This window comes from Aegilops tauschii, chromosome 2 (assembly GCF_002575655.3).
Source record: "Aegilops tauschii subsp. strangulata cultivar AL8/78 chromosome 2, Aet v6.0, whole genome shotgun sequence".
Classification (NCBI taxonomy): Eukaryota; Viridiplantae; Streptophyta; class Magnoliopsida; order Poales; family Poaceae; genus Aegilops; species Aegilops tauschii.
Genome location: NC_053036.3, coordinates 406,956,615 through 407,028,430, shown reverse-complemented (window position 1 = coordinate 407,028,430; position 71,816 = coordinate 406,956,615). Strand labels below are relative to the sequence as shown.

At 45.9% G+C, this 71,816-nt stretch overlaps 1 protein-coding gene, 6 non-coding genes and 1 pseudogene across 7 annotated transcripts; all 8 read left to right on the top strand.

Annotated features, from left to right (window-relative positions):
* Positions 1-14,572: 14,572 nt before the first annotated feature.
* Positions 14,573-17,232, top strand: LOC109763691 (glutamate decarboxylase-like). Its single transcript, XM_020322551.3, has 6 exons — positions 14,573-14,956; positions 15,081-15,281; positions 15,402-15,616; positions 15,719-15,972; positions 16,074-16,126; positions 16,494-17,232. Exons 1-6 carry the CDS (start codon positions 14,663-14,665, stop codon positions 16,935-16,937), a joined length of 1,461 nt encoding a protein of 486 aa, XP_020178140.1. The 5' UTR covers positions 14,573-14,662; the 3' UTR covers positions 16,938-17,232.
* Positions 17,233-33,764: 16,532 nt separating this feature from the next.
* LOC120975152 (small nucleolar RNA Z112) lies at positions 33,765-33,874 on the top strand (annotated as a pseudogene).
* Positions 33,875-33,910: 36 nt separating this feature from the next.
* On the top strand, positions 33,911-34,057 carry LOC120975175 (small nucleolar RNA snoR2/U65). Its single transcript, XR_005771002.1, has one exon. It is a non-coding gene; the product is annotated as a small nucleolar RNA snoR2/U65 (small nucleolar RNA).
* Positions 34,058-34,090: 33 nt separating this feature from the next.
* Positions 34,091-34,176, top strand: LOC120975075 (small nucleolar RNA Z196/R39/R59 family). Its single transcript, XR_005770917.1, has one exon. It is a non-coding gene; the product is annotated as a small nucleolar RNA Z196/R39/R59 family (small nucleolar RNA).
* Positions 34,177-34,248: 72 nt separating this feature from the next.
* On the top strand, positions 34,249-34,394 carry LOC120975154 (small nucleolar RNA F1/F2/snoR5a). The gene has a single exon (XR_005770985.1). It is a non-coding gene; the product is annotated as a small nucleolar RNA F1/F2/snoR5a (small nucleolar RNA).
* A 30-nt stretch (positions 34,395-34,424) lies between these two features.
* On the top strand, positions 34,425-34,511 carry LOC120975186 (small nucleolar RNA SNOR75). Its single transcript, XR_005771013.1, has one exon. It is a non-coding gene; the product is annotated as a small nucleolar RNA SNOR75 (small nucleolar RNA).
* A 72-nt stretch (positions 34,512-34,583) lies between these two features.
* On the top strand, positions 34,584-34,670 carry LOC120975185 (small nucleolar RNA SNOR75). The gene has a single exon (XR_005771012.1). It is a non-coding gene; the product is annotated as a small nucleolar RNA SNOR75 (small nucleolar RNA).
* A 62-nt stretch (positions 34,671-34,732) lies between these two features.
* On the top strand, positions 34,733-34,799 carry LOC120975078 (small nucleolar RNA Z105). Its single transcript, XR_005770920.1, has one exon. It is a non-coding gene; the product is annotated as a small nucleolar RNA Z105 (small nucleolar RNA).
* The last annotated feature ends 37,017 nt before the right edge of the window (positions 34,800-71,816 follow it).

Here is a 71,816-nt window from a genome sequence, read left to right as displayed (position 1 = left end):
GTGTTAGTGCATGTCATCGCGAGATGACAGACCAAGTCTAGGCTCGTTTTGTCACGGGATCACCCACCGAAGACTGTCTCGGGGACGAACGCAGCCGGTCCTCGACGTTCCCGCCCGTGTGTGTGGTTTGTGAGGCACGTGCCATGTCAAGGAGGTGTGTTGCTTATTCAAATAGCACACCACCCCTGCATGCATATGCATGGGCCACACGCATGTAGGGTTGCCCCCCCTCGGGCGGTCTCTAGATCGAGCACACATCCGGTGGCCCCGACGGTCTAGGGCGTTGATCGGCACCGGGAGGGTGTAGTCCACGGTGAATAACTGCTTCTTCGTGTTAGTGCATGTCATCGCGAGATGACAGACCAAGTCTAGGCCCGTTCTGTCACGGGATCACCCACCGAAGACTTTGTCTCGCGGACGAACGCAGCCGGTCCTCGATGTTCCCGCCCCGTGTGTGTGGTTTGTGAGGAACTTGCCACGTCAAGGACGTGCGTTGCTTATTCAAATAGCACACCACCCCTGCATGCATATGCATGGGCCACACGCATGTAGGGGTGCCCTCCCCCCTCGGGCGGTCTCTATATCGAGCACCCATCCGGTGCCCCGGCGGTCTAGGGCGTTGATCGGCACCGAGAGGGTGTAGTCCACGGTGAATAACTGCTTCTCCGTGTTAGTGCATGTCATCGCGAGATGACAGACCTAGTCTAGGCCCGTTCTTCGAGATAGTATATGGGTATCGAGAGGGAATGTGTCCGGTTTGTGCAGGAAGTGCGGGTTCTGTTGCTCCGTTGGCCTCGAAACTTCTTGTGCTAAAAAAGTAGACCATCGCATGTATATGCATGGGCTATCCGGTGGCCCCTGCGGTCTAGGAAGGTTATCGGCACCGAGAGAGGGGGTAGGCCACGGTCAACAACTGCTTCTTCTCATGTTTATTACTTTACACTCTTTAAAGTTCTCTCTCGATGCCGGTCGAGGGGGTAGGCCACGGTCAACAACTGCTTCTTCTCATGTTTTTCACTTTACACTCTTTATAGTTTTCTCTCGGTGCCGTTCTAGAAAGTTGACCGGCATTAAGAGAGGGGGTAGGCCATGGTCAAAAGGTGCCTCTTCTCATGTTTTTTACTTTACACTCTTTAAAGTTCTCTCTCGGTGCCGGTCTAGGACGTTGACCGGCACCGAGAGAGAAGGTAGGACACGGTCAACAACTCCTTCTCATGAACATGAAGATGTTCCTGAACTCCCGAACGAAGCAATAAGAAAAACCCGGGCAATCCCCCACGTCCCGCACCTCTCTCTAACCTCCCGACACCCCTGCAGCCGCGCGCCTCCAGTAACCTTCGCCGGGATCCCCACGCGCCGCCGGACCCCTGCACCCTCGCGCGCCGCCGGACCCCTCCACCCCCGCGCGCCGTCGGGACCCCGCACCCTCGGTCACCTCCCCTCCTCCCCAACGGCCGGCGCACGACCTCTCCTCCGCCACGGCCGACGAGCCACCTCCCGGCACCACCCTCGGATCCAACCGCCGCAGGGCACCGGTACCCCCGCATGCTGTCGCCGGGCCATGGATCCCCGTGCGCTGCCGCAGGGTCCTGGATCCCGAGCGCCATCGCTGGTCCCTGGATCCCACGCTACGCCGCCGCCTGCCCAAGCGCGCTGCCGACCCGCCTTGACCAGCCCGCTTCGTCCCGGATTTACCCGGCTCCGGGCGACGCGCCCAGTGCTTGCTCCCAGCCCCGCCATCCACCGGCGACGCGCACCGCCGTGGACGAATCCTCCAGCTCCACCCTGCCATTGCAGTCCAACGTCTCCAACTGCATCCGTTCGGTAGTGAAGCCTGAGGTTAGCGGGATCCCAACCTTTCGCTCAACCTGTCGCAACCATAACTCCCCTGCCCTGTGACGCCGCCGACGGCCTCGTCCGGCGACGCCACCGCCGACCCTCACATCTGCATGGTACAGTCTGAAGCGTGTGTTCCCAAGGTTCAAACGGCAGCACACTTAAAAATGCTGGTGAAAAATCTCTGAACATGTACAGTGCAATCATGGAAAAAGCTTGAAACTTTATCGCTTAACCACTGCGGATATCTCTTATAGCTTTTGTTATGCATTCTTCGCTAAGTGCTACCACTGAACATATGTACGTGAGATCCATGCTACAGATTTGTGAAATTACTTTGTACTCATTAGTACTACTTCAAGAAAAAGTACTACTTCATTGTGGGTAATAGACGCATGACTTCATGTATCCTCAATTTATTTTTTCGGTTGATTTGCATCCATTTTTTATTATTATTCTGATTCGAGGGCCTTGTGCATGGATGTACTTCGTAGCACATAGTACCTGTGTGAAAATAGCATCTACAGGAACACTGTGCTAGTGATGAAAAAAGGGGGATAGAGTGCTCACTGCCACCATGAACATAGCCGCGTCGCCGCCATTGCTCCCGGTGGTCGTTCATCCTCCCGTGTGGCCTTCTTCCTCTGGCCTCCGTTGGCTCGTCGGCCGTTCTTCTTCTCCACCTATTGAAGTTTAGTGTTTGTAATAGGCGTTAGTACAACATCAACGGCAGATGATCTATCTCCCATGCCTCTGTCATCAACATCAACTGGGCGTTCTTCTCTCGAATTTTTCCCGTTACTAACGAAGAAACCATGAAGTTCCGTTTGAAATAACCAAGAAGTTGTACGATGATTATGACGAAACTAAGATGTTTTCCGATACAAATGAATAACACCAAGAAGTCAAATTGAAAAAACCAAGAAGTTCAATTTAAAAAAATAGAATAGTTCAATGTATATAAAGATTTCCTCTCGACACTAAAGATTAAAACCAAGAAGTTTAATTTTAAAAAATGGAGCAGTTCAATGTATATAAAAAAGCTCAGGTTTTCTCATTACTAATGAATAAAACCAAGAAGTTCAACTTAATGTTCATTGTTTTCGCCACGGTCCGCCAGCCTCCTTCCCCAGCGCGAGCCAACTTAAAATAGAGCAGTTCAAAATTCATAAAAAATGATTTTCTTTTTAAGAATATGAAGTTTAATTTACAAAAAAAAAATGTTTCAAATGTCAGAAGTTCGCTTGTGAAAAAAGGTTCCTTAACCTCATTTACAGGAGAAGGTACACATAAAACATGAGATTCAAATTTTTAACTACAATTGTTTGTGTCTGAAAGAACAAGTGCACGCAAGTTCAAATAGTGGCCTTATCTTGAATATTTTGCTTGTGAATCACCATGCGTAGTGTGTCTGTATGTGCTTGTACTACTTGGTTTTTTCCGTTTCTATAAATAAAACCAAGAAGTCCAAATTCAAATACAGAGTAGTTCAATTTTAATAAAAATAACAGATTTTCCTGTTTCTAATAATAAAGCCAAGAAAATTGCATTAAAGTAACATTTTTTTGTATAACTAGGACTTTTCCCGTTACTAATGAATAACACCAAGAATTAATAATTCAAAAATGAAGTTGATGTTTATAAAATCTCATATTTTCCCCGATACTAAAGATTAAAATCAAGAAGTTCAATTATAAAAAACGGAGTGGTTCAATGCATATAAAAAACTCAGTTTTTTCTTGTTACTTAAGAATAAAACCAAGAAGTTCAATTTTAAAAAAGTGGAGCAGTTTGATATTTATTTGAAAACTCGATTTTTTGGTTGCTAAAGAATAAAACTAATAAGTTCTATTCAAAATAATGAAGAAGTTTGATGTTTCTAAAAAAACTTCAATTTTCACATTTCTAAAAAAACACAAAGAAGTTCAAATAAAAAAGTTAGAGCGGTTCGATATCTATAAAAAAACTCAGATTTTTTTCGTTACTAAAAGCGAAACAGAGAGAAGTTCAAATTAATAACTGCCAGAAGTTCACGTACTGCATGGTGTGTGTTTTCAAATGAGAAATAGAATAAAAAATTAAAGTATAAAAATTTAGTTGCAAGAAGTTTAGGTGCTCGGCACAGGAAAGTTCAAAACTTCTTGTGAGAGACGTAATCGGCACGGTATATCATTTGTGCAACTCCGATGAACGGGTGAGAAATTATGAACAAAAATACGTGGTAGAAGTTCAAACTGAAAACAGTGGTAAGTTCGATGATTATAGAAAACTCAGATTTTTCCTGGTTATTAAAGAATGGAAACAAGAAGTTTAAAAATAAAAAACAAGAAGTTCAACTTTAAAAAATGGAGCGCTTTAAAATTTCATAAAAAGATTAAGAAATAAAACCAGGAAGTCCATATTAAAAAGATGGAGAAGTTCGATAATTATAGAAAACTCAGATTTTACTCGTTATTAAAGAATGGAAACAAGAAGTTCAAAAATAAAATAACAAGAAGTTGAACTTTTAAAAACAGAGCGTTTCAAAATTCATAAAAAAGGATTAAGAAAATCAGATTAAAAATTCATAAAAAACTCACATATATTCACGTAACCGAGAGAAGTTCAGATTGATAACTGCCAGAAGTTCACGTACTACACGGTGTGCATTTTGTATTAAAAAAGAATAAAAAAGCAAAGGCTAAAAGTTTTGTTGTTATAAGTTCAAGTCCTCCGTCGGAGAAAGTTAAAAAAAATTGTGAGAGAAGTTTGTACAAAAGGAATATCATTTGTGTAACACTGACGAATGAATGAGAAAATTAAATATGTCACATAAGTTCAACGTGAAAACAGCAGGAAGTTCAACTACCACAGTGAATGAATTTCAGATGAAAAACTTTTAAAACCATCGCGAGTATGAAAAACCGACCAACACGGAAAAGTTGCGTGTTTACAGGAGCTTTCCACTGGTATATCACTTGCTCAATTCCGGTGAGTGTTCTGGTCAGTGGATGGAGAGCTACGGGCAAAAAAAGCGTGTGAAAAACAGAGTGAAGTTCAAGTAGACATGCCGAGAAGTTCAGGTTCTTCACGCGGTGCATTTTCGAAGAACCTGTTTCGCGATAAAGGCAGACCGAATCATCTCGCCGTTTTCGAAATTACTTGAAAACGGTTAGGAATCAGAGAAAACCATCAACATGAAAAAGATTTGCATTTTCCGTAGCTTTTCAACAGTATATTATTTGCCCCATTCCGAAAACGTTTCTAGAAATTACGGCAAAAATACGTTTTTAGCCATCTCCAAAATTGACTTAAAATAGTAAGGAATTGGGAGAAACAATATATACCAAAATTTTCATAAGCTTTCCAACGCCATATCATTTGCTACATTCGGATGTACGGTTAAAAAATTAGCTTGAAAATACGAACTCGGTGCAACTTGGAACATTTTCTAAATTACTTTTAAATAGTTCAAAATTAGAGAAAACTTTAAACATCGAAAAGTAACGCATTTTCATAAGCTTTCCAACGCCATATCATTTGCGTCAATTGCATTAGCCGTTTAGAAATGACATCAAAAATACGAACTTGGTTGTTCGGTTTGCGAAATTTTATGATTTTCCAAATTACTCTTTAACCGTAGGGAATTAGAGAAAAAACTTTCAACATGTGGAAGGAGCGGTTTTGCAGCAGCTTTCCAACGCCATATTATTTGCCTCATTCCGATAAACGGTTTTGAAATGCGATCGAAAATACGATTCACGTTTTTTGTATGAACAAAAAACGGTTTTCAAAACTGCTCTTAAACCGCTCACATTTTGCCAAAAATTTGATTTGGGTGATGATACTCGTGTCCATAGCTTTCCAACGGTATATCACAAGCCCCATTTGGGCAATGTTTGTGGAAGTTCAACCTAGCACTAGGGGAAGTTCAGGTCGAACAACTCAGGCAGTAAAATTGCAACAGAGACATGTTTCATCACGACCCGAGAGCAAATCCGCCAATGAGCGAGATTCCTATTTAAAACGGGCATTTAGTTGCTAAAAACCGTTTGTAGATTACACTTCCATCACATAGAACATGACTGACCCAAAAAATTCGCGCGGGGAGACAGGGTTGAGAAGATAGCGTGAAGGTCGGGTTCCTACAGAGGGAAGTTCAGGCGTGTAACTCAGGTAGTTCATGTTGTGATGAGAATACTATTCTGATCCCGTGATCAGAATAGTGTTTATGTGTGTGTGTGTGTGTGTGTGTGTGTGTATATATATGAGTTGCATCAAAAGTCTTTTATCGAAAAAATTCATCAAAAGTCATGGAATTTTAAAACTTTGGTCATAAAAACATATGAAATATGAGATAAAAAAAAGATAGTGCCAAACAAAAACACAAAGAGAAGGGAAAAAAATTAGAGCAGTGGTTACCGAGGGTCGACTATCGGCTCTCGGTAATGGCCACTTTTTCCGAGAGACACACTCTCGGTAAAGCATCTAACCTATATCTCTTCCCTTCTTGTGCATTCTCGATAATATGTATTATACTTTTTTGTTGTTTTCTTCCATGCTTGGCAAACAACCTTAGCACATCATAATTACCGTCTTGTGTTTTCTTTTTTAGATGGGCCTCGCCCAGTTCTAGAGACCGGCACCCGTCCGATGGCCCCGACGGTCTAGGGCGTTGTTCGGCACCTAGAGGGGGTAGGCCACGGGGAATAACTGCTTCTTCGTGTTAGTGCATGTCATCGCGAGATGACAGACCAAGTCTAGGCTCGTTCTGTCACGGGATCACCCACCGAAGACTTTGTCTCGAGGACGAACGCAGCCGGTCCTCGACGTTCTCGGACGTGTGTGTGGTTTGTGAGGCACATGCCACGTTAAGCAGGTGTGTTGCTTATTCAAATAGCACACCACCCCTGCATGCATATGGATGGGCCACACGCATGTAGGGGTGCCCTCCCCCTCCCTCGGGCGGTCTCTAGATCGAGCACCCATCCGGTAGCCCCGGCGGTCTAGGGCGTTGATCGGCACCGAGAGGCTGTAGTCCACGGTGAATAACTGCTTCTCTGTGTTAGTGCATGTCATCGCGAGATGACAGACCAAGTCTAGGCCCGTTCTTCGAGATAGTCTATGGGTATCGAGAGGGAATGTGTCCGGTTTGTGTAGGAAGTGCGGGTCCTGTTGCTCCGTTGGCCTCGAAACTTCTTGTGCTCTCAAAGGAGGCCATCACATGTATATGCATGGGCTATCCGGTGGCCCCTGCGGTCTAGGAAGTTGATCGGCACCGAGAGAGGGGGTAGGCCGTGGTCAACAACTGCTTCTTCTCATGTTTATTACTTTATCCTTTTTAAAGTTCTCTCTCGGTGCCGGTCTAGAAAGTTGACCGGCACCAAGAGAGGGGGTAGGCCATGGTCAACAACTGCTTCTTCTCATGTTTTTTCCTTTACACTCTTTAAATTTCTCTCTCGGTGTCGTTCTAGGAAGTTGACCGGCACCGAGAGAGGGGGTAGGCCACGGTCAACAACTGCCTCTTCTCATGTTTTTTTTACTTTACACTCTTTAAAGTTCTCTCTCGGTGCCGGTCTAGGAAATTGACCGGCAATGAGAGAGGGGGTAGGCCACGGTCAACAACTGCTTCTTCTTATGTTTTTTACTTTACACTCTTTAAAGTTGAGTTTTGAACAAATCTAACCCAAAAAGCATATATATATATCTATGAGTGCATCAAAAGTCTTTTATCGAAAAAATTCATCAAAAGTCATGGAATTTTCAAACTTTGGTCGTAAAACATATGAAATATGAGATACAAAAAAGATAGTGCCAAACAAAAACACAAAGAGAAGCAAAAATAAAGCAGTGGTTACCGAGGGTCGATTATCGGCTCTCGGTAATGTCCACTTTTTCCGAGAGACCCTCTCGGTAAAGCATCTAACCTAGATCTTAACAGTTCCCCTTTCTTTCTATCTTCATTCCTCTCCTTCTCTGTTCCCTGCGCCGACGCCACCGCCGACGCCGAAATCGCCACCGCCACCAACTGCCGCCCTCAACCGCCACCAACTGCCGCCGCCACCCCTCCTCCACCGCTCCCAACTGCGGCCACCGCTACCCCCTCCTCCACCGCCCCAAGCTTCATGGCCGGCGCGGCGGTTCTTCGATGCGGCCCAAGGACGACCGCCGTAGTGTGATACGTCTCCAACGTATCTATAATTTTTTATTGTTCCATGCTATATAATATTCTGTTTTGGATGTTTAATGGGCTTTATTATACACTTTTATATTATTTTTGGGACTAACCTATTAACCGGAGGCCCAGCCCAAATTGCTGTTTTTTTGCCTATTTCAGTGTTTCGAAGGAAAAGGATACCAAACGGAGTCCAAACAGAATGAAACCTTCGGGAACGTGATTTTCGGAACAAAGGTGATCCAGAGGACTTGGAGTCTACGTAAAGCAATCAACGAGGAAGGCACGAGGTAGGGGGGCGTGCCCACCTCCCCCAGGCGCGCCCTCCACCCTCGTGGGCCCCTCATTGCTCCACCGACGTACTTCTTCCTCCTATATATACCCATGTACCCTGGAAACATCAGATACGGAGGAAAAACCCAATTTCCACCGCCACAACCTTCTGTACCCGTGAGATCCCATCTTGGGGCCTTTTCCGGCGCTCCGCCGGAGGGGGCATTGATCACGGAGGGCTTCTACATCAACACCATAGCCTCTCCGATGATGTGTGAGTAGTTTACCTCAGACCTTCGGGTACATAGTTATTAGCTAGATGGCTTCTTCTCTCTCTTGGGATCTCAATACAAAGTTCTCCTCGATTCTCTTGGAGATCTATTCGATGTAATCTTCTTTTGCGGTGTGTTTGTCGAGATCCGATGAATTGTGGTTTATGATCAAGTTTATCTATGAACAATATTTGAATCTCCTTTGAATTCTTTTATGTATGATTGGTTATCTTTGCAAGTCTCTTCGAATTATCAGTTTGGTTTGGCCTACTAGATTGATCTTTCTTGCAATGGGAGAAGTGCTTAGCTTTGGGTTCAATCTTGCGGTGTCCTTTCCCAGTGACAGCAGGGGCAGCAAGGCACGTATTGTATTGTTGCCATCGAGGATAAAAAGATGGGGTTTATATCATATTGAATGAGTTTATCCCCTCTACATCATGTCATCTTGCTTAAAGCGTTACTCTGTTCTTATGAACTTAATACTCTAGATGCATGCTGGATAGCGGTCGATGTGTGGAGTAATAGTAGTAGATGCAGAATCATTTCGGTCTACTTGTCACGGACGTGATGCCTATATACATGATCATACCTAGATATTCTCATAACTATGCTCAGTTCTATCAATTGCTCGACAGTAATTCGTTTACCCACCGTAATACTTATGCTCTTGAGAGAAGCCATTAGTGAAACCTATGGCCCCCGGGTCTATTCTCGATCACATTAATCTTCCAACACTTAGCTATTTTTATTGCCGTTTATTTTACTTTGCATCTTTATTTTTCTTTATCATAAAATACCAAAAATATTATCTTATCATATCTATCAGATCTCACTCTCGTAAGTGACCGTGAAGGGATTGACAACCCCTTTATCGCGTTGGTTGCGAGGTTCTTATTTGTTTGTGTAGGTGCGTGGGACTCGAGCGTGATCTCCTACTGGATTGATACCTTGGTTCTCAAAAACCGAGGGAAATATTTACGCTACTTTACTGCATCACCCTTTCCTCTTCAAGGGAAAACCAACGCAGTGCTCAAGAGGTAGCACAGCGGAGCTCCTCCGGTAGCGCGGCAGCTGGAGATGCCCTCAGGTTAATTCAAAACCTTAGTTTGTCAAGGTGTGGCCAATCAATACTTTGGTTTCTCAAAACTGCAGTTTTTCTCTGTTTTGCCAAAACTAGCGGTTCGTTTGGTAATTGTAGTTTTACTGTAGTTTTGACCTGACTGCACCTAACTGAGCTAACCTCAAGGAACTGATCTGCCTGCCAAAATTGCCGCTCAATGCATGCAGCCATGCCTTGCACACATGTCCTCTCGGCCTCTCCAGGATGCTAGGTGCTGTAGCAGTCTACAGAGTATAACTACCTCCTGTATTGACAAGCAACCATGCCATACCATACGATCATGTAACCTAAATGCCTAGTCATCAGTTAGACTACTACGACGACGGCTGGAAGAACATACTCACAAACCAGCGAAATGCAAGCTAATCACCTATCCTTAAATGCCTAGTAATCAGATTAATGATCAGGAGAGAGTTTGCACCTCGTTTAATAGATAATAAACAGAGGAGGAGTGGGAGGCCTTCGATTTCTCTCGGCTCAGTTTAGAAAAAAAAAAGTGGTCGGGACCTCTTTTTTAGATACTACAAAAATACCATAGTATAAGAGATACCATGGTATCTTAAAGTGCAGTATTTATTTCATCCAAACACCCCAAAGTATTTGATACCAAGGTTATTTCGGAAACCACAGTATTTTGTAAAAACTGCAAAAATACTTTGCATCCAAACGCACCCTCAAATTCTCAAAACCAATATCTTAGATCGCTGTGGGGCAGAGCCTTGTCTCTGTTCTTGAAGACCTGGGATCTCCTAGAGCTCTCCTAGCGTGATTAAAAGTAGTAGAGGAAGATGGTCCTGTTTAGTTGCCATTCATCTCGGTGTACTGCGCTTGTCTTGTGGTGGTCAGCCTGAGTGTGCTTTTGCTGCCATTCTGTGGTTTTAGTTGTTTTTAGCTTTAACTGTTAGCTGCTAGTCTCCTTTCTTCGACCATCCTTGTACTATGCACAAATGTATCTGACCTGATTGCGGGCTTCTTTCTAAGTAATGGAGCCGGGGAGCTCCTCCCTGTTGATCTAAAAAAACAATATCTTATAGGATATTTTGCTTTGGAAGTTTGGAGTAATATACATGTAAATATATGCCAATCTTGTAACCAATGCCTAGAGTAGTATGGTTCAAAATTTGAAGAACAAACATTGTCTGATGCCTATTGAAGTGGTATGGTCAATATTCACCATATATATTTTGTTTTTCAGATTCTGATGGGAGCACTAGTAAGTACCGGAGAGTCCCGAGTGGTAGGACCGAGTCGTCCGCCTCCCGTCAGGCCACTCCCGAGGACGAGTCATCATCGGATGGCGATGTTGGAGTGGACTTAGATGAACCAGATCTGCTCGCTACCGAGTCGGGCGACATGGAGACCTCGGACGGCTCGGGGTCTACCTCGAGCAATAGTTCCAAGAGGAAGAAATCCGGGCGTGGTCCGGGGAAGGTCCCGGAACCAACTGCTGCCAGCAACCGTCCTGTCATTTGCCCGACAGGAGAGGGGTAAGCAAGCATTTCATTTGCATCATCTTTTGGATGCCACAACTTTGACACTGACATATGCTTGTCTTTTATATCATGCAGCCAGTGGACATTTATCCCGACACAACCTAAGGGGCCACGCTCGCCGAACCACGTCATCGGCTCCCTCTTGAGGAAGCACTTCCTTGGATTGTCCAAGCCGGGTGATGACGATCCGCCGTCGCCAAGTTTAACCTGGGAGCATTACCTACACAACAAGGACGAGCACAATGTCACCATGGCCACCCAGGTCATCAATGCTTTTTTTGCAAGTATCTTCGCTCCGACCACTGCATTTTTCCATATCCAAATCCTTGCTTGCGTGGATGGTGAGAAGATGCCATATGCTTTCTTGTAGGAAACATTTGCTTGCGTGGATGGTGAGCAGCAGAAGGTGATACGTCTCCAACGTATCTATAATTTTTGATTGTTTCATGCTATTATATTATCTGTTTTGGATGTTTAATGGGCTTTATTATACACTTTTATATTATTTTTGGGATTAACCTACTAACCAAAGGCCCAGTGCAAATTGCTGTTTTTTTTTGCCTATTTCAGTGTTTCGCAGAAAAGGAATATCAAACGGAATCCAAACGGAAGGAAACCTTCGGGAGAGTTATTTTTGGAACAAACGTGATCCAGGAGACATGGAGTGGACGTCAAGGAAGCAACGAGGCGGCCACGAAGATTACTCGTGGCCGCCTCGTTGCTTCCTTGACGTCCACTCCAACTCTCCTGGATTGCGTTTGTTCCAAAAACGATCCTCACGAAGGTTTCATTCCATTTGGATTCCGTTTGATATTCCTTTTCTGCGAAACATTGAAATAGGCAAAAAAACAGCAATTTGTACTGGGCCTTTGGTTAGTAGGTTAGTCCCAAAAATAATATAAAAGTGCATAATAAAGCCCATTAAACATCCAAAACAGATAATATAATAGCATGGAACAATAAAAAATTATAGATACGTTGGAGACGTATCAGTGGGGGACCTTCAAAGAGGTCTTCCAGGAGGTGCACGGGCAGGAAGCCGAACCTACGTCCAAGCCCCTTGATCCTGAGCTTCTCATCATTGCTGGCCAGGGGAAGGGCCATGGCCGGCACCTCCTTTGCAACGGGGCGATCGCCACCTCCTCGCATCGCAAGCTGCACGAGATACGCGCGTCGAGCACCAGCTCAACTCCGTCCATACGGAGTCGCCCAACCGCCGCATCATGTGAGATAGCGTGTCTCAAGGTTAGCATCCTAACCTTTCATTTATGTCCATGCCTCGAAATGGCACCGTTCCAACCTATATGAGCCTAATGCCATGTTACAGGATTTAATGGCGCAGCGGGCTGTTGAAGAGGAGCAAAGGCGGAAGGCTGAGCAGGAGTCCAGAGAAAAGGAACGGGCAGACACTAACAATAGGTTGAGCTGCTTGAGGATCAACTACAGGTAGAACATTATCTAAACTAGAGTAGAAGATTCATTACATAGGAACGAACCACCCTGACATGACTCTACTCTTATAGGTTCTTATGCAATCTCGAAGCAGTGCAAGTGATGCCCCTCCTCCTCCTCCGGAATGTTAACCCGATGGCCTCTCCTCCTCAAGATGGTCTATATATGAACAAGTGTACTTCTATTGTGACGTGCACGTGTTTTGCAAGTAGTGACAATATGTATGAATTTGCGACTTGTGTGTGACGTCTACTAGGACAATACATTCGACTTGTGTGTGACAATACGTGGACTATCCCTAATTATGCATATATATATGTGGACTAGATCAAATTATGCCTATATATGTGTGGACTACTCCAAATTGCACTGTAGTTGTTTTTATCTGCAGAGATCAGAAAAGAAATAGCTTAACAGCAGAATGGATGGGAAAGATTTCCGAGAGCAACACTCAGAAAACGATATACTACCGAGAGCACCTCTCGGAAACCTGGTCGTCTGGAAGACACTACTGTTGTGCCACACCTTTTCCGAGAGCAGCTCTCGGAAAAGAAGGCGAGCACTGCCGAGACAAGCTCTCGGCAAAGATATGTAAACTGTCAGCTGCCATGTGGGCCACGCTGTCCTACTGGTCAGGAGGATGCCGAGAGCTGCTCTCGGCAAAGATATCGTCTTTTTTTCAAAAATATTTAGCAAGTTATTTGAAACTTTTACTGATAAATGTGATCAGTGGGACCACATGTCAGTTAGAAAGAACACACACAAAAAAAAGAAAATAGGATGTGGCATATACTTTGCCGAGTGTCGTATGGCGGCTCTCTGTAATGTACGCAGTAACTGACGGAGCCGTCTGTTGCGGACGGGCATGCCACGTGGCTCCTTTGTGCCGTGAGCGACTCTCGGCGTCTGCAGGGTTTGCCGTGCGGTGCCTCTTTGCCGTGAGGCAGTGACGGCAAAGAAGACAGTTTGCCGTGAAGCTGGGTTTGCCGAGAGTGACACTCGGCAAATTTTTCTTTGCCGAGTGTCCGTGTTTTGGCACTTGATGAAGAGCATGACACCCGGTGTACGTGAAAATTTCAGTAGTGCCTGGATTCGAGGCCTCACAATTGTTCTTCAGTCTAGATGAAAATGTCACAGTTACTAGTGCATGTTTGTCGAGTTGTGTATTGGATATTAAGTGTAAAAACCTGGCCAAATTTTAGCATTCCAACTTTGATCAGCAGGTAGCAAGAAAATCAGGATGTGTGTATGTTTCTCTTGAAATTCCAGCGCATACATTTCCTTGTAAGATTCATAATAGCAGACATGATGATATACAAGGTTGGAAAAAGGGATGGGCGAAAACGAGGCGGTTGACCTTCGCCTAGCGCTTAGGTGGTGCATCAGCGCCCTAGCTGGATGTACAATTTTGACTATCAGTTTGTATTTGGAATTTTATATGTGTATCGGTATCGATTTAAAGAATATACATGAGTAAGCTACTAGTTATTGCAACTGGAAGGTGGCCAGTTTGGTCTGTTGGTGCAACATGACATGATTTCACGTTTGGAGTGGGCAATTTTTTGCTTGCATGCCTAGAGTTTCGCTCATGTCTTACACGAGGCCGTTTGGTCATTGCCTAGTGCCTAAGCATGACTAAGCGCCTCCGGCATTGCATTTTCCATCAGAGATGATATATAGCCGTAATTCAGAACGCAAAAGACAAAACAAAAACAGTATTCGAAACACAGAAGCAACAGGGACACAGCTACGAGCACAGCAGATCGGGCGAGAGAAGCTAGAAAAGGAATGCACCCGAGTCCAGCGGCGGAAGCCGTGCAGGAGGCTGGACGTGCGAGCGGATGGCGTGGAAGCCCCATCCCCCAAGAACCGTGCCGCCTCCACCACGTCGCGCCCATGCGCACCCTCCTCTCTTATAGAGCAAGAGCCACCATTAATTAGTCGCAACTCGATCTGCTGCGTCGACCTGCCTGTGCTGTGACACCCACTGCTCACCCTCTCTTCTCGTAGCACGACACAACAACGGCGAGCTGATCCAGCCAGCCACCGGCCGCCGTGGCAAATGGCGTTGTCCAGGGCGCAGACGAACTCCGGCGAGTCGCTCATCTCCTCCACCTTCGCGTCGCGCTACGTGCGCACCGCGCTCCCGAGGTTCAGGATACCGGAGCAGTCCATCCCCAAGGACGCGGCGTACCAGATCATCAACGACGAGCTGATGCTGGACGGGAACCCGCGTCTGAACCTCGCCTCCTTCGTCACCACCTGGATGGAGCCCGAGTGCGACAAGCTCATCCAGAATTCCGTCAACAAGAACTACGTCGACATGGACGAGTACCCCGTCACCACCGAGTTCCAGGTATCTTTCTATCATTTCTTTTTTGAGGGAAAGGTATCTATCATTTCGTTCGTCGATCCATTTGATGCAGTTTTTACGCGACTACGGCCGGCGACGTATGTTATTGTTTGTGGATTTGAAACAGAACCGGTGCGTCAACATGATCGCGCATCTCTTCAACGCGCCCATCGGGGAGGACGAGACGGCCGTCGGGGTGGGCACCGTCGGCTCCTCGGAGGCCATCATGCTGGCCGGGCTGGCCTTCAAGAGGAAGTGGCAGAACAAGATGAAGGCCGAGGGCAAGCCCCACGACAAGCCCAACATCGTCACCGGCGCAAATGTCCAGGTAAATTACTAGTAATCGAGTACACGCGTTACTGAGACAGTGCATGCCGGCTGGATCACCGGCAGGATTCAAAGTCAATCAACGGATCCATTCCAATCACTGGATGTCTTGGTTTTGTAGGTGTGTTGGGAGAAATTCGCGCGCTACTTCGAGGTTGAGCTCAAGGAGGTGAAGCTCAGGGAAGGGTACTACGTCATGGACCCCGCGAAGGCCGTAGAGTTGGTCGACGAGAACACCATCTGCGTCGCCGCCATCCTCGGCTCCACACTCAACGGCGAGTTCGAGGACGTCAAGATGCTCAACGACCTCCTCGTCGCCAAGAATGCAGAGACAGGGTACGCGTTAATCTTATGCCAAAAACTGGAACCGGCCGGGATGCATGTGAATGATAGAGATTTCATTGATCGATCGGTTGGTTTGGTTGATCGGTTGATCAGGTGGGACACGCCGATTCACGTGGACGCGGCCAGCGGCGGGTTCATCGCGCCCTTCATCTACCCGGAGCTGGAGTGGGACTTCCGGCTGCCGCTGGTGAAGAGCATCAACGTCAGCGGCCACAAGTACGGCCTCGTCTATGCCGGCGTCGGGTGGATCATTTGGAGGAACAAGGAGGACCTGCCCGACGAGCTCATCTTCCACATCAACTACCTCGGCGCCGACCAACCAACCTTCACGCTCAACTTCTCCAAAGGTACAACACCGTACGCGCCGATCAATCGGTTGGCTAGTTCTTCCACTAAGTTTTGAAGTAAGTTGATGTGTTCTTCATGTGCTGCTCCCTCTGTTGGATAGGTTCGAGCCAGATCATTGCACAGTATTATCAACTCATCCGTCTCGGATTCGAGGTAATTAACCACAATTTTTCTACATTAGTAGTAGTACGTTTTTGTTGGGGTTTTATTATGTCCAAGTGTTGCAGCATCCTTTGCCTTGTGCTTTATGCTTGTTGTTTTGTTTCTGCAAGCAACACAACAAACATGTGTTAACTCTGTGTCTGCAAGCAAAGAAACACGAGTGGCCCATGCACTTCATGCATTTCAGGTGGACGTCTAGTTTGTTAGGATCCTGCTTGTACTTTGCCATGCCATCGGCATGTTCTTTGACATTGCTAACACACCATCTCTATTTTTTCTATAAAAAAACTTTAGGTAGCAGTCGATGAACCAATTTATGTTTGAAAAACTATTTATGTGATGCAAAAACGCAATGCAGGGCTACAAGGACATCATGCAAAATTGCCGGGACAACGCAGCGGTGCTCCGGGAGGGAGTCGAGAAGATGGGCTACTTTCACCTGGTGTCCAAGGACTCGGGCGTGCCGCTCGTGGCTTTCTCCCTCAAGGACTCGTCCAAGTACACGGTGTTCGAGGTGGTCGAGAGCCTGCGCCGTTTCGGCTGGATTGTTCCGGCATACACCATGCCCGCCGATGCCGAGCACATCGCCGTCATGCGTGTGGTCATCCGCGAGGACTTCAGCCGCGGTCTCGCCGAGCGCCTCATCACCGACCTCCACAAGGTCATGGTGGAGATGGACGCGCACGCCAAGAAGCATGGGCATCACGAGCATGTGAAGAAGACAGCACACCAAATCGAGAAGGAGGTGACCACCTACTGGCGGACCTTCGTTGCGAGGAAGAAGCACAGCCTGGTTTGCTGATTGCAGTTTTCGGGCTTAACGTGGAGGAATAATTCTTGGCCATACCGAGTTCTTCTTCGGCATGTGTTGGCTCATTTCTTGTTCTTTTTTAGTAGTTTCTTCGAGTAAGTGTTCGTTTTAAGTTTAGCACTCGTTTTGTGTGCTTAGTTATGTATGTTCCCACTGAGCTGGCCTGGGCTGACCTCATATGGTGCATTCTGCCTTGGTTTGCTTGGCTACACTCTCGTTCTTTATGTTTTATGGGTTATAAACAACGCTTCTAAGTGCTCTGCGATCCGGAGTTAGGGTTTGAGGGCAAAGAACAACACCGCCGCTGAAGATTCTTCTGCCACCTCGCCTCATGTTGTTATCTTGACGCTGAGAGGTTCAGCACGGCACCGATGCAACCAATTAAAAAATAACACACCAATAAATCTATCAAGAAGAGAGCATTTGCTGTACTTCCCTGACTTGTGGTGCACCCAACTTTCCTACTCCCTTCGTCCCATAATATAAGAGCGTTTTTGACACTGGTGTAGTGTAAAAACGCTCTTATATTACGAGGGGGGAGTAAAATATAAGCACAAGAAATAAAGAGAAAGACAAATCTAGTATCCATAGTGATAATACTAGAAGAGTTTGGCACGCTTTGTTGCATCGTTTTCTTCCTAGAGCTATGCATGAAGAAATAGTTGCTTATGAAGTTGTTTGGTTATCACTTAGTGGGTTGAATTTTATTATTCTAGGTGCACCCCGTAATTCATAATTTAAATAGTCAAAATACTAAATAGTTGACCCAATAGTGAAACGTTGAAGCATCGGCAACACACATGCCCGGAGTAATAGTACATAAAGCAAAAAATCCGTTTCATTCACTCACTTTCTCTCATCTTGTGTCTCTTATCCTCTTCTCACCACACAAAGTAGTAGCAATCATAACTTACGCTCGACGTATGCACAATCGTAGCCATGGAAGCACCCCACAATTTTTTTTTAAATCCGACGTCAGTTTTTTTAGCATGACAAATCAAACGTTTTAATGGCAACTTTAATTGGCCTGGGGATGTTAAATTTAGCTTACGAGCATGACAATTTTCGGACAAAAAATAAATAAACTGAGATGGATTTGACATGCTTGCCAACTAAATTTGTCATCCTCGGTAAACCCAAATTGCCATAAAAAATAGTTCAATTTGCCACGGTAAAAATCCGACACCAGATTTGTAACGAAGTGAAAGAACGGTAACTATGGGAGCCCTCTGTACAAAAGCAGTAGCAATCATGAAAATCCTATCTCTTTTTTCTCTCTCAAGCATGTAGTCCAACGTGGTTTTATTTTGACCGTTTATCTGACGACGTTCGCTGGGGAGAAATTGCCATCAAAGCCCCTAACGCCGCCTTGGCTGCCAGGCTAGCAACCAGCCATCACCACCACATCAATGCGATGGCGTGACGCCCTCGCACGGACATGTTGGCGTCGTTGCCCCGCCAAACAATGGCATGTACGACGCATCTATCTGCCACTTGTCGCGGCGGTTTGTACGATGCCACGTGGTATAGTATTTTATTTCTGATGGATAATCTGGTTTGGACCATGTAGTAGCCTGATATTGTTACCATCCCCCTTTTCTGCGAATCAACATTAGTTTTAGTGTACGATGCTTGTGCTTTCTGTTGATGTTTTTTAAGGGTGTGTTTGCTTTCTGTAATGGCATGGAACGTGATGGGTCCATCCCGAGAGGCCATTCTCGCGTTTGGCTTGCCGTAGGAACCGGAACCCACCAGTTCCCAAGAACGGCATATTCGCTCATTATGCCAAACCGGGCAGTTCCTCGAAAACGAGCGGACCACGCGGAACGCCTCAACCCCGACTGTCATCCTCTTCCTCGTCTCTCTACGGCTCGGTGCGCCGCCAGCCGCCACACCCAAGTCTCTTTCCCCATATGATCTGCGCCGCCGCCAGCCACTCCCGCGTCTCCCCCTCTCCGGCGCCGCCACCCCCTCCGCAATCTTGCGCGCCGCCACCAGCAGCCCCACCGCGCGCGTCATGACTCGCCACCGCCGCATCCTCGTGCTGGCGCTTCTCGCCGTCGCGCTTGCGGCCCTCTCGCTTGTTTTCTTCAGCCGAGCAGGGAGGCCGGGCAGCCCTCTCAGTCGTCTTCTTCAGCCGGGCATGGAGGCCGGGCGCACCTGAGGTGCCCATCTTTGGTGGTCGCGAGTTCGCGCACGTCGTTCTTCTGGTTTCCCTCATCTCTCTTGGTGCAGTGCCGGCGTGCGGGCTGGTGGCCGGCAGGGCAGCGACAGGCAGTGTGCAGGTACGATGCAACCTCAGCGGCGCAGCAAACAACAACATTCAGGCAGTGTGCAGCGACAGGCAGTGTATAGGCACTAGGCAGCAACTCAGCGGCGCAGCAAACAACAACTATAAGCGGCAGCGAGCAACAACAATCTCCAGTGTTATTACGATGCAACCTCTGATGATCACTCGTCACATTCGTCATCCATTGATTTTTCCAATCCTTTGACGTTGGCAGAACGATGAGTTATGGCTACCTGAACTTTTGATTTGGTCTGTACTGCAGTGTCTAATGCACCGTTCAGCTTAATCAAGTGTTTAGTATACGCTCAGTTTAGTTTTCTATCAAAATCTAATTCAGTGTGAATCGGTGTAATCAAATGAGATGAATAATTTTATTCCATTCCATTCCATCACTCAAACCAAACACCGAAATGTAATCATTCCATTCCTTTGCTATTGCTCCTACCAAACATAAAGACGGAACCGACCCGTTCCGGTGGAATGGAACCATGCCATTCCGTTCCACATCGTTCCGGAACCAAACACACCCTAAACTACTCCCTCCGTCTCGTAATGTAAGTGTCAAAAACGTCTTACACGGAGGGAGTAGATCAATGGTGGAGTGACGCTTTTGCTGTATGTGGCACTCAAGTTGGTTTAAAGAGGGTTAAGGCCAGACACATAGGTCTGTTTGAAACATATGACCAACTAGATATATTTTTATTCTTGCTTATGCATTTGTTCATCTACAAACAGTTTTTGATACTAGGCCGAGCTCTCGGCCCGTTAAGGAAGCATATCGTACATAAGCACGCTCAAGTTGCAGTGAGTTGACGCGGGCAAGAAGTTTTCTTACACATTCTCTCTTCCATCCAAATTGATTTTAGTGTAATTTCAAGCCTGGTATGTGCTGGTGTTTGCAGGTGTCCCGTTCATTTACAGTTGGTTCAGTGCAATTTATACAATCTCTAACGAGCGGCGTATAATTGGAGGAAGAAAAAGACTAGTATGTTTTATAATATAATAATTAATTTTTATTGGTTTTCGTCCACGTGTCTTTTCATTGTACTCGCTATTCTTTTCTTGCATAAGTATCAGATATAAGCCCTAGGCGTCTCTTTAAAACAAAGTTACCCCCACACCCAACCAAAAAAGGTTACAATATATTTTCAACCTTTGAATAATCATAGTGAATTATTAACATTTTTTTTGCAGGAACCTGAATTATTAACATTGTTAACACTTTTTTTTATAATGCTGAGATAGACTAGTTAGCGGATACCCCCTGCGAGGGGAACCCAGCGGACGCTCACATGGCATGCGGAGGCGCGCCACATGGTGCATCTAGCGGGCGTCACATATCGCCCGTTGGGCGCACCACAGAAGCGTGTTTTTCTATTTCCGCATGTCTTTGTTTGCATTTCACTTGGTTTTTCTTAGGTTTTCGTAAAAATATATTTTTATAGTCTTTTTGTTTTCCTTGTGTGAAGCATCCCATGTGAAAAAAGCATATTTGTGCTCCCTGAAGGAAATATGCCCTAGAGGCAATAATAAAGTTATTATTTTATTTTCTTATATCATGATAATGTTTATTATTCATGCTAGAATTGTATTAACCGGAAACTTGATACAAGTGTGAATACATAGACAAAACAAAGTGTCCCTAGTATGCCTCTACTAGACTAACTCGTTAATCAAAGATGGTTAAGTTTCCTGACCATAGACATGTGTTATTATTTAATGAACGGGATCACATCATTAGATAATGATGTGATGGACAAGACCCATCCGTTAGCTTAGCATTATGATTGTTAAGTTTTATTGCTATTGCTTTCTTCATGACTTATACATGTTTCTGACTATGAGATTATGCAACTCCCGAATACCGGAGGAACACCTTGTGTGCTATCAAACGTCACAACGTAACTGGGTGATTATAAAGATGTTCTACAGGTGTCTCCGAAGGTGTTTGTTGGGTTGACATAGATCGAGATTAGGATTTGTCACTCCGTGTATCGGAGAGGTATCTCTAGGCCCTCTCGGTAATACACATCACTATAAGCCTTGCAAGCAATGTGACTAATGAGTTAGTTGCGGGATGATGCATTACGGAACGAGTAAAGAGACTTGCTGCTACCTCTTAAGCACTGTGTTGGTTTTCCCTTGAAGAGAAAAGGGTGATGCAGTAAAGTAGCGTAAGTATTTCCCTCAGTTTTTGAGAACCAAGGTATCAATCCAGTATGAGGCCACGCACGAGTCCCTCGCACCTATACAAACAAATAAATCCTCGCAACCAACGCAATAAAGGGGTTGTCAATCCCTTCACGGTCACTTCCGAGAGTGAGATCTGATAGATTTGATAGGATAATATTTTTGGTATTTTTATAATAAAGATGCAAAGTAAAATAAAAGGCAATAAAAATAGCTAAGTGTTGGAAGATTAATATGATAGAAAATAGACCCAGGGGCCATAGGTTTCACTAGAGGCTTCTCTCGAGAGCATAAGTATTACGGTGGGTGAACAAATTACTGTTGAGCAATTGACAGAATTAAGTATAGTTATGAGAATATCTAGGTATGATCATGTATATAGGCATCATGTCCGAGACAAGTAGACCGACTCCTGCCTGCATCTACTACTATTACTCCACACATCGACCGCTATCCAGCATGCATCTAGAGTATTAAGTTCATAAGAACAGAGTAACGCTTTAAGCAAGATGACATGATGTAGAGGGATAAACTCATGCAATATGATATAAACCCCATCTTGTTATCCTTGATGGCAACAATACAATACGTCCCTTGCTGCCCCTACTGTCACTGGGAAAGGACACCGCAAGATTGAACCCAAAGCTAAGCACTTCTCCCATTGCAAGAAAGATCAATCTAGTAGGCCAAACCAAACTGATAATTCGAAGAGACTTGCAAAGATAACCAATCATACATAAAAGAATTCAGAGAAGATTCAAATATTGTTCATAGATAAACTTGATCATAAACCCACAATTCATCGGTCTCAACAAACACACCGCAAAAGAAGATTACATCGAATAGATCTCCACAAGAGAGGGGGAGAACATTGTATTGAGATCCAAAAAGAGAGAAGAAGCCATCTAGCTAATAACTATGGACCCGAAGGTCTGAGGTAAACTACTCACACGTCATCGGAGAGGCTACGGTGTTGATGTAGAAGCCCTCCGTGATCGATGCCTCCTCTGGCGGAGCTCCAGAAAAGGCCCCAAGATGGGATCTCACGGGTACAGAAGGTTGCGGTGGTGGAATTAGGTTTTTGGCTCCGTCTCTGGTAGTTTGGGGGTACGTAGGTATATATAGGAGGAAGAAGTACGTCGGTGGAGCAACGTGGGGCCCACGAGGGTGGAGGGCGCGCCCCCTACCTCGTGCCCTCCTGGTTGATGTCTTGACGTAGGGTCCAAGTCCTCTGGATCACGTTCGTTCCGAAAATCACGTTCCCGAAGGTTTCATTCCGTTTGGACTCTGTTTGATATTCTTTTTCTGCGAAACTCTGAAATAGCAAAAAACAACAATTCTAGGCTGGGCCTCCGGTTATTAGGTTAGTCCCAAAAATAATATAAAAGTATATAATAAAGCCCAATAATGTCCAAAACAGAATATAATATAGCATGGAATAATAAAAATTTATAGATACGTTGGAGACGTATCAAGCATCCCCAAGCTTAATTCCTGCTCGTCCTCGAGTAGGTAAATGATAAAAACAGAATTTTTGATGTGGAATGCTACTTGGCATAATTTCAATGTAATTCTCTTAATTGTGGTATGAATATTCAGATCCGAAAGATTCAAGATAAAGGTTTAATATTGACATAAAAGTAATAATACTTCAAGCATACTAACTAAGCAATTATGTCCTCTCAAAATAACATGGCCAAAGAAAGTTCATCCCTACAAAATCATATAGTTTAGTCATGCTCCATTTCCGTCACACAAGAATGCTCTCATCATGCACAACCCCGATGACAAGCCAAGCAATTGTTTCATACTTTAGTAATCTCAAACTTTTTTCAACCTTCACGCAATACATGAGCGTGAGCCATGGATATAGCACTATGGGTGGAATAGAATATAATGATGGGGGTTATGTGAAGAAGACAAAAAAGGAGAAAGTCTCACATCAACGAGGCTAATCAATGAGCTATGGAGATGCCCATCGATTTATGTTAATGCAAGGAGTGGGGATTGCCATGCAACGGATGCACTAGAGCTATAAATGCATGAAAGCTCAACAAAAGAAACTAAGTGGGTGTGCATCGAACATGCTTGCTCACGAAGACCTAGGGCATTTGAGGAAGCCCATTGTTGGAATATACAATCCAAGTTCTATAATGAAAAATTCCCACTAGTATATGAAAGTGACAAAACAAGAGACTTTCTATCATGAAGATCATGGTGCTACTTTGAAGCACAAGTGTGAAAAAAAAGCATAGTAGCATTGTCCCTTTTTTTGGGCCTTCCCTTTTTTTATTTGGCCTTTCTTTTTTTGGGACAATGCTCTATGAATGATGATCATCACACTTCTACTTATTTACAACTCAATGATTACAACTCGATACTAGAACAAAGTATGACTCTATATGAATGCCCCCGGCGGTATACTGGGATAACAATGAATCAAGAGTGACATGTATGAAAAATTATGAACGGTGGCTTTGCCACAAATACGATGTCAACTACATGATCATGCAAAGCAATATGACAATGATGAGCGTGTCATAATAAACGGAACGGTGGAAAGTTGCATGGCAATATATCTCGGAATGGCTATGGAAATGCCATAATAGGTAGGTATGGTGGCTGTTTTGAGGAAGATATAAGGAGGTTTATGTGTGAAAGAGCGTATCATATCACGGGGTTTGGATGCACCGGCGAAGTTTGCACCAACTCTCAGTGTGAGAAAGGGCAATGCACGGTACCGAAGATGCTAGCAATGATGGAAGGGTAAGAGTGCGTATAATCCATGGACTCAACATTAGTCATAAAGAACTCACATACTTATTGCAAAAATCTACAGGTCATCAAAAACCAAGCACTACGCGCATGCTCCTAGGGGATAGATTGGTAGGAAAAGACCATCGCTCGTCCCCGACCGCCACTCATAAGGAGGACAATCAAAGAACACCTCATGTTTCAAATTTGTTACATAACGTTTACCATACGTGCATGCTACGGGACTTGCAAACTTCAAGACAAGTATTTCTCAAATTCACAACTACTCAACTAGCACAACTTTAATATCACTATCTCCATATCTCAAAACAATCATCGAGCATCAAACTTCTCTTAGTATTCAGCACACTCATAAGAAAGTTTTTTTACTAGTCTTGAATACCTAGCATATTAGGATTATTTTAGCAAATTACCATGCTGTTTAAGACTCTCAAAATAATATAAGTGAAGTATGAGAGAATAATAGTTTATATAAAACAAAACCACCGCCGTGCTCTAAAAGATATAAGTGGAGCACTAGAGCAAAAACTATATAGCTCAAAAGATATAAGTGAAGCACATAGAGTATTCTAATAATTTCCGAATCATGTGTGTCTCTCTCAAAAGGTGTGTCCAGCAAAGATGATTGTGGTAAATTAAAAAGCAAAGAATCAAATAATACAAGACGCTCCAAGCAAAACACATATCATGTGGTGAATAAAAATATAGCTCCAAGTAAAGTTACCGATGGAAGTAGACGAAAGAGGGGATGCCTTCCGGGGCATCCCCAAGCTTTGGCTTTTTGGTGTCCTTAGATTATCTTGGGGTGCCTTGGGCATCCCCAATCTCAGGCTCTTGCCACTCCTTGTTCCATAATCCATCAAATCTTCTACCCAAAACTTGAAAACTTCACAACACAAAACTTAACAGAAAATCTCGTGAGCTCCGTTAGCGAAAGAAAACAAAACACCACTTCAAGGTACTGTAATGAACTCATTCTTTATTTATATTAGTGTTAAACCTACTGTATTCCAACTTCTGTATGGTTTATAAACTATTTTATTAGCCATAGATTCATCAAAATAAGCAAACAACACACGAAAAACAGAATCTGTCAAAAACAGAACAGTCTGTAGTAATCTGTAACTAACGCAAACTTCTGGAACTCCAAAAATTCAGCCAAAATAGGATGACATATACAATTTGTTTATTGATCAGCAGCAATTGGAATCAATATTTTATCACGTTCTGGTGATTTTTAACAATTATTTCCGTGAATAGAAAGTTTCTACAATTTTCAGCAAGATCAAATAACTGTCATCCAAGAAGATCCTATAGGTTAAACTTGGCACAAACACTAACTAAAGCATATAAAAAATCTAAACAGAGGCTAGATCAAATATTTATTCCTAAACAGAAGAAAAAAGCAAAAAAAATCTAAAAATAAAACTGGGTTGCCTCCCAACAAGCGCTATCGTTTAACGCCCCTAGCTAGGCATAGATAATTTTAATGATGCTCACATGAAAGATAAGAATTGAAGCGCAAAGAGAGCATCATAAAACACGTGACAAACACATCTAAGTCTAACATACTTCCTATGCATAGGCATCTTATAGGCAAACAAATTATCATAGCAAGCAAAAACTAACATATGCAGGGAAGCGGAAAGAAACAATAGCAATCTCAACATAACGAGAGGTAATTTAGTAACATGAAGATCTCTACAATCATATTTTCCTCTCTCATAATAATTACATGTGGGATCATAAGAAAATTCAACAAAATAGCTATCACATAACATATTCTCAACATGATCCTCATGCATGCGAAGTTGACACTCTTCCAAAATAGTGGGATTAACATTAACTAAAGTCATGACCTCTCCAAACCCACTTTTATCAAAAATTTCATAAGATTGAATATTCTCCAAATATGTGGGATCTAAAGTTGACACTCTTCCAAACCCACTTTCAATATTATTGCAAACAATATTATCAATCTCATATTCATCATGGGGATTAAATAAATTTTCAAGATCAAAAGAAGAATCACCCCAATCATGATCATTGCAACAAGTAGTAGACATAGCAAAACTAGCATCCCCAAGCTTAGGGTTTTGCATATTATTAGCACAATTGACATCAAGAGAATTTATAGTAACATCATTTCAATCATGATTTTCATCGAAGGAACTAACAAGTATGGGTGCAATAGCAACGATCTCATGTTTAACATAAGGGACTATAGCAAATTCATCTTCATAAATATTGGCATCATGGCCACAAGAATAGCAATCATCATGTTCATCAAGGGATATTTCAATCAAATCATCGGAATCATCATTATCTATAGATTCATGCGTATCATTATTTTCTTCCAAAGCAACGGTCATTCTCTCAATAAATTCTTTGACATAGACATTATGAGCATAGTTTTCATAGCAATATTTAAGTATGTCAAAATTTTCAGATTTATAGAGAGTAATATCATACTTTTCAATCAAAGAAGCAACTTCATAAGCACCCTTAAAAGCAACAAATTCTTCAATTTGTTCTATATCATAGTAACTATAAACACCCTTTGCATAAGAAGATAAGATTTCATTTTCATTAAACTCACAAAGGTAGGGAAGGTGTTTTTTAGTGTTCTTAGAGCAACAAGTAAAATCACAAATTTCACAAAGATTCCAAGCATAACACAACAATCTGTTTATTTGATTCCATAAGAGTCTCCCTTTTTCAGACAAACGGTGACGCACAAAATGAGCATGCTCATCTAAAGATTTCCCATCAACTAGGCTAGTTGGGGTTTCAGCACGAGCGCATAAGGATCGAAGATGATCTAAGTAGAACACTTTAAGTGGATCCATATCAATAGATTTTTAGCAAGCAAAGATGCAAGAAAATCGAAGGCACATGGAAACACAAACAAAAAGACATACGGGAAGAAGGGGAAGAAAAGGCGAATAAAACGGCAAGGGTGAAGTGGGGGAGAGGAAAACGAGAGGCAAATGGCAAATAATGTAATGCGGGAGATAAGGGTTTGTGATGGGTACTTGGTATGTTGACTTTTGCTTAGACTCCCCGGCAACGGCGCCAGAAATCCTTCTTGCTACCTCTTAAGCACTGCGTTGGTTTTCCCTTAAAGAGGAAAGGGTGATGCAGTAAAGTAGCATAAGTATTTCCCTCAGTTTTTGAGAACCAAGGTATCAATCCAGTAGGAGGCCATGCACGAGTCCCTCGCACCTACACAAACAAATAAATCCTCGCAACCAACGCAATAAAGGGGTTGTCAATCCCTTCACGGTCACTTACGAGAGTGAGATCTGATAGATTTGATAGGATAATATTTTTGGTATTTTTATAATAAAGATGCAAAGTAAAATAAAAGGCAATAAAATAGCTAAGTGTTGGAAGATTAATATGATAGACCCGGGGGCCATAGGTTTCACTAGAGGCTTCTCTCGAGAGCGTAAGTATTACGGTGGGTGAACAAATTACTGTTGAGCAATTGACAGAATTGAGCATAGTTATGAGAATATGCAGGTATGATCATGTATATAGGCATCACGTCCGAGACAAGTAGACCGACTCCTGCCTGCATCTACTACTATTACTCCACACATCGACCGCTATCCAGCATGCATCTAGAGTATTAAGTTCATAAGAACAGAGTAACGCTTTAAGCAAGATGACATGATGTAGAGGGATAAACTCATGCAATATGATATAAACCCCATCTTGTTATCCTCGATGGCAACAATACAATACGTCCCTTGCTGCCCCTACTGTCACTGGGAAAGGACACCGCAAGATTGAACCCAAAGCTAAGCACTTCTCCCATTGCAAGAAAGATCAATCTAGTAGGCCAAACCAAACTGATAATTCGAAGAGACTTGCAAAGATAACCAATCATACATAAAAGAATTCAGAGAAGATTCAAATATTGTTCATAGATAAACTTGATCATAAACCCACAATTCATCGGTCTCAACAAACACACCGCAAAAGAAGATTACATCGAATAGATCTCCACAAGAGAGGGGGAGAACATTGTATTGAGATCCAAAAAGAGAGAAGAAGCCATCTAGATAATAACTATGGACCCGAAGGTCTGAGGTAAACTACTCACACATCATCGGAGAGGCTACGGTGTTGATGTAGAAGCCCTCCGTGATCGATGCCCCCTCCGGCGGAGCTCCGAAAAAGGCCCCAAGATGGGATCTCACGGGTACAGAAGGTTGCGGCGGTGGAATTAGGTTTTTGGCTCCGTCTCTGGTAGTTTGGGGGTACGTAGGTATATATAGGAGGAAGAAGTACGTCGGTGGAGCAATGTGGGGCCCACGAGGGTGGAAGGCGCGCCCAGGGGGTAGGCGCGCCCCCTACCTCGTGCCCTCCTGGTTGATGTCTTGACGCAGGGTCCAAGTCCTCTGGATCACATTCGTTCCGAAAATCACGTTCCCGAAGGTTTCATTCCGTTTGGACTCTGTTTGATATTCTTTTTCTGCGAAACTCTGAAATAGGCAAAAAACAGCAATTCTGGGCTGGGCCTCCGGTTAATAGGTTAGTCCCAAAAATAATATAAAAGTGTATAATAAAGCCCAATAATGTCCAAAACAGAATATAATATAGCATGGAACAATAAAAAAATTATAGATACGTTGGAGACGTATCACTTGCCAGTAACGAGACTGAACTAGGTATGAGGATACCGACGATCGAATCTCGGGCAAGTAACATACCGATGACAAAGGGAACAATGTATGTTGTTATGCGGTTTGACCGATAAAGATCTTCATATAATATGTAGGAGTTAATATGAGCATCCAGGTTCCGCTATTGGTTATTGACTGGAGATGTGTCTCGGTCATGTCTACATAGTTCTCGAACCCGTAGGGTTCGCACGCTTAACATTCGATGACGATTTATATTATGAGTTATGTGATTTGATGACCGAAGTTTGTTCGGAGTCCCGGATGAGATCACGGACATGGCGAGGAGTCTCGAAATGGTCGAGAGGTAAAGATTCATACATTGGAATGTTACATTCAGACACCGGAATGGTTTTGGGTTGTTTCGGATAAGTTCCGAAGTACCGGGGGTTACCGGAACCCTCCCGGGAGGTTAATGGGCCACCGTGGGCCTTAGTGGAGAAGAGAGAGGGCCCGCCAGGAGGTGGCGCCCCCCCTTGCCAATCCGAATTGGACAAGGGGTAGGGGCAGTGCCCCCCTTTCCTTCTCCTACTCCTCCTCTCTTTCCCCCTTTGCTACTCCGGAAAAGGAAAAAGGAGAGGGGAATCCTACTAGGACTAGGGAGTCCTAGTACGACTCCCCACACTTGGCGCGCCCCTAGGGGGCCGGCCTCTGATGACCCACAAATATAGGGGATCAATTGTAGCTCTTTTCGATAAATAAGAGTGTCGAACCCAACGAGGAGCAGAAGGAAATGACAAGTAGTTTTCAGTAAGGTAATGTCTGCAAGTGCTGAAATTGTAAGTAGCGAGTAGTTTGATAGTAAGGTAATTTGTAACGAGCAAGTAACAATAATTGTAACAAGTATGTAGCAAGGTAGCCCAAACCTTTTGAGGCAAAGGGCAAGCCAAAACGGTCTCTTATAATAATCAAAGTGTTCTTGAGGGTACACGGGAATTTCATCTAGTCACTTTCATCATGTTGGTTTAATTCGTGTTCGCTACTTTGATATTTTGATATGTGGGTGGACCGGTGCTTAGGTGTTGTTCTTACTTGAACAAACCTCCTACTTATGATTAACCCTTCCGCAAGCATCCGCAACTACGAGAAAAGTATTAAGAATAAATTCCAATCATAGCATTAAACTCTAGGATCCAATCGGTCCCTTACGAAATAGTGCATAAACTGGGTTTAAGTTTCTGTCACTCTCGCAACCCACCATCTATTTACAACTCCACAATGCATTCCCTTAGGCCCAAATATGGTGAAGTGTCATGTAGTCGACGTTCACATGACACCACTAAGGGAATCACAACATACATACTATCAAAATATCGAACACATATCAAGTTCGCACGATTACTTGCAACATGATTTCTCCCGTGACCTCAAGAACAAAAGTAACTACTCACAAATAATAAGCATGCTCATGATCAGAGGGGTAATAATATGCATAATGGATCTGGACATATAATCTTCCACCAAATAAACCATATAGTATTCAACTACAAGGTGTAATCAACACTACTAGTCACCCCTTAGCACCAATCTATAGTTCCGGTAACAAGATTGAATACAAGAGATGAACTAGGGTTTGAGATGAGATGGTGCTGGTGAAGATGTTGATGGATATTGCCCTCCCCAAGATGGGAGAGTTGTTGGTGATGATGATGACGATGATTTCCCCCTCCGGGAGGGAAGTTCCCCCCGCAGAATCGCTCCGCCGGAGGGCAAAAGTACTCCTGCCCAAGTTCCGCCTCGAGACGGCGGCGCTTCGTCCCGAAAGCCTTCTCCTTATTTTTTCTAGGTCAAAATGACTTATATACCAGAAGATGGGCAACGGAGGTGGCCGAGGAGGCCACAACCCACCAGGGCGCGCCAGGGGGCCTGGCGCACCCAAGTGGGTTGTGCCCACCTAGTGCCCCCCTCTGGCGTTTATTGGCTTCAATATTTCTTAAATATTTCATAAAAAATCCTCGAGGAGTTTCAACTCATTTGGAGTTGTGTAGAATAGGTAGCTTGACGTAGCTTTTTCAGGTCCAGATTTCCAGCTGCCAAAATTCTCACTCTTTGGTGTGTACCTTGCTATGAGAGAAAAGGTATTAGAATTATTCCAAAAAGCATTATTATGGATGAAAACATTGTAAATAACAGTAAGAAAACATGATGCAAAATGGACGTATCAGCCTCCTCTCCTCCACCTTTATATACGGAGGCGGGGAGCACCCCAAAGAGAGACCAAGTCTTCTCTTAGCCGTGTGCGGTGCCCCCCTCCACAGTTACACACCTCGGTTATATCGTCGTAGTGCTTAGGCGAAGGCCTGCGCCGGTAACTTCATCATCACCATCGCCACGCCGTTGTGCTGACGGAACTCTCCCTCGTTCTCAACTGGATCAATAGCTCGAGGGACGTCATCGTGCTGAACGTGTGCTGAACACGGAGGTGCCGTACGTTCGGTGCTTGGATCGGTTGGATCACGAAGACGTTCGACTACATCAACCGCGTTACTAAACGCTTCCGCTTTCGGTCTACGAGGGTACGTGGACACACTCTCCCTGCTCGTTGCTATGCATCTTCTAGATAGATATTGCGTGATCGTAGGTAAATATTTTGAAATACTGCGTTCCCCAACACTCCCCGGTGAAGCACAACTGTGTTTTTTTCGTGAAGTATGTTTTTCCATGAAGCACATTTATGCTTCCCACAAATGTGTTTTTTGAAAAGTGAAGAACACATTTGTGCTTCCTAAAAAGTGAAAAGCACAAATGTTGGTTCGAACAAAAAATGAGAAGCATAGCCGTTCTTCCGTTTTTTTAATTTTGTTTGTTTTTTCTTCTGTTTTTTTGGAAAAAACCGTCCAAACCTATTGATATGGGATTTTATTTTTGAAGACCTCAATGCAAGAAACGGAATGGTGGAAACAGTTTGTGATTTGAACGGAACATTCAAGAAATAAAACATTTAGAAAAACAAAAAAAACATGAAACTCGCAAATTACGACACGTGTTGTACAACCAATGCACCACTTTAACAAGGGAAGAACGAGAGTCGGAAATCCATTTTGGCTCTAGGGAGCACATGCTCCTGCGTGCAAAAAAATGGATTAGAAAAAATAGATGTGTTCATTGCCACACTTAAATGGTACATGCAAAGCTTTTTAGGGAAAAAACTTAAGCATTTTGACCTGTGCACCAAAAAAAAAACAGGTCAAACGCCAAATTTACTCCCAGATGTTACACTTATTTTCTTTCACCAACGAAGCACTGCTATCCCATATGGCATGACAATTGTCAAGCACACTTATCAGTGATCTCGCAAGCATTCTTTTTCTTTTTTAGGGATAATATCTCGCAAGCATTCTGAATGCTTCACAGACACGCAGGCTTGTGTGGGCCTGATCACGTAGTGTGGTTTTAGGCCCTTGTGCGAGGGCGTAAATTGCAGTGATCCAAGCCCGCAGCCCGCAGGGCAGCGTATCGTTTTCTGCAACAAGCGAAGCACAGGGGCAATTATGCCAATTCACGATGGCTAGGGCAGCCCTCCCTCGTCGCCACCCCTATATATAACAGCACCTGGATCTTCGAAACCCTCATTCTATCCTCCGCCGCCAGTTGAGTTCTCATTCTTTTGCGTTCCGTTTCCTCTCTTTGCTGATTAGTTGATTGCTTATTTCTTCGCGATTTCTCTTCTCCACGGAGCATCTAGATCGTGGCATTAGACGATGATGATTTTTTCAACTTACCATCAAACTCTGAATCGATACTGTGTCGATTACACCAAGTTTTCCTGAGTCTAATGCGATCTCCTCTGTTCGTTCTGTTGTCTTTGTTTTGATTTGTTTTTAGATAGATTCGATTTACACCCTTTGAAGGCAATAAATTAGAGTCTCTGGTGCGCTTCTTAATAGCGTAATTCAGCGCTGTACGTTGCCGAGATGAATCTTTGGGCTAAGATTCTGGCACAGACCATTATTCGAGATGGTTTGTGCATTCAACTTGTCCGTACATAACTTCGATGTTGTCGATAAATGTTTCCGTCTATATTTTGGTGATTTGGTCGCTCATATGTCTTCCTGTTCTAACTTTGAGGCAACTTGTTCATTGGCTATGGATGTGTTTCTGGTATCTTTAGCTCTCATCACATAAATCAAAAAACATTAACAGGATAAATTACTTGCATAAGATGTTTACAGATGCCAATTAAAATTCCATGTTAGTCAACAATTCCAGCGCAGTGACTTCAGATTAATTACAAGGAGCGATAGCGCAAAATTCCCTTCGGTACCAGTGTTTTCACCGTTCGACCCCATCCCTGTAGCTTATTAATGACTTCCACTTACATATGGTGGATCCATCGCACAAAACAGGGCGGTGTGCTAGATTTCTGTTGGGCAAGGCTATCCCTATTGCAGAAAAAAATCTGTTGGAGCGATCTATTTGAATGTTTGTGCGATGTTTTTTTGCAAGATCAGCTTCTTGTTTGGATGTCGTAACTCACCATTCCAGCCAATCGGCAAATCATCCTGCCATCTTGCTAGATTGAAAACCCAGTCGGCTTTCAACTCACCTGGATCTGACTATGATTTTCCGGGCCCTTTCCGTCGGCATATGAAGAGATTTTTTATTCTTGTTGTGGAAGAAGCAAGTCACGCTGTCTCAAAGTTTTTTTAATGTTTTGAGGTATGTGATCTCGTGGAGTTGACTACACCCCTGGGACGATTTCAAGACGACACTGCATATCCCACTGTCAATTGGAAAGGCAAAACTGCACAACACTGTTGGATTAGCATCGTCCTAGAATTGTAAGGGCAATTCTCGTTTGAAGTAATTTCGTTTCTCGGTCTGATTTCCTCCTCTGTACATCTTGTCTCGGTGAAGAGCTCAGCCAGGATGCTGCTGTAAGTGTCTGTCCCTGTATCATAACCTATGTGGTTTGCTCTGGGATGGAAATGCCCATTTGCACCTGCTTGATTCAGCTGTGCGTGATTTAAACGGGTCTCCGACGTACTTTTTGTAATGTTTTCGAATTTATTTTCTTGGGCCCGATGCCACGTCTCCTGTAGCCACAAGCCTTGACCGGAGATGCTACATTGTGCCAACAGTGAGTTTTTGGACATCTCACATTTGATAGGAACCTGTGGCTGTGATTCAGTCGGTACACAGAGCCGTTTTTTGCGATTACACTTCTTGGTTGGCATACTTAATCTTGTTCGATTGGTTGCAATTGGTGACGTAATCGTTTAATTATGCTGGGTTCCTCTGTGATTATCTCAACCACAATCACCATCTTTCGACTGAGATTGCACTTTCTTCTCTGATGTAGTTTTGGAAAATCCCCATTTTTCTTTGATCTGTGTTTTGATTTGTACGGTAGGACGGATGCCATGAGGTATCTGATGCTTGGTCTCATTCAATGGCCTTGTTTCTCGTTAGATTGGCAGAGAGTGAGAAGGAAACGGGTTTTTGCGACACTGGCTGCTCCCATACCAGGAGCTTCCTGTTACTATACCCCCGTTTACATTCACTTAGTTTTTAAAATTGCTTGTTGTTTGTTCTCGGTGATGATCAACACTGATTAGATGTCCGATACAATCCATTCCTTAAACCATGGGGACAATACGAGGCATTTGTCTGAGAGAACACCCTTCTTTATCCCCTTTTCTGTCATCAAGCTGCTTTTTTTATTCCCCTGTATGTCTCTGTGGAGCGTACTCTCTGTGATGATGAAAACAGATGAGGAGTCTGATGTAATCCATTCTATTAAACCGTGTGGACAATTGAGGCATTTGTCTGAGGGAACACTAGCTTAGTCAAATCCTTTGCTTGGGTTTCTCTTCAGTTATTTTGTTGAGATTGTGTTGCTAGCATCATGAGGAATACAATTGTTGTCCTATCTATTTGATGATAAAATCCTCCTACTCATTCTGAATGTCGAGTTGAAGCAAATTTTGTTTTCTGAAGAAACTCATCTTACAATGGTTCTCTCTTTGTTTCACCTTGTGCCGGAGATTTCCTGCAGACAATGTTTGATGTGAGATAATTTTTGACTAATGAACTAAAATGTGAAGTAAAATTTGCAGCTACTGAATCCACCAGAACGTTCGGCTATTATGTAACGGAAATAAACAAGGAAAATGAAACCAAAACGCAGTTCTGTCTACCTTTGCGCATTGAATGCAACGGAATAAAAGAAAAACTCCACAGATCAAGTTTCTCCGCTGGGCATCTGCGTCACTTATAGCCGGAGAAGGCCCAATGGACGCGTCAGTTAGGGGCTTAGCCCAACTGATTTTATTTTTATTAGCAGCATGGATTATATAAACAGATCTAAGGCTACCTTTTGGAGTTGGAACCCTAAACCCTAGCTGCTTCTTACTGCCGCCGCCGCCTCCTCCACGCGATCATGGCGCCACTGTGCGCCAAACCTCTCATCACTACAACCTATGGCCTCGGCCGAGGCCTGATAGGACCCTAGCTCCTATCAATCCGCCAAACCTCCCGCCATCATATCTCTTATCCCTACAACCAACGGTCGAGGCCTGGTAGGACCCTAGCTCCTATCAATTTGCTAAACCTCTCGCCATCATACCTCTCATCCCTATATAACTTACGGTCGAGGCCTGGTAGGATCATAGCTCCTATCAATTTGGTATTAGGTAGCTTTGGTTCAATCATGTCTATGTCGCAACCCACCTAGTCCCTCCCGTTGCCGACCACCTCGTCGCCCTTGGCGACCACCACGGCCATCGCCCCGCTCCTGCTCGCACCGGGCTCCTTCGTTGCGCCCACCCCCGCAGTCCTCACATCGGAGGAGGTGTCCGGGGCGCTGCGGGATCTCACCCAGGCGGTTTAGGGGATCTGGCTGTTCCTGGCCGGGTTCTACGGGCTGCACCCGGCTGTGCCGCCGTGGCAGCCGCAGGACTCGGCCCGCACCCGGCTGTGCCGCCGTGGCAGCCGCCGCCCCTGGCGGCCTCTGCCGCATCCGTCGGGCCACTGCAGCTTCCACTGCCACCACTCGCCAGCTCCGGGCCGGCCCTTACCGCGCCGGCGGGAGTCTCGATCCACCAAGTCTGGTTGGCCGGGTCGTCGTAGCCGGTCTACCCGATGGCTTCGAGGCCGCCGCATGTCCAGTTGCCGCCAGCGCCACCCCTGTAGTACGGCGGGCCCTCCAGCCCCACGTCGTCTGCATCGAGCTCGCCTCCCCGTCGGGCGTCGTCGTCCGCCGCGGTTTATCCGACCACCAGCTGCTACTAAGCTGCCACCGGGCCACCGTGTGCCCTCCCTGTGAGCTCTTCTCCCATCCCCCTATTTTCGTCCTCGATCCATCGCCGTAGTGTTGTTGTTGCTCACGAACCCCTGTAGCCGTGCCCGGACTACCGCTCCCCGCGCCCTGCTACTCCTGGTCGAGCCCCGTGCTCGCCCCACCACGGCCCCGCGCGTGCCCAGCCGTGCGTCGCCGTGGCCCCGCCGTCCCATGCCGCGCGAGCTCCGACCGAGCTTGCGGTCGGCCCGACCGCCCGCGTGCGCGTAGCTCATCCCGATGTTGTCGGCTTGGTGCTGCTTCTCGCACCGCTGCACGCCGCCGCCGCCCCCTCCTGCCGCCGCCGCCTGCTCTCCTTGCCGTGGCTGCCCGCGCATGCCCCGCGCTGCTCTGCTTGTGGATGCTGCTGCACCTCGCACGCCTGCAGCGCCTGAGACACGCCACTGCCCAACGCTGCTCTGTTGAACCTACTATTATTACTAGCTACTGTAGCTGCTACTAGTTAGCTTTTCAATTTCTACATTGGCTAACCCCCTAGGCAGCCCCAAATCAGTGGTTAGACAACTACTAACAGAAGTAAAAATAATATGAGTAGGTAGTACACGTGACAAGGCTCAAATGTTTCCATTGGACCAAATCCGTTAGATTCATGGATTAAATCCTATGAAAATCACAAATTGCTACGTTCTGTTAACAGAAAAACAGAAAATGGAAAGGCTGCAGTAGCACTTTTCAAACAAAGATGTGAACAAGCAAATGGATGCTAACATAGCTGCACTTGATACTGTCATGTAGATCACAGAAAATTGATCAAGATTGATATAAGACACCACTCCATAGGATGTAGCCTTTGGAAAACAGCTAAATGATGTTCAAAACCGAGGGATTCTCGGACTTAGCTAAATTTCAGTAAATTCAGAAAATGTTTAAATCTTTGAAAATTAATAGAAAATGAACCGTAACTCACATGAAAATGTTTTATACATGAAAGTTGCTCAGAACGGCGAGACGAATCCGAATACGCGGTCCATTCATCCGTCACACGTCCCTAGCATAGCGAACATGCAACCTCCCCCCTCCGGTTCGTTTGTCCGAAAATGCCTAACTCCGGGAAAACTTTCCCGGATGTTTCCCCCTTAGCCGGTAGCGTGTAGTGCCGCGTTAGAACACCCCTAGCACCGTTTCTTGTCATGTCATGCATCTGTGTGCTTTGTATTTACTGTTTCTCCCCCCTCTTCTCTCCGGTAGACCCCGAGACCGTTGCTGATGCCACTGTGATCGACTACGTCACCGACGACCCTTCTTCCCTTTCAGCGGAGCTTCCAGGCAAGCCCCCCCTTTGATCATCCCGATACCGCTGATTCCATTCTCTGATGCTTGCATTAGATTTTGCTACTGTTATTGATTGCTCTTATTCTGATGCATAGCTTGCTTTTGTAACCTGCTTATTGTTACCTACCTGCTTATCCTAAACTGCTTAGTATAGGTTGGTTAGTGATCCATCAGTGACCCCCACCTTGTCCTTGTTACCCCCGCTTCATCATCGATGACTCGATCAACGTGATTGACGACCAGAGCCCGACACCTCACATCACATCACGCCCCTTTTGTTGCTCGACTCTGCAGAGCTACTATTGAGTGCCGAGGGTGATACCTCATAACGCACCCCTGATGATAATTCTGTAGTGTAGCTATTCGGTCGTGGTCATCAAGGGTGATTCCTCCTTGACCACTCTCGATATGGTTTTGTCGTGCAACCCCTCAAGTGTGAACCTCGAGGGTGGTTCCTCTTACGTTCACCTTGATGATTACATTGAGTGGAATTCACCAAGAGTGATTCCTGGGGTTTTCCCCTTGATGTTTGGATACATGGTTACCTTGACTTTACTTGAGACCATTGTTGAAGTTGGGTCGGCCCTGAGGGGTACCCGCGAGTTGATGTGAAAGTCGGGCGGGCCCGTAGAGCACCCGCGAGTTTTCTACGTGGCATGGCCGGGCATTCTGGGCCCTTGCCGTAAGTCCATGAGACGGGGCGACGGGGTCACATTATCGTGTGTCTTTGCTCGTCTCCGCGAGCCCCCAATGCACTAACAGGTTTGGGTATTTGTTCTGAGTTGGCCTTTGGCCTTTACGCACTAACCACCACGCGGGACTAGTTATGGGCCTCGGTGTCATGGTATCAGCCGAAGCTTTGTCGGGCGTCCAGTTCAGCATTGCGGCACGACACCATCCTGTAGTGGTGGAGCCTGGTCCGCCCTGCTCGCAACGACCCGGAGTGCAACGGGCGATGGGCCCAAGACCCCGGAGTGCTTAGGATGTAGACCTGCGAGGACCTCTCTGCTGAGCCTAGTTAGGGCCGCGACATGTTGATCTTCCGAGGCCGGGCATGACCCAGGAAAGTGTGTCCGGCCAGAGTGATCGAGCGTGTTGGGTAACGTGGTGCACCCCTGCAGGGAAGTTATCTATTCGAATACCGTGTCCACGGTAATGGATGTTCAGACTTGTATCCTAATTTATTACAACTAGAACTGGTTACTTGAGACATGTGATGGATATGTTGGCTCCGGGATTGCTTTCTTGCAGGGAGTCGAGGGAGGATCTCTGGGCGTTAATGCTACAACATGCTTGTTAATTAAACTGCTATTCTTTACTCTTCTACATGCTGCAAGATGCTTGGAGCTGCTAGCCTTCGATAGGCTAGGCCTTCCCCTCTATTCTGGCATTCTGCAATTCAGTCCACAGATACAACCTTTCCATTTGATACCAATGCATACTTGGTATAGATCTGATACTTGCGAGTACTTTGGATGAGTACTCACGGTTGCTTTGCTACCCCTTTCCCCCCTTCTTCCTTCTTTCCGGTTATTGCAACCAGTTGGTGGATCCCTGGAGCCATATGCCACCGCCGATGTCTACTACTACCCGATGGTGCCTGCTACTACTTGGAGACCGCAGACGACCAGGAGTATTTAGGAGGTCCCAGGCAGGAGGCCTTGCCTCTTCGATCGTTGTTGCTTTTGTGTTTGCCTTCTTAAGGCAATCTTGTTTAACTTATGTCTGTACTCAGATATTGCTGCTTCCGTTGACGCTTGTGTCTCGAGCTTTTATATTCAAGCTCTCAAGGCCCCTGGCTTGTAATATAAAGCTTGTATTATTTTAATTGTGTCTAGAGTTGTATTGTGATATCTTCCTGTGAGTCCCTGATCTTGATCGTACACGTTTGCGTGTATGATTAGTGTACGATTGAATTGGGGGCGTCACGGAAACGAAGTAATGCAATAAGAACGATGACATGACGTAGACAAGATCTATCTATGTAGAGATAGACCCCATCGTTTTATCCTTAGTAGCAACGATACGTACGTGTTGGTTCCCCTTCTGTCACTGGGATCAAGCACCGTAAGATCGAACCCACTATAAAGCACCTCTTCCCATTGCAAGATAAATAGATCAAGTCAAAACCCAAATATCGGAGAAGAAATACGAGGCTATAAGAAATCATGTATATAAGTGATCAAAGAAACTCAAATAACTTTCATGGATATAAAAAGATAGATCTGATCATAAACTCAAAGTTCATCCGATCCCAACAAACACACCGCAAGAAGAGTTACATTATATGGATCTCCAAGAGACCATTGTATTGAGAATCAAACGAGAGAGAGGAAGCCATCTAGCTACTAACTACGGACCTGAAGGTCTACAAAGAACTACTCACACATCATCGGAGAGGCACCAATAGAAGTGGTGAACCCCTCCATGATGGTGTCTAGATTGGATCTGGTGGTTCTGGACTCTGCGGCGGCTAGAATTGATTTTCGTCGACTCCCCTAGGGTTTCTGGAATATTGGGGTACTTATAGAGCAAAGAGGCGGTCCTGGGGGCACCAGAGGTGGGCACAACCCACCAGGGCGCGCCTGGGCCTCCTGGCGCGCCCTGGTGGGTTGTGCTCCCCTCGAAGCACCCCCTAGGCGCTTCCTTGGCCCATTGGGTGTCTTCTGGTCCATAAAAAATCTCTGTAAAGTTTCGTTGCATTTGGACTCCGTTTGGTATTGATTTCCTGCGATGTAAAAACATGCAGAAAACAGCAACTGGCACTTGGCACTATGTCAATAGGTTAGTACCAAAAAATGATATAAAATGACTATAAAATGATTATAAAACATCCAAGCTTGATAATATAACAACATGGAACAAACAAAAATTATAGATACGTTGGAGACGTATCAATCATCTCCGTGAAGTTTCATGTCATTCCGAGAACTTTTATTTCTACACAAAAATAACACCATGGCAATTCTGCTGAAAATAGTGTTAGTCCAGGTTAGTTCCATTCAAATCATGCAAGTTAGAGTCCAAAACAAGGGCAAAAGAGTTTGGAAAAGTAGATACGATGGAGACGTATCAACTCCCCCAAGCTTAACCCATTTCTTGTCCTCAAGCAATTCAGTTGACAAACTGAAAGTGATAAAGAAAAACATTTACAAACTCTGTTTGATCTTGTTGTTGCAAATATGTAAAGCCAACATTCAAGTTTTCAGCAAAGACTATGAACTAACGATATTCACAATAACATTTAGGTCACACATTTACTCACATCAATGGCATAATCAACTAGCAAGCAATAATAATAAATCTCGAATGACAACACTTTTTCAAAACAATCATGATATGATATAACAAGATGGTATCTCGCTAGCCCTTTCTGAGACCGCAAAACATAAATGAAGAGCACCCCTGAAGATCAAGGACTGACTAGACATTGTAATTCATGGTAAAAGAGATCCAGTCATACTCAATATAAATTAATAACAATGCATACAAATGACAGCGATGCTCTCTAACTGGTGCTTTTTTTATAAGAGGATGATGACTCAGCAATAAAAGTAAATAGATAAGCCCTTCGCAGAGGGAAGTAGGGATTTGCAGAGGTGCCAGAGCTCGAGTTATGAAATAGAGGTAAATAATATTTTGAGCGGCATGCTTTCATTGTCAACACAACAACCAAGAGATCTCGGTATCTTCCATGCTACATACATTATAGGCGGTTCCCAAACAGAATGGTAAAGTTTATACTCCCCCACCACCAACAAGCACACTCCACGGCTGGTCCGAAACAACGGGTACCGTCCAACTAACAACAGTCCCGGGGGAGTTTTGTTTGCAATTATTTTGATTGATTTGAGCATGGGACTGGGCATCCCAGTTACCGGCCATTTTCTCGTGAATGACGAGTGGAGTCCACTCATCGTGAGAATAACCCACCTAGCATGGAAGATATTGACAACCCTAGTTGGTACATGAGCGATTCGAGCATACAAAATAGATTATCATTTGAAGGTTTAGAGTTTGGCACTTGCAAATGTACTTGGAACGGCAGGTAAATACCGCATATAGGAAGGTATGATGGAGTCATATGGAACAAATTTGAGGTTTATGGAAGTGGATGCACAAGCAGTATTCCTGCTTAGTACAAGTGAAGGCTAGAAAGAGACTGGGAAGCGACCAACTAGAGAGCGACAACAGTCATAAACATGCACTGAGATTAACCAACATTGAATGCAAGCATGAGTAGGATATAAATCACCATGAACATAAATATCGTGGAGGCTATGTTGATTTTGTTTCAACTACATACGTGAACATATGCCAAGTCAAGCCACTCGAATCATTCAAAGGAGGATACCATCCTATCATACTACATCACAACCATTTTAATTTCCATGTTGGCACGCAAGGTAAACCATTATAAACTCCTAGCTAATTAAGCATGACATGAGTAACTATAATCTCTAATTGTCACTGCAAACATGTTTCATTCATAATAGGCTGAATCAGGAACAATGAACTAATCATATTTACAAAAACAAGATAGGCCGAGTTCGTACCAGCTTTTCCTCATCTCAATCATTTCATATATATCGTCATTATAGCCTTTCACTTGCACAACCGAACGGTGTGGATAATAATAATAGCGCATGTGCATTGGACTAAGATGGAATCTCCAAACATTTATTCGAAGGAGAAGACAAGGTAATATGGGCTCTTTGTTAGATCAACAATAATGCATATGAGAGCCACTCAACATTTTCATCGCGGTCTTCTCCCGACCCCCAAAGAAAAGAAAAGAATTTCAAACAAACACACTGAAATATTTTTGGAGTTTTTGTTTTTCTGAAGAAGGTAAAACAAGAACGAGAAAAACTATTTACATGGGAAAGCTCCCAACAAGCAAGAGAAGAACGAGATATCTTTTTGGGTTTTCTATTAATATTACAACTAAGCATGCAAAGAAAGTAAACTAACTACAACTAATTTTTTTGGTTTTTTCTTAAGGTTTTTCAAGCACACAAAAAGAAAGCGGGGAAAAGAAATAAACTAACATGGATAATATAATGAAAAAGTATGAACACCGACAAGTGAAGTGAATGTGTGAACATGAATGTAATGTCGGTGAGAAATACTGATACGTCCATTTTGCATCATGTTTTCTTACTGTCGGGGATATACCCCGTGGTATGACCCGGCCGGAGATATGACCCGACTAGGACTCGGTGTTTGATTGGTGACCCGACAGATTGTAAGCCGACAGTTACAAGCCAGAATGTAAGCCGGCAGATTATAAGCCAGATTGTAAGCCAGATTGTAAGCCGGCAGACAATTATGACCCAGTAAGTACTTAGCCATGAAAATGAGTCGCCTGGAGTTAAGAAGCCCATGGTGAGAAGCCCGTAATGAGAAGCCCATGGTGAGACGTCAGAATAGGTTAAGTCCTGATCCGAGTTGGACTCTACATGTAACCCGTCCCTTCAACTTATATAAGGAGGGGCAGGGCACCCCAAGAGGGGGAAGAAATAATCTCTAAGGATAGACACAACTAGGAGAGCCGGTGCATCGGCGACTCCCTCGTGATGATAATGAGACCTAGCCAGAAACAACATGTAGGGTTGTTACCGGATGATGTTTCCCGAGGCCCGAAGCTGTCTAAACCCTTGTCTTGTGTTGCGTCTCTTGATTCCGATCAATCCCTCTCAAGCTATCACATAGATGCGTTGGCCTCACGACTAAGTCCTCACACTAGGACATCTGCCGTGACCATTCCACGACAGTTGGCGCCCACCGTGGGGCCTGCGCACGGTGGTGTTGAGTTCTTGGAGGGATCTCTCCCAGGGATCGAGAAGTATGCAATTTTACACATGAGCTGGTTTGGAAGGGTGTGCATCAACTTCAAGTCCATCAGTCCAGATTTAAGATCTGTGAAGTTTGAGGTTCAAGAAAAATTGGAGTTGCGTCTTTGCGCCACTGACATTTTGCGGTGTTTCGCCGGCGGGTCAAATCTTGGTCTGTAACTTGCCTGAAGCCCGTGTGGTTAGAGTCGTCGTCTCGTTCAAACATTGGTTCGCCGAGTCTGATGGGGGCGGGTCATCAACACACGCAAGGTCAAGTCCCGATCAAGACAAGAGCATTGGTTCATTGCATCCAAAGATCTCCAGAGGATATTTCGGGAGTGATGGAAGGAAAAGGACGAGGGGGAAAAGTCAAACCAACGATGACTCCGAAGAGGATTTGGTCATGAGTGCACGACGTCTCTGAGCCGTTTTTAACTTCGCGCTGGCCGAACCTGTTCCGCTCCGCCTCCGCTTCGTTGCGCTGAGCTGCCGCCGTCCGAAGGCCCTTGCTGGCTTACCGCGTTGTCTGGCCACTACTGCTTGTTCACGGCCTCGAGCCGGTTTGTTCCATTGCCGAGCCGCCGCCGGGTTGATCTCCTGCCTTAGAGCCTCTTCGGGTTAAATCGGTGAACCGCCGACGACAGGCTGCTGGCTGTTCCTTCCACTGCGCTGTAGCTCCTGCTGTTCCAGCGCTTCGCGACAGGCCGCCCTCGCCTGAGTCACCGGCTTTGAGCCACCGTCCGCCTCCTGAGCCGCCCCGCTGGGTTGTGCCTCAAGTAGTTCCGGCAGCTTGTTGCTGCCACGAGCCGCCCCGATTTCCGCCTCGCGCCATTGTTGAACCGCTGGAGCACCCTCGCGCCTGCTCGAGTCGCCATTGCACGGATCCACCTCGCGCCGCCTCTGTCTTGAGCAGCCGCCGAGAAACGCTGTGCCCTTGCCTTAAGCCGCCGCCGCAGCCTTGATGCCTCTGTTGTTGTGGTCAATAGTCACACTGGTTCGCCGCGCCGCCCCCTGCTGGAATTGCTGCTGCCCTGAGTCGCGTCAAGCCGGTCACGCCGCGAGCTGCCCTCACCACCGCTGAGACGCCGTGGCCTTAAGCCGCCTGGCCATCTGAGTTGTTCGAGCCGCTGAATCGCCGGAGTCTTACCTGCAATTCATCTTTAGCCATCTTTGCCTCTTTCCACAAAGGAGCTGCCTAGGGTACTGTTGAGTTGCCGCTGCTGGACTCCGCTTCAAGCCGCCATCTACTGCGGTCTACCTCGAGCTACCGGCCAGCAGCCGCCGCCATCGACGCCGCGGCCCTCCAGCTCCGCACTGGCCTCTGCTCTGAGCCGTATCCGCACCCCCGTCGCCTCACCTTAATCTGCCATGGCAGAGTGAGCCGCCGTCCGCCTCGCCGCTGACACGCGCTGAGCCGCCGCTGCTATGACCCGCCGGACTCCACCTCTGTGAGGCCCTGCTTCGTCAACCAGTGTAACGGGCTCTGTTTTGCCAGTGCCATTTCCTTGAAGACCGCCGAGGGCGTGACCCGACCGGCACCCCCGTTGAGACGCTGCTGCTCTCCGCTTTTGCCGCGGCCCTGCATCGCTGAGCCGCCCCCGCACAACCTCTGCTGGCGAGTCGCCCTTGCCCATTCTTTGGTCCGGGCTGGTCGTTGCTACTGTGAGCCGCCGCCCGCTGGAGTCTCTGCCGCAAGCCGACACTGCTTCACATCGCTAACAGCCGCCGGTCTGCCTCTTAAGCTGCAGACGTGGGTTAAAATTAAAAAAAGAGGGTCAACGACCCGGAGGAGGATTCAGTTTTTGCCTTGCCGACCCTCTGTTCCGCCTCTGCTTCTTCGGGTCTCCGCCATTGAGCTGCCATGAGCCTTCACCTCGGCCTGTGTCCACCGCGCGCGACCCGGCCTGCCTTGCCTCTGCCGGTTGCCGCCGCCGGTCTCTGCGCCTGCGCGCCTAAGCCGCCCGTCAACTGACTCCGAGCCCCCGCCGGGTCGCTTCCAGTCGCGGCCAGCCACGAGCCGCCCCGCTTCTTTGCCTGAGTATCAAGGCTGCTGCGGCCGTGACCCGCCCCGCCCCGCACATTGCCGGCTCACTGCTGTCTCCACCACCGGCCTCCCGCTAGCTCCACCGCACTGTGGCGCAATCGCCCGCTCCGGCGCATCCGTGCCTCCTACTACCGTACGCACACGCTGGGTCGATCGCCTCCCGCGCCGCCGCGTCGGTCGCTGTCTCTGCAACTCGCTTCGCTCCGCTGAGTCGCCGGCCGCCTCCAAAGGGCACTACCGCAGCTGCGGCCCAGAGCCTTTCCGCCGTCCCGACCTGTGAGCGCCGCCCGCTTAAGCCGCGACTGCGGCCTCTCTTCACCTCGCCGCACTCAGCCGCGGTGCTCCTTTGAGCCGCCCTGTCGTTGGTTGGCTTCGTCTCTGTTCCTGTTGGCCTCATCTCTGCTCCTACATGATCCCCTGCCGACTGAAGGAAAGGATAAGAGGGGCTGGTTGGAAGAGAGTCACGGGCCGCTTAAAAAAAAAGACCCGTGACCCGGTCGGCCTTATTCTGAGCTACCGCGCATCCAGTGCGAGCCGCCCAGAGCGGTCACCGCCGATGCCATGGTCCCTCATCAAGTCGGCTGCGCAGTAACCACGTCGCTGGCGCCGCCTGGGTCGTGCTGGCGTTGGACATGCGACGGGCTGCAGCGATAGCCATGATGGGCTCCCATAGTCTCAAGACTGCTGTTGGAAATGAACAAAGGATCAAAGAAAAATACTATGCTACTGTGGTGGTCAAATCAGCCTGAAGATCAAAGAAAAAATACTATGCACTGCCATCTCCACTTTCTCACAAGAAAACAGAGGCAAAATCAACTAGTACTCAGTACAGCCCACGATCATACGATCATCTATCGTCCGAATAAATCAGGTGATATCCATCTAAAGTCTATTTTATTAGCGCATATTGTTTTTGTCAAAGAACAATTACTTTGGTCTATATATTTTCATGTGCAGGACAAAATTGTCACTGTGAAGGTGACCGTCATGTCACGGAGTTTGTTGAATAACTCATGCTGGGATATACAATGAGTGTTGCGAAGATCATCAACTCGCCACCTTACCTCCAGCTTCAACATATTACAGCGTTCCGCTGTTCAACTATATGCCGGTTCATATCACGGTCAAGTATGGAGAGTCTCAAGCCAGCTCCTCGAGTTATCTTAAGACTCGGGGGTTATAATGACATGACTCGGCAAAATTGGCCAGTATCAGTGAATCAAGAACTCTGGGTCATTGGAGGAAAAATAACCCGGCCCCAGAGACTATTGCTATATTGATGAAATTTAGAGGCCAGAAAATTTCCGGCTCAAAATGAAGAATTCCGGTTTAAAATCCGGTTCAAGGGAAATCTGTTTTCTCGCAAAGCTTTGAAGCTCTCAATATCCGAATTAAAACCCCGGTTCAAAAAGAATCCATCTCTCACAGGTTCGAGTTCTCAGAAAAAATTAAAGGTTGCCAAAGAGAACTTGTGAAAGTGCAACAATCCCTAGGTGGTTTTGGTAATTCCTAACAACATATAGCTCATTGAGCTAATCCTATTTCAAGATAAATATTTCAGGAAAGCTCAATGATTGGCATGGCATGGACTAGGAATGTGGACCCCTCAAAATGCTAAGGACAAAAGATTGGCTCAAGCTCTAAAGCTCAAGACTTGTTAGGAGGCTTAACGTTTTCCCGAGCCTTGGTCGCAGGCGCCGCTGGCCTTGACCCTGCGCTTTGTATCGCGGTACCCGTGGGGCACGGATTAGAAGAAGTGCGCCGGCTTGTGGGCTCGAACAAGGGCGCCTCGCGAAAAGCAGACGAAAGGCAGAACGAGAGAAAACGCTCATGAGGGAAGGAAAAATGTTCACGAGGGCACCTGTCCAGCCCCCTCGCGAGGAATGCGAGAGAGAGTATAGGCCAAGCCGAAAACGAAAACAGAGTCAGAAGGCAACGGAACCAAATCAGCCGAGAACACCAGAAGGAAACTTCAATTAAAGAGGGGCGAGCCAACTACGGAAAGCAAATGAAAAGCCGCATCCGGCACCTAGTCTAGTCTTCAAGTCTTCTCACAAGCGCGGAGCTGAGTGCTGCCACTAAGACGTGGGAGGGAGCCCTCAAGGCCCGAGGGCGGCACTTCTTAGACTCCGGGGCGTGTACAGCCCCACTCATTATTACGTGAGAGTGTCACGAGCGGAGACCTTCACAGGCACTGGGCCTTCTTCATAGGCGTTGGGCCTTTCTTCATGGGTAGAACTTCCGGAGGTGTTGGATGTTCCAGGCGTTCTGGATGGGTACCCCGTCCTATGCCTCCAGGTGCGCGACGCCAGGCCTGGAGACATGGACGACCTTGAACGGGCCCTCCCACATGGGTGAGAGCTTATGCAGCCCTTCCTTGGAGAGGACCCGCCTCAGGACGAGGTCACCCACATCGAGCGTCCTTGGGCGGATGTTGCGGCAGTGGTACCGCAGAAGCGCGTGCTGATACCTTGCCGCCCGTAGTGCAGCTTCGCGGCGGCGTTCCTCCCCCAGCACGAGGTCCATCCCCCGCATGGCGTCCTGCTGTGTTTCATCAAACGCCAGGACCCGTGCGGAGCGATGCTTGACCTCGTGAGGGAGGACCGCTTCTGCTCCGTAGACGAGGAAGAACGGGGTCTCGCCCATTGGCTTGGTGGCGGTGGTGCGGATGGACCACAGCACGGACTGGAGCTCGTCATACCAGCCCCTGCCGCAGGCCTCGAGCTTCTTCTTGAAGGTCCTGGTCTTGAGGCCCCTCAGGACCTCTGCGTTGGCGCGTTCGGCCTGTCCATTGCTCCGGGGGTGTGCCACCGAAGCGCAGCAGATCTGCGTTCCAAGGTTAGCACAATATGTCCTGAAGAGATTACTAGTGAATTGCGAGCAGTTATCAGTGATGATGCGGTTGGGGACCCCGAAACGGCTCACGAGACCCTTGATGAACTTGACCGCGGAGCCAGCTGGGATGGTGCAGACAGCTTCTACCTCCGCCCACTTGGTGAACTTGTCGATGGCGACGTAGAGGTAGCGGTAGCCCCCGGGCGCTCGAGGGAACGGGCCCAAGATATCCAGTCCCCAGACCGCGAACGGCCATGTGAGTGGGATGGTTTGGAGGCCCTGAGCCGGCTGATGAATCTGCTTGGCGTGGAACTGGCAGGCCTCGCAGGACTTCACCAGTTCAGTCGCGTCGTTGAGTGCCGTGGGCCAGTAGAATCCACTGCGAAACGCCTTGCCGACGAGGGTTCGTGACGATGAGTGGTGCCCGCAGTCCCCGCCGTGTATGTCGGCCAGCAGCTCTCTTCCTTGCTCCTTGGAGATGCAATGTAGGGAAACGTCATTTGGCCGCTTCTTGTATGACTCACCGTCCTGGATGCAATATGCCATGGCTTGTCGGGCCACACGCTCCATGTCTTCCTCCTCTTCCGGCAGCATCCCTTGCGTCAGGTATTCCTTGAATTCCTTGATCCAGCATCCCTCCTGAGGCTCGAGCGCCAAAAGCAAGCGTGCTCCCGAGGTCGGGCCGCAGGCCGGGGCTCCTGAGGCAAGCGGTTGAGGGAGCTCCACGCGAGGCAACGCTGTTCTTGAGAGCGGTGGAGTTGCTGATGGCTTGAAGAGCCGCTCCTCAAAGACGCCAGGCTCTTGGGGTAGTCGCTTGGATGCTCTTCTGGCGATGTCGTCAGCTTCCTTGTTGGTGCCACGGGGCACATGCTGTAACTCCAGACCCGAGAACTGCTTCTCCATCTTGCGCACCTCCGCGAGGTATGCCTCCATGTGCTCGTCCTTTGGTTCATAAACCTTGTTGGACAAGTTGACGAGGAGCTGCGAGTCACCCTTGATGGTGAGACGCCTCACCCCCAGGGCCACCGCAGCCCTGAGGCCAGCTATGAGGCCTTCGTACTCTGCTATGTTGTTGGAGACCTTCTCGCCCTGCTGGAAGCAGAGTTGCACGGCGTAGCACAGCTTGTCCTGGGTGGGCGAGATGAGCACCGCTCCAGGCCCCCACGCCTTGGCGTGAGAATGCGCCGTCGAAGTACATGACCCAGCCGTCCGGCGCTTCGCTTCCTGGAGATAGGGATTGGTCCTCACCTGCTTCGAGTTCTGGGGCGTCGGTCCATTCAGCCACAAAGTCTGCGAGCGCGGCCCCCTTGATGACCCTGGTTGTGCTGAACTCCAAGTCGAATGCTTACAGCTCGATGTTCCATTCAGCGACTCGCCCAGCAGCATTGGGGCTCCTGAGCACTCTTTCCAGTGGGTAAGCCGAGACGACCTTGATGGGGTGACCCTGGAAGTAGTGGCGCAGCTTGCGCGAGGCAACCGGGAGCGCGAGCAGGATCTTCTGAGGCATGGGGTACCGTGCCCTCGCATCCCGCAGCACTATGCTGACGAAGTACACCGGGTGCTCGACGAGGGTGGGAGAGCTGAGGGAGTCTTCGGCTTCTGGAGCTGAGGTGTCTCTGCGAGGGCTTTGGCTTCAGGGGCTTGGTGGTACGCTGAAGCAGCAGCTGCTTCAAGAGCTTCGCCTTGGTGTCACGCCGCTTCATCCGGCCTGGTGGTTCCCCCTGGCGGGTCCTTGATCTGGTGCTCTTCTCTGAGGGCCACCAGCGCTACGCTGGCGGAGTGGGGTGTGGCAGACAGGTAGAGCACCAAGGGCTCGAGGGGCCGAGGCGCCACCATCACTGGCGGGCTGGTCAGGTATCTCTTGAGGTCTTGAAATGCTTGATCGGCTTCCAGAGTCCACTCGAATGGGCCCTTATTCTTCATCAGCTTGAAGAACGGTAGGGCACGCTCTCCCAGCTTGGAGATAAAGCGGCCCAACGCAGTCACGCGACCAATAAGCTTCTGCATCTCCTTGAGGGTCTGCGGCGGGCTCATGTCTTCGATTGCCTTGACCTTCTCTGGGTTCGCCTCGATCCCTCTGTGGGATACGAGGAAACCCAGCAGCTTGCCGAAAGGGACACCGAACACGCACTTCTCCGGGTTGAGCCGTAAGTTCACCTGGCGTAGGCTTGCGAAAGTCTCCTCCAGATCTTGGATCAAGGTTCTCGCCTCCCGAGACTTCACCAGGATGTCGTCGACGTAGGCCTCCGTGTTTCTCCTGAGCTGCCACCCCAAGGCGATGTGCATCAGCCGCTGAAAGGTCACGCCCGCGTTGTGCAGTCCAAAAGGCATGCAAGTATAGCAGTACACCCCACACGGGGTCAGGAAGGTGGTCTTCTCCACATCTTCTACCGCCATCTTGATCTGGTGGTAGCCCGAGAACGCATCCAAGAAGCACAGCAAATCGCACTCGGCGGTGGACTCGGCGATCTGGTCGATGCATGGAAGCGGGAACGGATCCTGGGGGCAGGCTTTGTTGAGGTTGGTGAAGTCGACACACATGCGCTCCTTCCCGCCTTTCTTCGGCACAACAACGGGGTTTGCCAGCCACTCGGGGTACCGAACTTCGCGAATGGCACCCGCCGCCTCTAGCTTGCGGGTTTCTTGGACAATGAAGGCCTGCTTCTCCGTGGACTGTCGTCTTGCCCGCTGCTTCACAGGGCGTACATTGGGGCACACCCTTAAGTGATGCTGAATCACCTCTCTCGGGACCCCCACCAGCTGCTTGGGTTCCCATGCGAATATCTCCTTGTTTGCACGCAAGAACTTCACCAACACTTCCTCTTGGTCATGGTCGAGGTCGGCACCTATGGTAAAGGTGGCTCCTGAGGACCCGTCCTCATCGACGGGCACCTGTTTGGTTTCTGCCTTGTCTTGGGTGAACAGCCGCTTCTTCTTGGTTGGTGCGACTCCCTTGGCCTCGGAGGTGCCTGCGCCGGCGGGCTGCGCCACCGCCGTGGTCTTGAAAGCAAGCTTGAGCTCCAGCAGAGCCTCCTTGGTGTCCCCCTCGACGGTGAGGACGCCCTTGCTCCCAGGCATCTTCATGAGGTTGTAAGCCGGATGGGTTGCTGCCATAAACTGGGCCAGAGCTGGGTACCCGAGGATGGCGTTGTACGGGAGGCCGATGCGGGCGATGTCGAAGTCGACCAGCTCGGTGCGGTAATTGTCGCGCGTGCCGAAGGTGACAGGAAGGCGGATCTGCCCCAGGGAGTGGGCGGTGTCGCCGCCAACTCCCGAGAAGGGCTTGCTGAGGCGGAGCTGCTCGAGTGGTACGTGAAGGAGGCCGAAGGCTTCCACGGAGAGCACGTTGAGGCCGCCGCCGCCGTCGATGAGGGTCTTGGTGATGGCCGCATTGCAGATGGTGGGAGTGCAAAGCATTGGGAGCATACCCGAGCTGGCGGTGGAGACGGGATGATCCCTCGAGTCGAAGGTGAGGTCGGCCTCGGGCGCGGCCCAGCCCGGGGGAGCCCCCGGGCGCTTGGAAGCGGCGCCGATCTGGCGAAGGAACGTCTTGATGTGGCGGTCTGAGGGCGGTGCTTGCGAGCCGCCGAGGAGGGTCGCGACCGCGTGGGGTGCCGGTGCCGCGAAGCGTGCGACGAAGAGACCGCGCAGCTCCTCCCAAGATGCCACTGTGGATCCGGGGAGGTTGAGCAGCCAGGCGCGCGGTGCACCTGCAAGGGCCATGGGCAGCCAGTTGGCCATGACCTTGTCGTCGCCTCCGGCCTTGAGGACGACCTCCTCGTACGCCAGCAGGAAAGCCGACGGGTCCGCCGCGCCGTCGTAGCACGGAGGCATCTCCGGCTTGAACTTGGGTGGCCACTGCACCTGCCGCAGCGCGGGGGCCAAGGCTCGGAGCCCCCTGGCCCCGTCGCCGGCATCAGTCGTCGGAGCCGGGAGCGAGACGCCTGCCATGGGGGCGAAGCGCGGACCGACGAAAGGAAAGCTACGGCACACCCCTACGTGGCGCCCCAAATGTCGGATCTCGGGTTCCGGCAAAACCCTTAAGGTTCGAACTCTGGGGTGCGCGGGAAGATCTCCCCCTCGCAGATCACGCCCTCTCACGCTTCGCGATCTCTAGGCTAGCTCGACGAACTCACAACACAAGGGACACAAGATTTATACTGGTTCGGGCCACCGTTGTGGTGTAATACCCTACTCCAGTGTGGTGGTGGATTGCCTCTTGGGCTGAGGATGAACAGTACAAGGGGAAGAACAGCCTCCTGAGGAGAGGTGTTCTTGTGCTTGGTGAACTTGTGTGGGTGAGGATGATCAGAATCCGTCCCCTCCTATGGTGGTGGCTAGTCCTATTTATAGAGGTCCCGGTCCTCTTCCCAAATATCGAGCGGGAAGGGATCCCACAACGGCCAATTTGAAAGGGGACAGCTAGTACAGCTTATCCTGACAAAAGTAGTCTTCGCCTGCCAAAGGCTCTGGTGGTGACGCCGTCTTGGGCTCCACGGTGACCTCCGTCCTGCTGGTCTTGGTCTCGTTGCACCAATAGGGAAACCTTTGCTTGACGCCTCGGAACTCCTCGCCTGCACTTTCCCCCTTAGCACCAAAGAGGAAACAAGGACACTATGCGCGCTGGCGCCCGCCTGGTCTTGATCGTCATGGCTTACGTCACTGGAACCTCGCGAGGTTTTGTCTTGCCTTGATCTCTCCGCCCCTCGCGAGCCAGCCTGGCGAGGCCGCTCCCGAGGAGGTCTTGTGTCGTCCGCCTTGCGAGGCTTGGCCCCTCGCGAGGGTCTTGAAAGCTTTTTGGTGAAGATGGGCCGTACAGGCCCGCTCGCAGAGCCACGCCGTGGGCCGCAGGCAGGCAAGTCTGGGGACCCCCGTTCCCAGAACGCCGACATCATCCAGTGGCTGAGGACATGCACATCAGAAAGGATGCTGGACTGATATTGTGGAGACAGTCTGATCCCTATGCTGTGAGGAGGAAGACTGCATTTGATTACAGATTTCATACAAAAGAATAGCAAGACTTCTATGAGACAATTTTGCTTGACAAGAAGCCAATTGTATGTGACATGAGATGGGTTGATTGGGAGTACATCAAGGAGAAGGAAGATCACTTCCCAGGAGTTTGTGACAGCTTCAAAGCTTGTGGAGTAGATAAGTTTGTTGGGCAGAAGCTCACAAAATGGAATGATGAGCTGATCATGCAGTTTTACTCCACTGCTCACTTTTACCCACATGGGAAGATCATATGGATGTCTGAAGGTACAAGGTACCAATCCACCGTTGAAGAATGGGCTAAATTGATCAATGCCCCAGAGGAACATGAAGATGACTTGGATGTGTATTCAAATAAGAATAAAGACCACAACTCAATGGAAAACATGTACAAAGAGATCCCTGACAAAGCTTTGGAGACACACAAGCTTGGATCTGTACACTATCTGTTATCTGGTCTGCCTACCATCAACACCATCCTAAGGCACACTCTGCTACCCAAGTCAGGAGATCACAAGATGATGAGAGGACATTCTATCAACCTGCTACAGCTTTTTGATGTCCCTCAGAAGTTCAAGGTCATGAGTCTGATTGTAGAGACAATCAAGAGGACAGCTGCTGACCAAAAGAGAAGTTGTGGGTATGCTCCACATATTCAGGAGCTCATCAATTCTAAGATGGGCACATGCACATATTTGCTGGACAAGGAGCATCTACCCTTATATCCTGATATTGAAGACAACACTATAGTGATGAATGAGGAGGAACCATCATCAACTCAAGCACAAGAGAAGAGAGCCAAAGCTAAGGCTGAGAAAGCTGCCAAGATGCCAAGTGTTGAGGAAGCATCTCAAGTTTTCCTGAAGAGCAATCATGATCAGCTTGCATATCTGATCCAATCTACACCGAGGATTGAGAAGGGCTTGGCCACCCTGACTCAAAACCAGGAGAGTCTGGAGAGGATCATAGAGGCAACATTTTATGATCTTGATCTGAAGGTAACTAAGATCCAAACAACAGTTGAGCAGCTCCAGGAGGAAGCAGAAGAGAGGAAAGGGAATGCAACTACTGATGCTTTTCGGCGAGTGCCTAGAGGACAGAGGTCTGCTGGAGTGCCTGTACCTGACTCAAGAGCCACAACATCAGCACCAGCAGCCACAACTTCAGTGCCACCTCCAGCAGCCACTCCACCAGCTCCAACTACATCAACAGATGCCTTCGTTCTTGGAGTTCTCTCTACACCACCTCCCGAAGGCCAAGCCTGAGAGACGCATAGCACTATGCATTTTTGAACTTTTTGGTAAGTTGTTGCCAAAGGGGGAGAAATATGTATAGATCATAGGCTTCAAGAGAGAGTGTGTTTTGCCTTTTATCTCTCTTGCTTTTGGTTGAACTTGTGTGCTTGGTTGATACACTTTACTCTATGTCTGTGTGAAGATACTTGTTTGATCATATGCTACTTTAATGCTTGCTTGGATGATATTAACTCTTATATCTCTTATATGATCATCCACTTTGCTTGGTGATGAGTGCGTGCTTTTAATTCTCTATCATTTTGAGCGCTCCACCAAGATGTATGTGAAATGGAAGAGTGACCCATGATCCTAATTGATTGTGCATTTGCATTCAAACGCAAATCTTAAATAATGCACAAATTTAGGGGGAGCTCTTGCTTATCACATACTTCTCAAAGCGACGATGTATTTCAATCTTATTATCATTTGTCGAAGCTTTGATCTATATGTTGTCATCAATTACCAAAAAGGGGGAGATTGAAAGTGCAACTATCCCTGGGTGGTTTTGGTAATTCCTAACAACATATAGCTCATTGAGCTAATGCTATTTCAAGATAAATATTTCAGGAAAGCTCAATGATTGGCATGGCATGGACTAGGAATGTGGACCCCTCAAAATGCTAAGGACAAAAGATTGGCACAAGCTCTAAAGCTCAAGACTCTACATTTTACTTTTAGTGATCCAAGATCACATTGAGTCCATAGGAAAAGCCAATACTATTAAAAGGGGATGAGGTGTTGCTTAATGGCTTGCTTGCTCAAATGCTTAGTGATATGCTCCGAAACCCTCAACCACTTTCTCATATCCACATATGTCCCAAACCAAAAGTCAAACTCGGCCCCAACGAAAGTTTCTATCCGGCGCCACCGAGTTCAGTTGACATAGCCACTGCCACAAAATCCGAGTCAATTTGGTCTCAGCGATAGGGATCTCGGTCTCACCGAGATGGGATTGCAAAATCTCTGTTTCCCTTCATAACGTCTCGGTCCAACCAAGATGAGCGATCGGTCCCACTGAGTTCGCAATACAAACTCTCTGTTTCCCCTTCGTAATGTTTCGGTCTTACGGAGATGCGCGAATCGGTCCCACCGAGTTTGCCTGACCAACTCTTTATTAGCTTGTTAACAAAATCGGTCCCACCGAGTTTGTGTAATCGGTCTCACCGAGATTACGTTATGCCCTAACCCTAATGAAATCGGTCTCACCGAGTTGACATGCCGGTCCCACCAAAAATCCTAACGTTCACATTTTGAATTAAATCGGTTTGACCGAGTTGCATTATTCGGTCCCACTGAGTTTGGTGATTTGTGTGTAACGGTTAGATTTTGTGTGGAGGCTATATATACCCCTCCACTCACTCTTCATTCATGGAGAGAGCCATTAGAACATGCCTACACTTCCACCATACATTTTCTGAGAGAGAACCACCTACTCATGTGTTGAGGTCAAGATATTCCATTCCAACCATATGAATCTTGATCTCTAGCCTTCTCCAAGTTGCTTTCCACTCAAATCATCTTTCCACCAAATCCAAATCTATGAGGGAGAGTTGAGTGTTGGGGAGACTATCATTTGAAGCACAAGAGCAAGGAGTTCATCATCAACACACCATCTATTACCTTTTGGAGAGTGGTGTCTCCTAGATTGGTTAGGTGTCACTTGGGAGCCTCCATCAAGATTGTGGAGTTGAACCAAGGAGTTTGTACGGGCAAGGAGATCGCCTACTTCGCGAAGATCTACCCTAGTGAGGCAAATCCTTCATGGGCGATGGTCATGGTGGGATAGACAAGGTTGCTTCTTCGTGGACCCTTCATGGGTGGAGCTCTCCGTGGACTCGCGCAACCGTTACCCTTCGTGGGTTGAAGTCTCCACCAACGTGGATGTACAATAGCACCACCTATCGGAACCACGCCAAAAATCTCGGTGTCTACATTGCGTTTGCTCCCTCCAAACTCCTCCCTTTACCTTCATATGCAATGTTTTACATTCCGCTGCAATACTCTTAGACTTGCATGTGTAGGTTGTTTACTTGACTAGTGCTATGTTGCTAAAATCTGCCAAGACTTAAAATTGGGAAAAGGCTAGATTTTTATTTGGTCAAGTAGTCTAATCACCCCCTCTAGACATACTTTCGATCCTACAACTTGCTACCATGATGCGCGGTTCAAACATGGGTATCCTGCCTTATTGGCTTATCTTATTGGTCGCTTGGGGGCTTCCTGTTCAAACATATGTGTATTCAGCAAAGAGAGCATAGCGTTACTACCCTCTTGACCGAATATGTCACTTGGGGGCTTCCTGTTCAAACATAGGTGTATTCACCAAAGAGAACATAGCGTTACTACCCTCTTGACTGGGTTATCTTGTTCAAACACAGGTGTATTCAACAAAGAGGACATAACCCTTCCGGGTCATCCTGCCTGTATGCCAGCTGCTTCTCCATCAGGTAATCCTGATTGACCTGCCGAACTCTTAACATTCAGTCTTTTTAACAAGACCCTGAACTAGTTAAGGTTAAAACACCGAATTGTCATGTGAGGGCACGGCTTACAAATAGCGAGGATGAACCTAGGCTATTAAGCCACCTTCATTGAAACTTGGTTAAACCTGCCTGTTTGCATGATGCTACTCTGACCTCGTGTACTCTCGATAAGTCAATCTTTAAACAAGATCCTGAACTTATCCAGGTTAAAACATCGATTGGGTCATGTGAGAGCCGGCTTACAGAAAGCGAGGATACTCCAGTGGCTATCATGCTAGTTTCATAGAAGTATTCTGTTATCATACACATACATCATCATATATTGTATCATACATTGCATCATCATTACATCATCATAGCATGCATCATATATGCATGGATATACTGGTTTATATTACAGGAACCAGTTTTCAAACTGGATTATATTATTCAAATCTTTAATAGCCAACATGGCTGGACTTTTATTATGGTTATCAATAAACAGTATTATGATTGAGGTTTTCAAGGTAGCTTCAGCACAATGGCTATTATTTATTTATCAATGGATATGATTTATTCTACAGTGGAAGGAATAGTCCCGAGTCGCTGCAGGCTCACGACCCGGCACTTGGGGGCAACATTATTCAGGTTGAGATTACATCAAGTATGGAAGTCCCATGTCGCTGCAAGCATGCACCATGACACTTGGGGGGTAATGCAAAGTCATTTTTACTTGTCTCATTGAAGACCTGACTCATCACATCGTAATGAGCCGGCTCTTGGGGGCTACTAATTGCTCCTGCTAAAAATTCAAGGTACACAAGTTAAAACCATTATTTTGAAGGGCCATTGCTCAGTTGGTAAAGCACAAGGCTCTTAACCTTGTGGACGTGGGTTCAAGCCCCATGGTGGGGGTTACATCATATGATGTTCTTTTCAATGAAGTATATATAAAGTCCCAGCTCAGTATTATCTTACTGAGCCGACCCTTGGAGGCTACACGTTGCTGTTCAAAGTCTACATGATCGTATCTACAAAGTCCCTGCTCATTATTGCATAATGACCCGGCCCTTGGGGGCTACACTTGTTAAAGTTTTTATGGGCATCAGGCAATTACAAGTCCCAGGTTGCTGCAAGCATGACAACCCGGCACTTGGGGCTACATATATGGAATATTCAGTTTTTACTAGTGACCGAGATGAACAACATGGATTTCTTCAAAGTGGTGGTATTCATATTGAAGCAAGTCTTAAGTCATCACTTTGCTCTGCTCAAGACTTGGGGGCTACAGGTAATATGGATATAAGGGAGAAATATCTTCAAATTCTCAGCCTTGAGTAAACCAGATTGACCCGCTGTCTGCAATAATCATAACCCGGCGTCACCAATAATTATGACCTGGCATCGGCAACAATTATGACTCGGCATCATCTGTTTATAACCCGACAATTTTGGTAATCATAAATTGGCAAGATCTGCATCTTCAAGCCGACTGAAAATCAGATTAGTAATTCAAGACCAATATTTTTGTTAAGCATTGGGAGCTGAGTCAAATGAATTATTCTTCACAATATTTCTCTGTGAGAAACCAACGTCAGCAAATTCAGTATGAAGCTGGCCTATTGACCTAGATTTTCTAGAAGAAGGAAATGACAAGGAATTAAGGATGATCAGGTGCCGGGTAACAAGAATTCTTAACCCGGACCACAATCTGTCAAATTTGTTCTTGTGTTTGTTTTACAGGATCAGTTTAACATGGATAAATCCAAATTAAACTGGGGGCTAATGTCGGGGATATACCCCGCGGTATGACCCGGCCGGAGATATGACCCGGCTAGGACTCGGTGTTTGATTGGTGACCCGGCATATTGTAAGCCAGATTGTAAGCCGACAGTTATAAGCCAGATTGTAAGCTGACAGATTGTAAGCCGGCAGATTATAAGCCAGATTGTAAGCCGACAGACAGTTATGACCCGGTAAGTACTTAGCCATGAAAATGAGTCGCCTGGAGTTGAGAAGCCCATGGTGAGACGTCAGAATAGGTTAAGTCCTTATCCGAGTTGGACTCTACATGTAACCCGCCCCTTCAACTTATATAAGGAGGGGCAGGGCACCCCAAGAGGGGGAAGAAATAATCTCTAAGGATAGACACAACTAGGAGAGCCGGTGCATCGGCGAGTCCCTCGTGATGATAATGAGACCTAGCCACAAACAACATGTAGGGTTGTTACCGGATGATGTTTCCCGGGGCCCGAAGCTCTCTAAACCCTTGTCTTGTGTTGCATCTCTCGATTCTGATCAACCCCTCTCAAGCTATCACATACATGCGTTGGCCTCACGACTAAGTCCTCATACTAGGACATCTGCCGTGACCATTCCACGACACTTACTGTTATTTATAATGTTTTAACCATAATAAGGCTTTTTGGAGTAATTCTAATGCCTTTTCTCTCATAATTTACAAGGTACACACAAAGAGGGAGAATTCCGGCAACTGGAAATCTGGACCTGGAAAAGCTACGTCGGGCCACCTATTCTGCACAACTCCAAACAAGCTGAAACTTCACGAGGAATTTTTATGGAATATATAAGAATTATTGGAGCAAATAACTACCAGAGGGGGCCCACCAGGTGGGCACAACCCACCTGGGCGTGCCAGGGGGCCCAGGCGTGCCCTGGTGGGTTGTGCCCTCCTCGGCCCACCTCTGGTGCCCATCTTCTGGTATATAGGTCATTTTGACCTAGAAAAAAAAGAGGAGGACTTTCGGGATGGAGCGCCGCCGTCTCGAGGCGGAACCTGGGCAGGAGCACTTTTGCCCACCGGCGGAGCGATTCCGCCAGGGGAACTTCCCTCCCGGAGGGGGAAATCATCGTCCTCATCATCACCAACAATTCACCCATCTTGGGGAGGGAAATCTCCATCAACATCTTCACCAGCACCATCTCATCTCAAACCCTAGTTCATCTCTTGTGTTCAATCTTGTTACCGGAACTATAGATTGGTGCTTGTGGGTGACTAGTAGTGTTGATTACATCTTGTAGTTGATTACTATATGGTTTATTTGGCGGAAGATTACATGTTCAGATATATTATGGTATTTAATACTCCTCTGATCATGAGCATGTTTATCATTTGTGAGTAGTTACTTTTGTTCTTGAGGTCACGGAAGAAATGATGTTGCAAGTAATCATGTGAATTTGATATGTGTTCGATATTTTGATAGTATGTATGTTGATTCCCTTAGTGGTGTCATGTGAACGTCGACTACATGACACTTCACCATATTTGGGCCTAAGGGAATGCATTGTGGAGTAGCAATTAGATGATGGGTTGCGAGAGTGACAGAAGCTTAAACCCCGGTTTATGCGCTATTCCGTAAGGGACCGATTGGATCCAAAAGTTTAATGCTATGGTTAGAATTTATTCTTAATACTTTTCTCGTAGTTGTGGATGCTTGTAGGAGGGTTAATCATAAGTAGGAGGTTTGTTCAAGTAAGAACAACACCTAAGAACCGGTCCACCCACATATCAAATTATCAAAGTAGCGAACACGAATTAAACCAACATGATGAAAGTGACTAGATGAAATTCCCGTGTACCCTCAAGAATGCTTTGCTTATCATAAGAGACCGTTTTGGCCTGTCCTTTGCCTCAAAAGGATTGGACTACCTTGCTGCATATTTGTTACTACTATTGTTACTTGCTCATTACAAATTATCTTGCTATCAAACTACTCCGCTACTTACAATTTCAGCACTTGCAGACATTACCTTACTGAAAACTACTTGTCATTTCCTTCCGCTCCTCGTTGGGTTCGACACTCTTACTTATCGAAAAGAGCTAAAATTGATCCCCAATACTTGTGGGTCATCAAGGCTATTTTCTGGCGCCGTTGTTGGGGAGTGAAGCGCCTTTGGTAAGTGGAATTCGGTAAGGAAACATTTATATAGTGTGCTGAATTTTATTTTCACTTGTTTCTATGGAAAACAATCTTTTGAGGGGTTTGTTCGGAGTATCTTCACCTCATCCGGAACGAAAATTAGTTACCCCTCAACCTACTGCACCTACTGAAAATATTGAATATGAAATTCCTTCGGGTATGATAGAACAACTGCTAGCTAATCCTTATGCAGGAGATGGAACCGAACATCCTGATATGCACTTGATATATGTGGAACAAATTTGTGGATTGTTTAAGCTTGCAGGTTTACCAGGAGATAAGTTATTAAAAAGGTTTTCCCTTTATATTTCAAGGGAAAAGCATTGGCATGGTATAGGCTATGCGATGATATTGGATCATGGAATTGGAATCGTTTGAAACTGGAGTTCCACCAAAAAAAATATCCTATGCATCTAGTTCATCGTGATCGAAATTATATATATAATTTTTGGCCTCGTGAAGGATAAAGTATTGCTCTAGCTTGGAGGAGGCTTAAGTCAATGTTATATTCATGCCCCAATCATGAGCTGTCAAGAGAAATTATTATCCAGAATTTTTATGCTCGGCTTTCTCGTAATGATCAAACCATGCTTGATACTTCTTTTGCTGGTTCTTTTATGAAGAAGACTATTGAATTCCGGTGGGATCTTTTAGAAAGAATTAAACGCAACTCTGAAGATTGGGAACTCGACGAAGGTAAAGAGTCAGGTATTAAACTTAAGTATGATTGTGTTAAATCTTTTATGGATACCGATGCTTTTCAAAAGTTTAGCACTAAATATGGACTTGACTCAGAGATAGTAGCCTCCTTTTGTGAATCTTTTGCTACTCATGTTGAACTCACTAAAGAGAAGTGGTTTAAATATCACCCACCTTTGAAGAAGAAATTAAAGAACCGGTACCAGTTAAAGAAGAAACTATACTTTATAATGTTGATCCAGTTGTTCCTTCTACTTATATAGAGAAATCACCTTTCCTTGTTAGGATAAAGGAACATGCTAAAGCTTCAACTGTGGTTAACAAAAGCTATATTAGAACACCTAAACCTGATGAACAAATTAAAGTAGAATCTAGCGTTGCTATGGTTAAAGATCTCTAGGAAGAAGATATAGATGGGCATGTTATTTACTTCTGTGAAGAAGCTGCTAGAATTGCTAAACCTGATAAAAGGGATAAACATAGACCTGTTGTGGGCATGCCTGTCATCTCAGTTAAAATAGGAGATCATTGTTATCATGGTTTATGTGACATGGGTGCTAGTGTGAGTGATATTCCTTACACCCTTTATCAAGAAATTATGAAAGACATAGCACCTCCAGAGTTAGAAGAAATAGATGTTACTATTAAACTTGCTAATGGAGACACCATATCACCATTTGGGATTGTTAGAGATGTTGAAGTCTTGTGTGGGAAAATAAAATACCATACTGATTTTCTTGTTCTTGGTTCCCCACAAGATGACTTCTGTCCCATTATCTTTGGTAGACCTTTCTTGAACACAGTTAATGCTAAGATAGATTGTAAGAAACAAACTGTCAATGTTAGTTTTGGTGATGAGTCCCATGAGTTTAATATTTCCAAGTTTACTAGAAATCTTCATGAAAAAGAATTGCCTACTAAGGATGAATTAATTGGTCTTGCTTCTATTGCTGTACCACCTACTGATCCTTTAGAACAATATTTGCTAGACCATGAAAATGATTTACATATGCATGAAAGAAATGAAATAGATAAAATTTTCTTTGAACAACGTCCTTTCTTAAACACAATTTGCCTATTGAAACTCTAGGAGGTCCACCTCCACCTAAAGGTGATCCTGTGTTTGAATTAAACAATTTCCAGACACTTTGAAATATGCTTATCTTGATGAAAAGAAGATATATCCTGTTAATTAGTGCTAACCTTTCAGAACATGAAGAAGAAAGATTATTGAAAGTTCTAAGGAAGCACCGAGCTGCTATTGGATATACTCTTGATGATTTAAAGGGTAGTAGTCCCACTCCATGTCAACACAAAATCAATATGGAACCTGATGCTAAACCCGTTGTTGATCACCAACGTCGATTAAATCCGAAGATGAGAGAAGTGGTAAGAACGGAAATATTAAAATTTCTGGAAGCAGGTATAATCTATCCCATAGCTGATAGTAGATGGGTAAGTCTTTTTCATTGTGTCCCTAAGAAAGGAGGTATTACTGTTGTTCCTAATGATAAGAATGAGCTTATTCCACAAAGAATTGTTACAGGCCATAGAATGGCAATTGATTATAGAAAATTAAATAAGGCAACTAGACAAGATCATTACCCTTTGCCTTTTATTGATCAAATGCTTGAAAGATTATCTAAGCACACACACTTTTGCTTCCTTGATGGATATTCTGGCTTTTCACAAATACCTGTTTCTCAACCTGATCAAGAAAAGACCACTTTTACTTGTCCTTTTGGAACTTATGCTTATAAACGTATGCCTTTTGGTTTACGTAATGCACTTGCTACCTTTCAAAGATGTATGACTGCTATATTCTCTGACTTTTGTGAAAAGATTGTTGAGGTTTTCATGGATGACTTTTCTGTTTATGGGAAGTCTTTTGATGATTGTTTAAGCAATCTTGATCGAATTTTGCAGAGATGCGAACAAAAAAAATCTTGTCTTGAATTAGGAGAAGTGCCACTTTATGGTTAATGAAGGCATTGTCTTGGGTCATAAAATTTCTGAAAGAGGAGAAAATGCCATGTCCTAAAGATATAAAAGATATTCTAGTTTCCTAGGTCATGATGGTTTCTATAGGAGATTTTTCAAAGACTTTTCTAAGATTTCTAGGCCTCTCACTAGTCACTTGCAAAAGGATATTCCCTTTGTTTTTGATGATGATTGTTTCGAAGCCTTTGAAACACTCAAGAAAGCCTTAATTTCTGCACCTATTGTTTAACCACCTGATTGGAACTTGCCTTTTGAAATTATGTGTGATGCTAGTGATTATGCTGTTGGTGCTGTTCTAGGACGAAGAGTTGATAAGAAATTGAATGTTATTCATTATGCTAGTAAAACTCTAGACAGTGCTCAAAGAAATTATGCTACTACTAAAAAAGAATTCTTAGCAGTGGTGTTTGCTTGTGATAAATTTAGACCTTATATTGTTGATTCCAAAGTAACTGTTCACACAGACCATGCTGCTATTAAATATCTTATGGAAAAGAAAGATTCTAAACCTAGACTTATTCGTTGGGTTCTCTTGTTGCAAGAATTTGGTTTACATATTATTGATAGAAAAGGAGCTGAGAACCCGGTAGCTGATAATTTGTCTAGGCTTGAAAATGTGCTTGATGACCCACTACCTATTGATGATAGTTTTCCTGATGAGCAGTTAGCTACAATAAATGTTTCTCATAGTACTCCTTGGTATGCTGATTATGCTAATTACATTGTTGCTAAATATTTTCCTCCTAGATTTACTTACCAAGAAAAGAAAAAAATCTTTTATGATTTAAGACATTACTTTTGGGATGACCTACATCTTTATAAAGAAGGAGTAGATGGTATTATTAGACGTTGTGTACCTGTGACACCCCAAAATTTTGGCCTTGTTTTATCTATTAAAATGTTGCCAAGAAATAAAACTTTTCCATTTTTGTCCCTTTTGTGATTTTGGATTTTTGCCTCTAGTAGGGAAAAACCTTCAAAAGTATTATTGGACTTGAATACTCTCTTTTATAAAACAATTCCTCATCAGTGGATTTAAATTTTGCAAGATTTATTTTTCCTCAAAGTTTTCTTCCTTTAAAATGATTTCTTTTGCATTTGGAGCCTGTTTGCACTACAACCATTTGACAAATGCATTTAAAATTTCCACCGAAATTTGGGGATGTCATGTGATGGTTCCACATCACTTTTATGCAAGAATACCTTCTGACCATTGGAGATTTTGAGCTCTACACCAACTTTTCCAATCTGGTCCAGTAGGCATTTTTGCACTACAACCCATTTAAATATTTCTTTAAAAATTCTTCCAAGTGTTTGGAGATGTCAGTGGAGGCATACAATTCATCTTCAAGCAAAAAACCCAGTGATGTTCTTTGAAAAATTTGAGTGGATCAACCTCTTTTGCATTCTGGTCCAAATGGGTGATTTGTACTGCAACCTTATTTTTCCTTGCTCTAGTAACCCTGAGCTTTTTCCCACTTGTAGCCCTCCCTTCAAAACCCTTAAGTCCAGGAGAGTGGGCTCATCAGAGGTTTTTAAGTGCATGCTTTAAACCCTTTTTCTTTCTGTCCAAAACTGGAGTTTTGCAAAACTTGCACTAACAAGTTTCTGGTTTTGCCCAAGTTACTTTACCACCATCTCCTGCACCTAAAGAGACCCTGATCTGGAGATTTTGGCCACTCCAAGAGTTGTCTAAGTGCACTTGGTGTGCACAGTCAGCTTGAGGCATGTTTTCTACTTTGCACTGTGATTTTGTTCCTCTGACCCAGCAACCTTGTCCACTGAACTCCTAGCCACCCCTACCCTTGTTCTGTTCTTTGCCAGCTCCACCCTCGCGCTCTAGATCACACTGGCATTGCGTCGAACACCTGCCATGCGTGCTTTGGGCGCGCCCAGAGCGCACGTTTTGCACGCGCGTGCACTGAGCCGACACGCCGCTCTGCCGCCCTCGTCGCGTCCCATCTCTGGCCCCTGCTCACCTGCCGAACCACGCCAGGCACTCGCCCTCTCTCCAGTACCCTCCAAGCTCTCCCTGGCACCCTGCAGCGCCGCCTTGGCAGCATGCCGGCGTCGGCAGCGGATTCCGCCGCGGACGGCGCCGCCCAAACCGCCAGCGCACGCCAGCTGCCCCAGAGCACAGGTCGTGCTTATCCTCCCGCTCGTCGGCACGCTTTCGTCGCCGCCACGATGCCCTGCCACTACAGGAAAGTGGTCGCCGACGATCTTATCCTCGGCCACCGCGGGAGCCAGCCTCAAGCGCCTATTTAAAGGGAACCCCGAGCCTCTCCGAGCACTCAGGCGACATCAGACCCTCCCCGTAGAGCTCCCCTAGCAGTAGATTGACCGGAGAGGACCGTCCTCTCCAACTCCGGCCAGTTCGGCCGCCGCTATGCTCCGGTGCGATTCGTCGCAACCAGCCACCCTTTCGCCCAACCAACGCCACCAGTAGCCTCCCATAGTTCCTGCGGAGCTGCCCAGCTACCCAACTTCGGTCGGAGGCCACCGGAGCACAAAAGTCACTTCGCCACCGTAGCCCTCTCCGCCGCGGAGCTCGCCGCCGGCGACTCCTTCCACCTCCGACGACCCAGCAACCACCCAAAGGACCGCCTCGGTCTAGCCGTTCCATCCCCGCCCTTGGATGCCCGTGAGGCGCTGCCGTTCATCGACGGCGATCGCCGGAGCCCCGCTCCCGTCGGGCAGAAGAAAGGAGAAGGAGGGAAGAACGGTCAAACCTGACCAGTGGGCCCTCTGGACCCACTGTCAGTGACCCGCGCGGCCGTTCTCTCTCTGTTTAAGTGAAGGCGCAAACTCCCGAGTGCGTCTCCTCGACTGCGAAAGCGTATTCCTTCTGAATCGTTTTCTTTTCTGGTTTTATTTAAAAACAGAGATTTGACCAAACTTTGACTGGCTATAACTTTTAAAATAAAACTCCAAAAGAGTTGATTCTTTTTCCTACCTCTCTAAAATTTCATCTAGTTTATTTTAAGATTTATTTCAAAAATATTTGAGACAACTTTTGGTACTGTGTTTGAAATATTTGTTATTTGTGTATTTTGCAAAATAGGATTTTTGGAGAAAAAGGAAAGCTTCCAATAAGTGCATCCTTTGCATACTCTTGAAGGCAAGCATTTCTGAACTCTGGCATAATATTTTGTTGTGGTGTTCTGATTCAATCACAACACCTTTTGACTTGGAGTATGTGATAGCTTTATGTATCGATATAGTCTCGTGCATGAGTACACTTTGGAGTTGTTTTGTGGTCAGCAATGGATACACTAATGATTTGGATCATCCTCGTGAGCTCCTCATGCATACCGGTAGGAAGCCGGGAAAGTTGTGGTCTTGGGTAGACACGAGCTTGTCCCTAGTCCCTCGTCGAGACGAGTATGCCCGGTATGGCATGGTGAGGCTCGAGGAGTGGTGATTTATTTCACTAGTGGTAATATTGTTGGAGGATTCTTGGACCACCTGAGTCGGTTGTAGATCGAGTCTTGATCAATAGCTTCCTTATTTGTTGGTACCACCACTTGTCCCTGCAGGGGACAGGGTATGGTTCAGTAAGTTGTCAACCCCTTACCAAAGCACACACCGTACAGAGAGGCCATGGTGGAAGATACCGGAGGCCACCGGTAGGCATGCCACCTGGTCCGGGGGCATGGGTGTTTCCGGTTGGAGCCGAGGGGGGTAGCTCCTCTAGTGTGCGCGCGTTATAAATTTTGTGATCCCATGCTACGTCGAGGTTGTAGCCTCCCCACTTAGAGTTTTGCTTGGCAGGTGTCGTGGGTGATTCCAGACACTAGTGAGTTAAGCTGGTGTGTGCAGGTCAGGCGTGTTTTCAATTAAAAGACCGTAGACGGAATTAGTCTCGATGGACTAAGTAAACCCGTTACTCGTGGGAAAATGGTACTCCCTCTGCAGAGGATATATCCTGTTGGATAGTCTTGTTCTTGAGTAAAGACCACAGTCTGAGTTGAAACTAGTAACGGTATTCGGATGGAGAACGGTTTAACTAGAACTCAGTGACGGTATTCGGATGGAGAACGAATTAGCTAGAGCTCAGTAACGGTATTCGGATGGAGATACGTTTAGACTAGACCATTTTATCGGTTTTCGGATGGAGAAGCGACTGTACTAAATATTGTTTATGATTATGGCACATATGAATTATTTCTGGACTAACCATTTATATTATGTATTCTTTTGAGTATCCCTGGGATGGTTCTACCTCCTGGATACTCACTGTGATTATTCTCTTATAAGCCCTTTCTGTGGTGTCGCTCAGACGCCCGACTGCGGCATGCTTGTTCTTCATTTAACTCTTATAAGCCCTTTATGTGGTGTCGCTCAGACGCCCGACTGCGGCATTATTATTCTTGCAGTTTCCTCTCGAGGAGTCATTCAGACCCTCGTTTGGCACCAGTATTACTATTCTTGCAGTTTCCTCTCGAGGAGTCATTCAGACCCTCGTTTGGCACCAGTATTACTATTCTTGCAGTTTCCGCTCGAGGAGTCTTTCAGACCCTCGTTTGGCACCCAGTATTTTTTTTTGGAATATTTTTAACCATATGTGTGCATCATGGTCTTTCGCATATTTCATGACAGACGGGTGATCATCTAATTAACCCGGAGCATGTTTGATATATTGTACCCGTGTTCTTAATGTTTGCGAGTACATTCAAACGTACTCACTGGCTTGTCCCTGGCTATTGTCTTGGCCAGATTCCTCGCTTGGAGATAAGCATCGCGGTGTCAACCTCGGAACCTACGTGTTGACAGTTGCAGCCTCGCGAAGATAGGAGTTATCCTGGTCAGCTGTTCTTGTGGGAAATGGAGTCCCATAGACGCAGATGTACCCAACCGCTTCCGCCCTCAACCACTAGAAATCAAGTGTTGTACTCCTAGGCCTAAATGGCCTTGTACTACATGTTTTTGTACCTCGCTTGGAATTCTTGTATCAAGTTGGTGCCTCATCAGCTAACAGTAATCCTGGGGCTGGTGGGCACAAGGCCGTTTTTCTGGGAGATTATTATCTCAAAAATCCGGTCGTGACAGTACCTGAGCGTGAACAGGGACAAATCCTACGAAAATGTCACTCCGAAGCTTATGGAGGGCACCATGCTGGAGATAGAACTGCTCACAAGGTATTGCAGTCTGGATTTTATTGGCCTACTCTCTTCAAGGATGCCCGTAAGATTGTATCATCTTGTGATGAATGTCAAAGGATAGGTAATATCGGTAAGCGTCAATAAATGCCTATGAATTATTCACTTGTTGTTGAACCATTTGATGTTTGGGGATTTGATTACATGGGACCTTTTCCTTCCTCTAATGGGTATACACATATTTTGGTTGCTGTTGATTATGTTACTAAATGGGTAGAAGCTATTCCAACTAGTAGTGCTAATCACAACACCTCTATTAAAATGCTTAAGTAAGTTATTTTCCCAAGGTTTGGAGTCCCTAGATATTTAATGACTGATGGTTGTTCACACTTTATTCATGGTGCTTTCCGTAAAATGCTTGCCAAGTATGATGTTAACCATATAATTGCATCATCTTATCATCCTCAGTCTAGTGGTCAAGTTGAACTTAGCAACAGAGAAATAAAATTAATTCTGCAAAAGACTGTCAATAGGTCTAGGAAGAATTGGCCTAAGAAATTAGATGATGAACTTTGGGCTTATAGAACAGCATATAAAAATCCTATGGGTATGTCTCCTTATAAAATGGTCTATGGAAAAGCTTGTCATTTGCCTCTTGAGTTAGAACATAAAGCATGTTGGGCAGTTAAAGAATTCAACTATGATTTCAAACTTGCCGGTGAAAAGAGGTTATTTGATATTAACTCACTAGATGAATGGAGAACCCAAGCTTATGAAAATGCAAAATTATTCAAAGAAAAAGTTAAAAGATGGCATGACAAAAGAATCCAAAAGCGTGAGTTTAAAGTTGGAGAATATGTTCTTTTGTACAACTCTCGTTTTAGATTTTTTGCAGGAAAACTCCTCTCAAAATGGGAAGGCCCATATGTCATCAAGGAGGTTTACCGGTCCGGAGCCATCAAAATAAATAATCCCAAAGGTACTAACCCGAAGGTTGTCAATGGGCAACGAATAAAACACTATATCTCAGGTACGCCCATTAACGTTGAAAGTAATATTATCCAAACTTTGACACCGGAAGAACACATAAAAGAGTCCTTCCGGAACACTCCAGAATCGTGAAAATAAGGAGGTACGTGATACGGTAAGTAAACAGACTCCGAAAATTCCGCAAAAATATTTTTTATCAGTTTTGGAATATTTCAGAATTTTGGAAATAAAGAAACTTCCAGGAAGCGTCCCCTGGTGGGCACAATACACCAGGGCGCGCCAGGCACGCCTAGGTGGGTTGTGCCCACCGGTACACCTTCCGTACTCCGTTTTTCTCCTGTATGCTTGTCCCCTAAGATAAAAAATCTATATATACTTCCCGAACCTGTTAACCACCTTATCGCGGAGAAAATCCTCTGTTCTCTTTTCTTGCTGTTTTCTGACAGATTCAACTAGACCAACGTCATGTCTTCCTCACCCTTCAACAATGGAGAAGGACATAAGGTTGGTTCAGGAAAGATCTAAGGAGGGATGAACCTGAAGAGGTTGCTATGGAGGAAGAAGAGGAAAGTCCCTTTGGGATTCACCCTCCGGCCTCCGAGAGGGGTACACTGGCTGGCATCTCCACTCACCCTAGCCCTCATCAAGCCACGGGATCATCGAACAATCAAGCGAGCCTGGAAGTGCAACAAGAGCTCCCACCGAGGAGGCCCTTACACAGGTTACATCCTAACAATTTTCATATTTTGATTCACAAATATGGGTTCGAGAACACTCCTTGTACGCACATACCGTCCAACTGGGACACATCCCGACCAAGAGAAAACAATGCACGAACCAAACCGTGGGGCCCTGAGAATAAACACATAATGGCTGAGGTGAAGAAAAACAGTGAATTAATTCATCAAGCCCTTCGGGAGATTCAAGGGTTGAAGGATCTACTAATGGTTATATTGGAGAATACTACTTCACCACCATCATCTTCTTCACCACCAAAGGAAAACTGAGTATCGGGCATGGGCACTGCCCTTGGCTTCCGCCAATCTTGGGGGAGGTGCCCCGGTATCGTATCATCCCACTATCTTTTTGCTTTTACTTATTTCAGTTTGATCTTTTGCTTTAGATGAAATAAAGTTAGTTCGATCCTTTCTTATTTGAGAGTTTTGCTTAGTGATCTATCATTGTAATCGTGTGCAAGTTTTATAATAAAGTTTAGTTTGAATTTTTGCTTCTTTTACTTTCATGTTGCAAATAAAGAAAAGAAATAAGAAAAAAAGAGAAAGTAAATAAATAAAAGAAAGGGAATAAATCAATAAGATCATATACTAATCCTATGGTAGGTGATAGCACCACATAAGGAAAAGTATAAGTAGGAAATTTTATTAGAGATTGACAAACATAGCATTAGTCAATGATGCAACTCATGAAAGAATTAATAAGGGAAGAGAAGATTCACATACAAATATACTATCCTAGAAATATTTTGTGATTGTGAGCCCTCAGCAAAATATTATATGCCAAAATTGTTGATGTTGGACAAGGAAGATAATTAATGGTTTATGTTTGTTTATATTCACATAGAAGTCATATTGTCATAGATCTTTCAACATGTGGTGCTTCCCCTATCTTTGCTAGCCAAAAATTCCGCACTAAGTAGAGATACTACTTGTGCATCCAAAAACCCTTAAACCCAAATCTTTTTCAAGTGTACACCATACCTACCTACGGATTGAGCAAGATCCCTCAAGTAAGTTGGCATTGGTGCAAAAAGGCAATAAAAATTGCTCCTAAAAGTGTGAGATCATTTAGTGTAAGAGAAAATTGAGCGTTGTACGAACTTGGATGGCAAAGAATAAAAGCGACAGACTGCATAATAAAGGTTGTCATCTTAAGGGGCAATACAACGTGACGTTCTCTTCCACTAAGGGATTGAGCATACAAACAAATAAGCGCATGGAAACCTCTGCTTCCCTCTGCGAAGGGCCTATCTTTTACTTTTATGTATTTACTTTTATGCAAAGAGTCAAAGTTTTCCTTCTATTCCTTTTTATTTTTCTTCTTTGGCAAGCATCATGTGATGAGGAAAGATCTAGGCACATATGTCCAGTTGAATATAGATAGCATGAGTTATTATTGTTGACATCACCCTTGAGG

Coding starts and splice junctions, on each gene's coding strand:
- LOC109763691 (XM_020322551.3), top strand. CDS start 14,663: ATGGCGTTGTCCAGGGCGCAGACGAACTCCGGCGAGTCGCTCATCTCC. Junction 14,957..15,080: donor CCGTCACCACCGAGTTCCAG/GTATCTTTCTAT, acceptor GATTTGAAACAG/AACCGGTGCGTCAACATGAT. Junction 15,282..15,401: donor TCACCGGCGCAAATGTCCAG/GTAAATTACTAG, acceptor TTGGTTTTGTAG/GTGTGTTGGGAGAAATTCGC.